Below are 63,340 nucleotides of genomic sequence, written 5' to 3'. Positions count from 1 at the left end.
CGCTTGAACCTGTGAGGTGGAGGTTGCAGTGAGCCAAGATCGCACCATTGCACTCCAGCCTGGGCGACAGAGTGAGACTCCATCTCAAAAAAAAAAAAAAACCCTCCTCCTGGCAGCCCCCCAAGCTTATGCCCGGCTCTGTTCTCACTCCAGCCGCATGGGCCTCTTCGCTGTTCCCTCTGCCTGGATTGCGCTCCTCCAAGATGCTTTCGTGGCTGGCTCCTTCTCGACTTGCAGGCCTCTGCTCTGAGAGACCCTCCTGAAGGGTCTAGCTGAAGTGGCCCTCCAGTGTCTCTTTCCATGACCCAGAAACATCCCACTCGCTGAAGGCAGCTGTTTCTAGGGTCTCATCCCTTGTAGATTGAGCTGAGATTATATTCACCTTTCTCAAAGAGGCCAGGGCCAGGCCAGAGTTCCCTGTGTGCCTGTGGAATGTGGAAAGGGCACAGACATACATGATTTCATATGTGTTTTTGTTCGTTCGTTTGTGTGGTTTTGTTTTTTGTTTTGTTTTGTTTTGAGATGGAGTCTCGCTCTGTCACCCAGGCTGGAGTGCAGTGGCGCAATCTCAGCTCACTGCAAGCTCCGCCTCCCGGGTTCACACCATTCTCCCGCCTCAGCCTCCCGAGTAGCTGGGACCACAGGCACCCGCCACCATGCCCGGCTAATTTTTTGTATTTTTAGTAGACATGGGGTTTCACTGTGTTAGCCAGGACGGTCTCGATCTCCCGACCTAGTGATCTGCCCACCTCCGTTGCATGTTTGTTTTTAAGACAGAGTCTTGCTCTGTCACCCAGACTGGAGTGCAGTGGTGCGAACTCAGCTCACTGAAACCTCCACCTCCACACCTGTAATGTCAGCACTTTGGGGACTGAGGTGGGGGGTGGATCACCTGAGGTCAGGAGTTTGAGACCAGCCTGGCCAACATGGCGAAACCCTGTCTCTACTAAAAATACAAAATAACATTAACTGGGCGTGGTGGCACAGGCCTGTAAACCCAGCTACTCGGGAGGCTGAGGAAGGAGAATCGCTTGACCTAGGGAGGTCAAGAAACTCTTGAGCATTTCTGTGGGGTCCACCACTTATCAGTGCTCAAGCTGTGTGACAATGGAAAACTGTCTTCACCTCTCTGAGCCTCACTGCCCTCCTCTGCTAAATGTGGATGTGGTGCTCCTCATAGCAGGCTCTTGGAAAGATCAAACAGATAACACATGGAAAGCACTTAGCTCAGTGCCTGCTTCATCCAAGCACTTAGCAACTGTTAGGAAAGCAAAACGCTACTTCGCAATGTTAGTTTTCATGCTTTGCTTCTCAGCTCTTCCTTATATGGGATCTTAGTCGATTTGGGGTACCCACATTGTGTGGAGGTGAATTAGGGCCATTGGAGCTGAGAGGCAAAGAGGAAAACAATCCCTGGTCTGTCTTTGACTTCCAAAAGAGGCTCTCATCGTACAGTTTTTAAAGGGCAAAGCAAAAGCCAGGTCTGATCATGGAGAGGGAAAGGACCCAAGAGAAGCCAGCAACGCCCCTCCTTACGATAAGGTTACAGGAGGACCCAGGCCCCTCATCCTCCCACCCAGGCTTGAGTGGTGGGTGGCGGGTGGGACAGGGTGGGCTGCCAAGGAGGGTAGTGAGAGGCTGGAACTGGGCAGGCGGGGGACCCAGGGCTCAAGTCTAGAGACCCAGCCACTTGCACTGAGGGGTAGATAGCTGAAGTGTGTGTTGGAAAACTGGTTGGTTGGCTGAGTGCAGTGGCTTGTGCCTATATTCTCAGCACTTTGGGAGGCAGAGGCAGGAGGACTGCTTGAGCTCAGGAGTTCGAAACCAGCCTGGGCAACATAGGGAAACTGGGACAGGCTCCCAGGGACACCTACAGTGTCCATGCCCTCAAACTTGGCCAAGGCCCCACTGACCTCCCAACATCCAGACCCCCATCCTACTGTCCAAGAGCCTGGGGCACTCACAGCCCCTACTCACCTGAAACAAAAAAAAAAAAAGAGAGAGAGGGATCCCTCGACCTCCAGGGGGCAGTGGCTGCTAAGGAGATGCAGAATGGGCTTTTCGTTTTGGTTGCCAGCATCTGGGTCCCCATCCAAGTTTGGGGAGTCCCCCCGCAGAAGGAAGTTGGTCGCCCTGCTAACGAGAGGCCCCCAAGCCAAGGGTGACCCATCGAACTACTGGCCCCGGTTCCCACCTGTTCCTGCGTCCCTGCCCTCTACAGTTCTTCCTTCCAGGTTGAAGGCACTTCCCCATTCCTGATGTGGGGCTCAGCCGTGTCATTTGCTTGGCCAAAGACTTATGGGCAGGTCAGGCACGGTGGCTCACACCTGTAATCCCAGCACTTTGGGAGGCCGAGGCAGGTGGATCACTTGAGGCCAGGAGTTCAAGACCAGCCTGGCCAGCAAAGCAAAACCCCATCTCTACTAAAAATACAAAAATTAGCCAGGCGTGGTGGCACACACCTGTAATCCCAGCTACTCGGGAGGCTGAGGCAAGAGAATCGCTTGATCCCGGGAGGTGGAGGTTGCAGTGAGCTGAGATTGCGCCACTGCACTCCAGCCTGGGTGACAGAGGGAGACTCAGTCTCAAATAAATAAATAAATGAATAAGCTGCTCTTGGTGGCATGCGCCTATAGTTCTAGGTAGTCGGGAGGCTAAGGTGGGAGTATCACTTGAGCCCAGGGGGTTGAGGCTGCAGTGAACCATGATTGCACCGCTGCACTCCAGCCTGGGTGACAGAGCAAGACTCCATCTCAAAAAAAAAAAAAAAAAAAAAAAAAAAGACTTATGGGCAGATATGATAGTGTGTGAGTCCTGAATTGAGACCCTACGAGGCCTCACGTGATTCCACTTATCCTCAGACACCTGCAGAAGGAAAACGTGCCCTGGCTAGCTGCTGTTCCAGCAGGAGGCAAGAACCTATGGAGCAGGGCCTCTGGACCACTCTGCATCCTTGCACCTGGAAGCAGAGCTGCCCGGCCAAGGCCAGCCTAAAGCAGACACCACCTCCGCTGACTCACAGACATGTGAAAAACAAACGTTTATTGTTGCATGCCATTGAGACTTGGGGGTGTTTGTTGCACAGCAGTGGCTGACTAATACACATGAATGTACTCACTTTCACCGTTCCTGGGACAGCTGGGGAATGGCGTGGGATACTGGCTGGGCCACCGGGATGTTTCCATGCAGGCACAAGTGCTACAGAGAAACAGCATCAGGGCAGGGCCATCTGTTTTCCAGGGGCAGCTGTGGCTGAGTGCCCAGGGCAGATGGCAGTGCCAACGGAGACGTCTGGATTCTGCAGTGGTGGCAGGATTGTCCTCTGGCACAATTTCAGCTGAAGGCCTAGCTGCCTCACCCCTTAGATACCATTGTTTTCTTTTTCTTTTTCTTTTTCTTGTTTTGAGACAGGGTCTCACTGTGTTACCCAGGCTGGAGTGCAGTGGCACAATCACAGCTCATTGCAGGCTTGATCTCTGGGGCTCAAGCGATCCTCACCTCACCCTCCTGTGTAGCTGGGACTACAGGTGTACGCCACTATGCCAGGCTAATTTCTCTATTTTTTTGTAGAGACAGGGTTTTGTTGTGTTGCTGGTCTCCAACTCCTGGGCTCAAGAGATCTGCCTGCCTCAGCCTCCCAAAGTGCTGGGAATACAGTCTCTAAACCAAAAAAAGAAAAAAGAAAGAAAGAAAAAAAGAGACAGGCATAGTCGTGCCCCCTCCCAGAAATCATGGGCCACCAGTCATAACATCCCAGCACCTCTGACCTCCAGTCTCCTCGTTATGAGAAATAATGTCTACACTGCAGAAAACACTAATGGCCAGATATGCTTGTCACCAAACAGTTCCAAAATTATAACGTAAATGTGGCAGATGCTGGAGTTTTCCCATCTCATGTCAGGGTTTTTACTTGTAAGCAACAGAAACTGACTCTAGACTATTTATTTATTTTATATTATTTATTTATTTATTTTGGAGTCTTGCTCTGTTGCCTGGGCTAGAGTGTAGTGGTTCAATCTTGGCTCACTGCAACCTCCACCTCACAGGTTCAAGCAATTCTCCTGCCTCAGCCTCCCGAGTAGCTAGGATTACAGGCGTGAATCACCACACCTGGCTAATTTTTGTATTTTTAGTAGAGACAGGGTTTCACCATGTTGACCAGGCTGGTCTCGAACTCCTGACCTCAAGTGATCTGCCCGCCTCAGCCTCCCAAAGCGCTGAGATTATAGGTGTGAGCCACTGCATTCAGCCTGGACAATTTAAATAGCCAACGTGTGTATTGCAAAACTGGTTGGTTGGCTAGGCACGGTGGCTCATGTCTATAATCCCAGCACTTTGGGAGGCCAAGGCAGGAGTGCTGCTTGAGCCCAAGAGTTCAAAACCAGCCTGGACAACATAGTGAGACTGTCTCTATTTAAAAAAAAAAAAAAAAAAAAAAAAGGCCAGGCGTGGTGGCTCACTCCTGTAATCCCAGCACTTTGAGAGACCAAGGCAGGCAGATCACTTGAGGTCAGGAGTTCAAGACCAGCCTAGCCAACATGGCGAAACCTCATCTGTACCAAAAATACAAAAATTAGCTGGGAGTGGTGGAGTGCACCTGTAATCCCAGCTACTCAGGAGGAGGCTGAGGCAGGAGAATCGCTTGAACCCGGGAGGCACAGGTTGCAGTGAACTGAGATGGCGCCATCGCACTCCAGGCTGGGCGACAGAGTGAGACTTCATCTCAAAAACGAAACAAAAAATTGTTTGGTAGCTCACAGAAGTGATGAGAAGGCTGGAAAACTAGGCTCAGAAAAACAGGCTGGAGTGCAGTGTTGCAATCACAGCTCCTTGCAGCCTAGAACTCCTGGGCTCAGGTGATCTTCCCACCTTGGCCTCCCCCAGTAGCTGAGACTACAGGTGTGTGCCACCCTGACCAGCTTTTTCTTTTCTTTTTTTTTTTGTAGCGATAAGTTCTCACTATGTCACTCAGGGCTGGTCTTGAACTCTTGGACTCAAGCGATCCTCCTGCCTCGGCTTCCTGAAGCTCTGGGATTACAGGCATGAGCCACGGCGCCCAACCTGAGTGTGCTCTCTTAACTTGCTCCTCCTGGCCACAAGATGGCTGCAGAAGCCCCTGGCATTGTGTCCTCATAAGAAGCAGTAAGGGAGGGAAGGGGGCAACAAGGCCTCTCTCTCCCTTGTCCAGAAACACCCGACCCCTTCAAGCTTGCTGGCCAGAGCTGGGAAACATGCCCAGATTGCAAACAACCCCAGCAAAAGGCATTGCCAAGAACGGCTCAGCTGAATCTTAACTCCGGAGGCTGGGCACATTGCTGCTGGGTTCTGATGGTGAGGAGGGAGGAATGGCTGCCCGGCTGGCCATCAGAATGAGAGCGACAGGAAGACGAGAACGAAGCAGGGGCCTTGCTGGGGGTGGAGCACCGCTTGGTGTCCTCCTTCCCCCAGGGTGTGCACACAGAAGGTGCCCGTGGCCGCTGGTGTGAAGAAGGCCGCCCTCACTCTCCCGCCCCGGCACCTCTCCTTTGTGCAGCAAACATTCGAGCTGTGCCCTGTCTGTGCCAGGCTCTGTGTTAGGCGCTGGGCTGCTGACATCCACGCCTGGGCGCCCCGAGGAAGAGCAGAGCCTGAGGCTGCACCGTGCAAAGTGAATCTCCAGGGCCCGTGAGAACGGACGAGCTGGAGCTGCTTCCTCGGAGAGGGAGCCAGGGGCGGGTTTCCAAGCTGGCCAGGTCCGGGGCGGATTCCCACCTCACACGGCTCCCCAGAGGCCCCCTTGGCCCTCACTTGTTGAGAGGCCCCAGAAGTCACACTTGGCCTCCCTCTTGCGGGCCTGCATCTGACCGTCCCGAGAGACAGCGTTTTCCCACAGCCCGAGGCCAGGTGCGAGGGAGGCTCCTGCGGCCGGCGTCCAGGCCTCAGCGAGGAGGCAGGGCATCTGGAAGTAGACAGGCTTTCCCCAGGCTCGGGGCGGTGCCGGGTTCCAGACCCCTCTGGGCCGCCAGGCAGAGTGGGCTACGCTGCTCCGGGGGTGCATGCACAGATATGTGTGTGTGTGCGCACATGTGTGTGCGTTTCACCGTGTGCGGGTGAGCATGTGAACACGCTGCAGTGTGTGAGTATGGGCGAGCATGCATGTGCAGGCGTGCACGAGCACGGCCATGTGAATGTGTGCGCTGCGGCATGCGTGTGCAGGTGTGTGCGTATGTGTGAGTGTGCGCAGGCGTATTCTGCCTTTCTCTGAAGGACATAAACGTTCACAAAGTGAAGATCCAAGCCAGTTTCTGCTAAATTAAAAACAGCTTTTTCGTGTTTAAAGTTTACAATACGAAAAATAATTTTCCTTTCTTGGGGGGATGCGGGGGGAGGCTGAGGGAGGGGCAGGGGGCCCCAAGAACATTCCACGAACCGGCCTAGATGGTTATGCACAATCGATCCAGTTAGATACAGCAGCACCCCCGCCCTGGGCCGGCGCCCCTGCCAGCTCGTTGGGGACAAGATGTTCTGAGGTGTGAGCTGATCTGGGGGACTTGCAGCTGGCAAAGCTTCTCACTGCCCCCTGAAGGGGCCATGCCTCCAGTGGGGAAGGGTTCTCTTTGAGGGAGCTCAGGTCGGGGGTGGGGCTGGAATGTTCTGGTAAGTCCCGAGGAACTCGGCTTTCATTTTGATGCCCCTGACAGTGTGGGCTTCTTTTAGGTTCCCAACCATGTTCTTATTTTAGCACTGCCCACCCCCTCAGCCTCTAGTGTTACCCCAGCCCCGATGGCTGCCACACAGGAGCACCAGGCACGCGGGCGCAGCGACTTATGCACATCCAAGCGTGTGGGATATCCCAGGGCCTCCCCTCTAGGAAGGCCGTCTGGGAACATCAGGCTTTCTCTGCTAACCTGCAACTGGTAAGTGGCCTGCTCTGGGCAGCCCGGTTCATAGTTTGGCCGGCCACGATGAGAATAGGGGGCTGAAGGCTCTTCCAACGTGCCAAGGTGGGCTGGGTATGGTGGCTCACGCCTGTAATCCCAGCACTTTAGGAGGCAGAGGCAGGCGGATCACCTGAGGTCAGGAGTTCAAGGCCAGCCAGGCCAACATAGTGAAACCCCGTCTCCACTAAAAATACAAAAATTAGCCGGGTGTGGTGGTGTGCGTCTGTAATCCTGGCTACTTGGGAGGCTGAGGCAGGTGAATCGCTTGAACCCAGGAGGTGGAGGTTGCAGTGAGCCGAGATTGTACCACCGCACTCCAGCCTGGGTGACAGAGCGAGGCTCCATCTCAAAAAGAAAAACAAAAACAAAAAAAACACAACAAAAAACGCCAGGGTGAAAGTCCTGGTCACACTTCCTGCTGCCTCTGCACCCCTGAGCCAAAGCCCAGCCCCCTGCCAACTCCTCTGCAAGGCTGGAAAAGGCTGAGGCGGGGGAGAGGAGCCCCCAGACACGCGGAGGACACACGAGGAATCTGTGACCAATCAAACCCAAGCCGCACAAGCTCAGTGCTGGGCCGGCTCCATCTCTTCACCATAACATTTTTATTAAATAAAGGCAAATATTAGGAGACGACGTCTGCTAAGATAGGAGGTTAATTCTCTACATGGTGAGTGGGTCACAGAGACAAGACATCAATCGTCTGTTAGCAGCGAGAGAGACACTTCAAGTTGCCCCGAGAGTACAAATCCCATCTATGAGACAGCAGTGCTGGCTTCTTAAAAAAAAAAAAAAAAAAAAAGTAAAACCAATCAAAAAGAAAAGGTTTAGAGGTTCACACATTGAAACAAATGTGGCCAGAGATGCCACAGAGCCCTTGAAGGGAAAGGCCTCACTGCCGGCTCGGTAGCAATGTTGACCCAAAAACAGGGCAGGTTGGGGAGTGGTGGGGCGTGGAGGGGTGGAAAGGAGGGAGGAGAATAAAGACACCCCACCAGACCTGCGGGAAGCAACACTGTGGGATTCTGAAGTTAGCGTCCCCCTCCAGTTGTGGGAAGGAGACCGCCCAGCCAACAGGGCAAATGTAGAGGGCCAGGATGTCTCAACCAGTTAAGGCCCCACAAGATGCCTAGTGCCAAATGGAAGGTCCAAGGCCCGTAAAGATCGTTTCTAGGAGTTGATATGGTTTTTCCTCCGGAAAGCAGATGAAGACAGAAACTGAGGCATGACCAGGGCCTCCCCTCAGCAGCTTGGAATGGGGGAAGGAGGGTACCCCAGTGGAGGCAGACACGTGCCCTCATCCTCCACCCTCTCCAAACCAGGGGCTTCCAAGCTGCCTCTCACTGCTCCTGGAGGTCCGTGTGTTATGGAGGTTTCTGGTGAGTTTATTTTAAAAACACGCGCGCAGGAGACTTGGAAGGAGGATGAGTCACATACCACTGACTTTGGGTTCATTGTTGATGAGCTCACATCTGAATGCCTGAAACTGTGGGGCTGGGAGGCGGCAGAGAAGTGAGATGGAGCTGCACAGGGACCCCCTGGAGACCTGAGATTCCACCCGCCAGCCCGCGGGGACTCAGGGGTGGGGGGCAGGCGAGGAAACCACCCCGGGGACAAATTTGCTACCACCACGTCTGACGCTTTGCGGGCAGGCTCCCTCGGGTGGACTTAGAGCCAGGATCTGCTTTGGGAAGGAGGGAGGGACCCCTGGGAGGGGGGCCTAACAACGCAGCAGGCCCCTCAAGGGCAGCCCGGGCGAAGGGGGGGCACTGGGGTTCTCAGGCAGACGTGCACTCGCCAAGCCCCACTTGGAGACAACATGCGGTCAGGCCAGGGTCCCAGGGGTCTTGGGGGCTACCTCCTGGTCCCGGCCCGGGGCAGCAGGACAGGGGCACAGGCTATGCCCGCGAAGGACTCCGGGAAGTGCAGGTCCCGCTCCCACTCGTCGGTGTCCGTGTTGTACACCTGTACGATGCCCGTGACGTTGTTGAGCCGCCAGTTGTAGCCCCCTACGATGTAGATCTTCCTCTCCAGCAGGCAGCAACCGGCCTCTGACTGGCCAGCCCGCATGGGGCTGACGCTGGTCCACTGGTCCGTCTCCGGCACGTAGTACTCCACAGCCAGCACGTCGAAGCAGCGGTCCACGTGGTCCATGCGGCCCCCAAGGGCATAGATGCGGCCGCCGGCGCCCACCATGGCGTGCAGCACGCGGGGCTCGCTCATGGGCGCCTTGAACTCCCACTGGTCAGCCACGGGGTCGTAGCAGTGCAGGGCCTTCTTGTCCTCCACCGAGATCCCGTAGCCACCCGAGATGTAGAGGCGGCCCCCTGAGGCGGCCCCAGCGTGGCCCCAGGTACGGCGCTTCAGCGAGCAGGCGTAGCCCCACTCGTTGCGCCGGGGGCAGTACCGCTCCACGGAGGCCAGGCTGCCGGCGCGGTTGCGGCCGCCCGTGGCGTACACCATGCCGCACAGCACGTTCAGCTGGAACTGGATGCGGCTCTCCTGCATGGCCTGCAGGCGCAGCCAGCGGTTCAGGTGGGGGTCATAGCGGTAGCAGGCGTCCACTGCGCCCTCGCCGCTGCGGTACTGCAGGTGCTGGCCCCCGGCCACGTACACGAAATTGTCCAGCACAGCCACGCACGTGTGGCTGCAGCCTACCTCCATCTCCGTGAGCTCGCGGAAGTGGCGTGCGCCTGGCTCAGGCAGCTGGTAGACCTTGCTGCTGACCGAGCGGTCGCTGTCGGTGTAGGGTGTGCCACCGAAGGTGACCAGCGAGGGCACATCCGAGCGCACGGCGGTGCGTGGAGACTGCATCTCGTGCTGCCGGAAGGGCAGCACCTGGTAGTTGAAGGCCTCCAGCAGGTACTGGCGGCACAGCACGTCCTCCACCATGATGTCCAGCGTCTGCACGCTGTCCACCAGCTCAGACGACTGCATGAGCGGGAAGCGGATGTGGCAGAGCACATGGCTAGCGCGCGGCCGACGGGCCGGGTCATGCTGCAGCCAGCGGACGGCCGCGCGAAACAGGTCGATCTCGGCGCAGCTTTGCAGCCGGTTGCTCTGCAGGAAGAAGACCAGGCGCTCCAGCGGCAGGCGCAGGAAGTCCTCCTCCTCGGCGATCTGCAGGAAGTGCCGGAAGGTGAAGGCATCCACTGACTCCCGCAGCGAGGCCAGACTGAAGGTGGTGGCCATCTGGCCAATGTTGAGGCAGGTCTCCACGCTCATGGCCGCCTTCAGGAACTCCTCGCACAGCTCCACCACGGGCAGCATCTGTAAGAACACAGCCGCGCCCAGCACGTCCTGCACACAGTCCAGGTCCAGGGTCACCTCGGCGCTGTAGGCGAAGTCAATGATGTGCCGCAGGCCACGGGCTGACACGCCCTTCAGCTCGATGACATCCTGGCTTGCCTCCCGCATGCCGCCGGTGAACATGGCCCTGGAGGGCAGAAACACAGTGTGTGGCTCACAGTGGCTGAGGGGCGTTATGGCCAGCCAGGAATGATCTGGCCTGAGGAACAGTGGCCCCAGGACACAGAATGCAGGGCACAGCCAGCAAGAGGAAAGTAGGCGGACTGCTCATTAAAAACATGCAAAGGGGCCAGGCGCCGTGACTCAAGCCTGTAATCCCAGCACTTTGGGAGGCCGAGGCGGGTGAATCATGAGGTGAGGAGATCGAGATCATCCTGGCTAACAAGGTGAAACCCCATCTCTACCAAAAATACAAAAAATTAGCCAGGCGTGGTGTCAGGCACCTGTAGTCCCAGCTACTCCCGAGGCTGAGACAGGAGAATGGTGTGAACCCAGGAGGCGGAGCTTGCAGTGAGCCGAGATCAGGGCACTGTACTCCAGCCTGGGAGACAGAGCAAGATTCAGTCTCAAAAAAAAAAAAAAAAAAAAAAAACCAAAAAAACATGCAAAGGCCGGGCACAGTGGCTCATGCCTGTAATCCTAGCACTTTGGGAGGCCGAGGTGGGTGGATCATCTGATGTCAGGAGTTCAAGACCAGCTTGGCCAACAGGGTGAAACCTTGTTTCTACTAAAAATACAAAAAATTAGCCAGGCATGGTGGTGGGCACCTATAAACCCAGCTACTTGGGAGGCTGAGGCAGGAGAATTGTGTGAACCCAGAAGGCGGAGGTTGCAGTGAGCTGAGATCATGCCTCTGCACTCCAGCCTGGGCGACAAGAGCAAAACTCTGTCTCAAACAAACAAAACATGAAAAAAAAAAAAAAAAAAAGGTTTTGAATCCCACCCAAGCCATGCATCTTCCTATAAACAGCAACTCCCTGCTTGGCCCCTCTGCAGGGAGCCCTGCCCCTGCCCCTTCATGACTAGTTCGTGACTCTCGTGTTGGAGCTGCAGGAGCGGTGGCCCAGGTCAGCCTCACCCACAATGTGCCTAGCAGGGAGGCAGTTGGAAGGGCCAGGTATGGCAGTGCAGGATGAGAACACACCCTGTGGCTCTGGGGACAGATGTGCAGCCCCACCTGACACCTGAGCTCAGGAGCTGCAAGGCCAGTGCTCTGGAGGTGCCGTGCACCACAGTTCAGCCCTCACCTGCTCACTGACCTAAGCAGGCAGCTCTGACATGCCCAGCCCGAGTCTCAACAATCATCATGTGAAGAGGGGAAGGTAATGAGGGTCCCCAGGAATGGATCCCCCACCAGGAGGCTGTGCTGGGGTGACTGCTGTCTCCAGAGACAGGCTCAGGTGGTCGGGGAAGTGCCTCCCACCCAACAGCTATGTCCCCAGCCTCCACTGAGACCCAGCTCCGCCTTTGTACTGCTCTGGGAGGCAGAACATGAGAGGGGGAGGTGACACAGGCCCCCGTGAGGGAGGGCAGTGGGGAGGCACAGGGCTCGAGGTCACAGTTCCCCTACAGCGTTTAGGGTGTTCCCCAGCAGAAGAGGGGAGAGCATCCCAGCTCCAGGGGAACGGGTGGTTCCTTCCAGGAGGTGCACTGGCATGGCATAGCAACTCTCACTCCAGTCGGTGCACCTCCCCTGATGGCTGTCTGAGGAGGACGGAACATCCCTTGTGCATTTTGACCCACAGAGGACTGTCCCCTAGTCTTGTGCCTCATGTGAGCCAGGTTCAGGGCTACAGGGGCAAAGACAGCTACCAGGGCGCTGTCTCTGGGCTGCCCACTGACATCTGCCCAACGAGCCGCTCTTCAGCATCTCTGAGCGGGCCAGGAGCAGGAACTACACTGCCAGCAATCCAGACCCTGCCCCACTTGTCCCCACGGGTCCCCGCTGGCCCTTGGGCATGATATGATGAAGGCAGAGGCGGTCGCGGGCGACAGGAGGGAGCTTTGCCTTTTAAGGTCTCGCTGGCTGTAGTGCCAGCACAGGGGAGCCTTTAAAGGGCATGGCTGGCTGGGCTGGCCCACCCGTCCCCAAATCCAGAATAAAAATAGAAGCGGCGCCCCAGTTGGCTCGGCTGCTGCGGCCCCCACAACAGCCTCATTGAGCCCATGGGGCAGGCGGCCCAGGCCTTGGGGAACGTGCGGCTGAGTGGCACACCTGGGCTGGGGCCTGGGAACCGCCCCAGGGCGGCCCAGCTCTCTCTGGCAGGGTCACTGCCTGGCAGGAAGGAGGCTCACCTGCTGGTCACCCAGGGAGGGAGATCACCCAGCCCTGCAACAGCCCCCAGCTGGTGAGGAAGATGCACCCCCCGCCCCACAGCCCCGTTCTGTGGTGCTCTCACTTCTGGCCCGGCCATGGCACAGGGACAGACAGACCCTCGTGCCTGCCATGGCCTCTTCTGTCACATGGGGGAAGTGTCCACAGCTCAGGGCGACAGGCAGGAGAACTCATTCGGGCCTCAGACACAGCCTGGGACACAGCGTTGGCAGACACAGGGTCCCTGCGGCCCTTGATGCCCCTCCAGTCCCTCAGCTGTCCTGCTCCAGGTGTCCTGAGGGGATGCCCTGAGGGTAGGGGCTTGTGCCCGTTTCACTCTCTCATCCCTGCTGGATCCCAAGGCCTAGAATAGTGCCTGGCATACAGCAGGCATCAAGTACAGACAGATCGGGCCAGGCGCGGTGACTCACACCTATAATTCCAGCACTTTGGGAGGCCGAGGCGGGCGGATCATGAGGTCAGGAGATCGAGACCATCCTGGCGAACATGGTGAAACCCCGTCTTTACTAAAAATACAAAAAAATTAGCCAGGCGTGGTGGCGGGCGCCTGTAGTCCCAGCTACTCGGGAGGCTGAGGCAAGAGAATGGCGTGAACCCAGGAGGTGGAGCTTGCAGTGAGCCAAGATTGCATCACTGCACTCCACCCTGGGCAACAGAGCGAGACTATGTCTCGAAAAAAAAAAAAAGAAAGTGGGTGCCATCTGCCCTGTCCCTGTCCCCACAGGCAGCTACCCCTTCCAGCTGTCCAGGGCCAGCGCTTACCTGAAGTAGTCGCTGCAGGCGGCCAGGACAACCTTGTGTGCAGGAAAGGCCTCTCTGTTGATGGTCAGCACAACATCGAGGAGCTGGCCCTGGGCGCGGAGGGTGGCCAGGCCCTGCAGGAGGCTGGTGCTGTGGCTGGGCGCCGAGAAGGTGCATTTGAGGGCCCCGTTCTTGTCCGCCGTGCTGTGGGGAGAGCAGAGGTGGGGACACAGCCCAAAGGTTCACACACACACTACGACCTTGAACACAACACTCAGTGCAAGAAGCCAGACACAAAAGGCCGCACTGCGTATGACTCCACCGACGCAAAATGCCCAGAACAGGCAAATCGGCAGAGACAGGAAGCAGATGGTGCCACCAAGGGCTGGGGGAGGGGAGGGGCGAGTGACTACTGATGGGGTGGGGTCTCCTTTTGGAGGGATGAGAATGTTCTGGAACTAGATAGAGGCGGTGTTTGCACACCACTGTGAATCTACTAAATGCCACTGAATTGTCCACTTTAAGACAGTTTTATGCCATGTGAATTTCACTCCAATAAAAAAACCAAAGGACACATGGGAGCCTTCTTGAGTCCCCTGCAAGCCCCGCCACAGCCCCTCGCAATCCAGAGTATACGAGCCCTCTGTGGTCCAGCCCCTACTGCCCCTGCTGCCCCCTTGTCCCCTCTTCTCCAGCCCCACCAACCCTTTGCAATTTCATTTGGGAAAACTGTTGAATCAATGAGCCATTAACGCACCACTTCTTCCTCAGAACACAACAGGGGGTGGACCCTGGTGCCACCTCCAGGGTCAGTTCCCTCCAAGACCCTCACCCCCACCGGGCTGAGGCACCCTGCTGTGTCCTCGTGGCCTCTGCCCTCTGGAATTTGCTCTCCCATTCCTGGGACCCACGCCTGCTCGTAAGCGAGGGCCAGGAATGCGGGCACTGATCTTTCCAAGAAAGCGGGAGGAGACGGAAGGCTCCTTGGCCCCACTGCCAGCCAGCCCCAAAACCACAGTGGGCATTAAAGAGCCAAGGTCAAACACAGGGTGCGCAGTGGGCAGTCAGTCAACATAGCAGCTGCCACCAGAGGGCTCTGACCTCCCCCTCAGGCCACCCTTCCAGAGACCCTTGGGAAAGGGTGGGTGACCAAGACAAATTGCTGGGGAGAGGGGCTGAAGGGCCAGGCACTGACCACAGGCCTGCAAGGCACTGCAGGCAGAGAAGTTGCCCAAGCCCTATCCCTGCCTGCAAGGCGCTCCATGTCCTAGAAGGTGGGGACACAGCACAGAGGACCCAGTGTGGGGCCTGTGCTCAGTGGAAAGCCTTTGAGTCCCTGGGGAGGCAGGACATATGCTACTCAGAGCCCAATGCCACGGTCATCTGGGCTGGCCAGGAATGCTGTGGTGCCAGGGGTGCGGTGTTTGCCACGGAGGGTGGGGGTGCAGCCTTCTGAAAGCTGACGAGGGCAGGGAAGGAAAGGGGTCCAAATGCATCCTGAGACTCTGGCTTGTCCCCGTGGCTTTTCCCCTGCCAAGTGGAGGGGACACTCACCTTTACTCCTCCCTTCTCCCCTCCCCACACATCCGCCCCAATCGCACTTGACCAGGCTGCTGCGGTGAGCCAAGCCTCGGCTCTTTTTTCCCTAGACCCATGACAGATCCACAGTTCCGAGGCTTGTGAGGAACATGTCACAGGCTCATGGGCTGCCCTCCCCTGTCCAGCCCCCCCAACAGGGGTCCAGCACCTGCCTGGACATCTCCAGGGGCAGGGTCTTGTTGCTTCCCATGAATGCCACGCCCTCTCACCGACACCCCGCGAGAGGTGTCCAGGCTGCCTGGGGCCAAAGCCGTATCCTGCATGTGCCTCTGAGTACCCTCAAGGTGACCACGTCTCTCCTTGTCCCCAGCTTGCCTCACTGGCTTTGCCAACTCCTCTTCCCTGCCCATGCGTGCAGGGATGCAGCGTGAATGAGATAAAGTAGGCCCCGTCCTCATGGGCATGTGGTCCAGGCAACGGGAACCAAAAGAGGTCAGATCACCCAGAATCAGCTTCATGTTGCAGCTGTGGCAAGGGTTGTGCCATTGGGCTCCAGGTGACTCCTGCGGTCTTTCTGTGGACACTTTTGTCTCCCAGAAGTATGCATGGGCCTTGCCAGCCTTTGCCATTTTGCTTTTGTTCTGGATTTTTCTTAAACGTTCAAGGAGATTTGGGGGGAGGGATGGGAGGACTTCTTGTGCCTCCTCTAAAGCCCTTGGAGGCAGGTGTGCATGTGCACATTTTCATCAGAGGAAACGCATCGCACTGGGGCAAGTTCATCATGGGGCCACTCAGTCCTTAGGAGCATATTTACCATGCTCCTCCATATATAAAGAGCATCAAGAAATCAATACAAATGACCCAGGCATGCTGGCGTGAGCCTGTGGTCCCAGCTACTTGGGAGGCTGAGGTGGGAGGATCACTTGAGCTCAGGAGGTGGAGGCTGCAGTGAGCCATGTTTGTGCCACTGCACTCCAGCCTGGGCGACAGAGTGAGATCGAAAGATGCACAAAGAATGTGGGCTGATGGTTCCCAGGAAAGCAAGCAGAGCTGGCCGGAAGGATGTAAGAGTCAGCCTCGCTTGCAGTCAGGGAAGCACACTCGTGGGAGGTTTATGAAGCAAGGTGACCCCCGGGAAGGCAGCTGGGTAGACCCAGCAATACTCTAAAGGTTCATGTCCTTTACCCAACAACTCCATTTCTGAAACTTACCCAAATACAGTCTCTAGGGGCCACGGACGAGAAATAAGCTAACCACCCTTAGAGGAGATATGCAGAATCACAGCACCTTCCAAGAGAGGGCTGCCCTATAGCTGGGTGAGGAGGCCGACGCATCCTGGGAAGATGTCGCATCCCGAGGATGACGTCAAGGCTGCAGGAGGAAGGAAGAGGCAGAGTGCACACAGTGGGATGCTATTTGGGCTCAAAGTGCCACACATATGCATCTGCCCATGAGTGCACAGAACATACCTGGAGAACTGAGAAGCTGGACAGAGAGAACCTCCCTCTGGGGAGGAGAGGGGCCGCTGCCCTGCCCCCTGCTGTTCTGATGACTGAGGAACAGGAAACCAGGGAGGTGGGCCGGTGTTCCAAGCATGGGATCTCTGGGTTCCCCAGCAAGCGGAGAGGGTGCCCAGAACCCAGAAGGCAAGATCAGTTCAGCTGGCTGGCAGGGCATCTCAGAGCAGACATCAGGGGCCAGCAGCCTGGGCCAAGCCAGCTCTGGGTAGTGGGAACTCAGCAGTCACTCAACCACCCAGGCCTCAGCTACAAAGCAGGGGCAAATGACCATCCAGCTCCCTAGCCCCGGGGCCACTGGAGGATGAGATGAGCAAACGCAGAGCCCTGGGACCCAGGCTGCCACCAGCACGTGACGACTACACACTCGGAGAATTTGGATGCTCCCATCTGGAAGTTAGGACACCCCAGGCCCAGAAAGCAGGGTGAGGCCCATTCACTGCTGGTTACAGGGCGCAGGGCCCACACTGGACCAAAGAGGGGAGGAAGCAGCTTGTCCTCCCCAGGCCTCCTCCTCGTGCCCTGGTGATGCCTGACGCGTTCCACATGGCTGTTTCCTTCCTCTCATCTTAGGGATGGGACAACTGTCCCTGAGGCCCCTGACGTCATCCTCACTGCCGCCCCTATGAAGCCAAACCCACCCCGCTGCAGGCCCTCCTGGGGAACTCAGGGAGGGAGGAGGCCAGTAGGGGCAGGAGTCCCCCAGCCTGGACAGAGAAGCGAGACGCAGCCTGGGCGGAGGTGGGCAGGCGGAGGAGGAGGGAGGGCTGGGGCCAGGGCTGATGACTAAGGTCCTCTCCAGCCGGCCACTGGGAGGAGGGGAAGGACCCATTACTCAGGCCGGTCCAGACAGGGGGCGGCCGGCACGACGGGGCCACAGGCCCCCAGGAAGGCGGTGGCCCTGAGCTGGTCCGAGTCTCCAGACGGCCACTCAAGTCACGGTCACCCGCACGTGAGTCATCGGAGCCAATGCGTCAGCAGCCCCGGCCAGGGCCGTCTCAAGAGGCCATTGCTGCCCGCCCTGGCTGCACCCTCTGCCTGAATCTGGCCTCTGAGTGGCCACACGCCCCCGCTACAGGCCTGGCCCAGGCTGGGGGCCATTCTGACACCCGCTTGCCGCTGTATCCCCTGAGCAATGTCATCGGGCACCCTAGCCAGGCCCAGGCCTGTGCTGGACCCGAGGACATGCCCAGGTCTGCCCTGGCGACACCACCCCTGCTTCTCTCAGATGTCCCGGTGCAGGGGTGTGCTGGGGCTGACGTCCATGGAGCCCGGGTAGGGTAAACTCCCCCAGGTGGACCGCCTGTTATGGGATTCCCGAGATCTCCAAGGGTTGCCCGGGGACCACGTGCTTGCTACTGACACACTCTGTGGAGGCTCCTTCCCTCCCCACACTGGTCCTCCGTGGGGCCCTCGAACCCTTGCCTGAGAGTCTGCTCTGGGGGAACCCAGCCCGAGGCAGGATGGCCACGCGGGGGAGGTCACAGGAAGCTCAGAGTTGCAGGGGCTGCGGCCAGGCGCCCTAGTGATGAAGCCTCGTGGGAGGATTAGGAGCAGGGGGAGGTGGGGGCTGCCTCGGGAGCCAACAGTGAGGGGCACGCACCTGTCAGAGCAGGCGCCCCTCCTCTGGCCCCGGGCTGGCCTCATCTCCATGGTCGGCTTCCCAATACACGAGGAGCGATCCAAAGCCCCAGAACGGTTCTTTTCATTGGAATGTCCAGAAAAGAAAAAAAAAGGCAAGAACAAGAAAGAATTTCATGGAAACATTTCTTTGGGGTTTTGTAAAATCCTTTCCCACCCCCACGCGGAGCCCAGTGCTTGGGCCAGAACGGAGCCTGCCGGCATTGCCCCTGACAGGCGGTTCTGACGCGCATAGTCCCTCACTTCCCCTCAATGAGGAGAGCACTTCCACTTTCAAAGCCAATTTTGGTTTTATTGTCCATGTGGCTCGAAGGAGCGCAGCAGCGCAGCACAGCTGGTTGGCTCCCACCCCGGCCGATGCGATGCCGCCCCAGGGTCCCGGTGCATGGGTGGGGAAGAGTCTGTACTTCAGGGGACAGCAGGGGACATCAGGGCCAGCTGAGAAGCCACTGCCCACTCTCTAGCCTCTCTCCCAGCCAGTCCCAGGTCGGCAACTGGACCAAGACCATCCTGAGAGCTTTGTCTGAGATCCAGCAAGAGAGGGAAACAGAGGCTCGGAGAGAGAGTGGCAGAGACTTAGAGAGAGGGGACAGAGATCCAGAGGGGAACTGGGACCCAGAGAAAGAAAAGCAGAACCCGGAGAGAAGGGGACAGAGACCCAGAGAGAGAAATAGATTCAGAGATAAAGGGACAGAGACTTAGAGGGTACGGAGACCCAGAGGGGAACAGGGACCCAGAGAAAGGTAGACAGACAGAGACCCAGAGAGAGGGGGACAGGGACCCAGAGACAGGGAGACAGACAGAGACCCACAGAGAGGGGGACAGAGACCCAGAGAGAGGGAGAGGGAGAGACAGAGGCCCAACAAGAGGAGGAGAAAGAGACCCAGAGAGAGAGGAAGACAGAGACCTAGAGACAGGGAGACAGGGAGAGAGAGACCCAGAGAGAGGGAGGGGGAGAGAGAGACCCAGAGAGAGGGAGGGGGAGAGAGAGACCCAGAGAGAGGGAGAGAAAGAGACCCAGGGAGAGAAGAAGACAGAGACCTAGAGACAGGGAGACAGAGACCCACAGAGAGGGAGAGGGAGAGACAGACCCAGAGAAAGGGGGAGGGAGAGAGAGGGAGAGGGAGAGACAGACCCAGAGAAAGGGGGAGGGAGAGAGAGGGAGAGGGAGAGAGAGACCCAGAGAGAGGGAGACAGAGACAGGGAGAGACAGACAGAGACCCAGAGACAGGGAGACAGAGACCCAGAGGGAGAGGGAGAAACAGAGACCCAGCAAGAGGGGGAGAAAAAGACCCAGAGAGAGGAAGACAGAGACCCAGAGACAGGGAGACAGAGACCCAGCAAGAGGGGGAGAGACCCAGAGAGAGAGGAAGACAGAGACCTAGAGAGAGGGAGACAGAGACCCAGAGACAGGGAGACAGAGACCCAGAGACAGGGAGACAGAGACCCAGAGACAGGGAGACAGAGACCCAGCAAGAGGGGGGGAGAGAGACCCAGAGAGAGAGGAAGACAGAGATCTAGAGAGAGGGAGACAGAGACCCAGAGACAGGGAGATAGAGACCCAGAGAGAGGGAGAGGGAGAGAGAGACCCAGAGAGAGAGAGAGAGAGAGAGATAGGGAGAGAGGAACAGAGAGCCAGTGAAAGGAGGGGAAGCAGAGATGGTGGCAGGGGTGGGGGTGACAGCATCCTGGCAGTGTGGGAGGTGGTATGGGGCTTGGGTGCCAGAGCTGTGGGGGGCCTGGAGTCCCACCACCAACCTCTCAGCCTCACAGCCACCACCCTGCTCTCCAACCACACTGACGCCTTCTCTCATGACCCTTCCCACCCACTCTGACCTCACCAAGCAGGCACAGGTCTTCACACGCAGCCTCGCAAATCCCCAGCAGCCGGGGAGGTCACAGGCTCAGTATCCTTCTCCAAGATGAGAACACCTCGGCCCAGCGTGCCCCCGCCCTCCCCCCACCCCTGGCCACCAGCAGCTACAGTCCTCGCTGGCTCTTGGGCACGTGCCTCGAGGGTAAAAGGTACAGAGAGGCAGGGTCCCACCCGTTCCACAAAGGCAGCTCCCCCAGCGCTGTTGCCATGGTGACCACAATGTTTCACCGCACTGGGGACTGCTCCCAGCCCACAGGATGGAGTCGCTGGGTTCCGGCACCTCATGCTGGCCCTCAAACACTCCGGCCCCCACACTCACGTCAGCAAGCTTTCCCATGGGACAGTTCAGAGGCCCCTGAGGCTGGGCCCGCCCTGCTTCTCCCCCAGACTGCCCAAGGCTACTTCCTGGGGTTATCCCTCCTGATAAGGGGCCGTCCCTTCCAAGGCACCTGCTGTTCTCTGCCTCCCTGGGTTCCTGTGGGAGCGGAGGAAAGATAATGGCTTCTGCATGGACAAGTGGGAGAGCCCAGGGGCGGGTGCAGGGCCCCACCGCAGTGTCCCAGCAGGCCAGGACACTCAGCCACTGACAGACCCAGAGACTGGAACAGAGGAACAGAGATGGGGAGACGGAGACTCAGAAACAGAGGGACAGAGACACAGAGATGGAGACAGAGACACAGTGACAGAGACAAAGAGAGACCCAGAGACAGAGACAGGGAGACAGAGACCCAGATATGGAGACACAGAGACTCAGAAACACAGAGACTCTGAGACAGGGAGACAGAGATCCAGAGACTCACAGACGGAGACACAGACGCAGGGACAGGGAGACAGAGACCCAGAGACGGAGACACAGAGACTCAGAGACAGGGAGACACAGACCCAGAGACAGGGAGACAAAGACTCCAACCACACTGATACCTTCTCTCATGACAGAGACAGGGAGACACAGACCCAGAGACAGCGAGACAGAGACCCAGGGACAGGGAGACAGAGACCCAGAGACAGAGGGACAGAGACCCAGGGACAGGGAGACAGAGACCCAGAGACAGAGGGACAGGGATGCAGAAACAGAGGGACAGAGACCCAGAGACAGAGACCCAGAGACAGGGAGACAGAGACCCAGGGAGAGAGGGACAGAGACTCAGAGACAGGGAGACAGAGACTGCAGCTCAGGAGCCGCCAGGGTGCAGCTGTCTGTGTCTCCCTCCTGCTTGACATGCTAGTTTTCTCCGATATCCTCACGAATCATTTCGAACAGGAACCCCGCACTCCCCCTCTGTGCTGGGAGGGCAGGCGTGCTGGGCAGGCCAGGCAGGGTCAGAGCCATCCTAACCTCGCAGCCTCCCCACCCACCCACCCTCAAGCCTCCTCCAAAAGCCCCGCGCCACTGAGGCAGACAGGGCTCGCCGTGAGCTGCGCCTGTTGGCCCAACTCACAGCGTCCTGCATGGATGCCCTCTGACTCCTGCGAAGGAGCCCTGGCCTTCCCCTTCCTCCCAGCCTCCTGATCCGGAGCCATTCCCTGCCTGTCTGTCCTTGGCTTCAGCCTGTCTGTGCCTGCTGGGTGGGGACAGAATGACAGGAGACAGGGCATCTGGGAGTGCCTAGCAGGAGGCCACTGTACCACCTGGCACCCCCAGACAGCCCCCAAGTGACAGCCAGGGACGCCAAGGCTCAGAGAGGGCAGGCAGGCAGGTTTCGGAATCCAGGATCAACTGGAAAGGACCACCACCAATGACCCCAAGGACCCAGTGAGGTGGCAGGAGACACTCCCTCCTCTCAGGCTCTGCAGGTTGACAGGTGAAGCCCACAGAGCTGGGAGCAGAAGGCTAAGGCCCGCCCACCCCCATCCTACAGTTCCCCCGCAAACCCCACTATGAAGCCAGGGCAAGCTGCGTGGCCTCCCGTTCCCTGAGCCTTGCTTAAACCATCCCGAAGACAGGGGGTCAGAGGTGCAGTGCTTTGCAAGCTGTCATCTCAGGAGCATGGGGGCATTCTAGATGAGGAAGTGGGCTGAAGGAATGGGTGGGTGGATGATGGATGGATGTGGCCACCTCTCACCCGCTCCTCAGGGGTCACCATAAGCCCAGTGCCCTCAAGGCCAGGCTGTGATCTCCTGCCCTAATCCCAGCCTCTGACCAATGCCACCGGGAGTCCAGGATGTGTGGGGCCCTGACTGCGGCTGATGGACAGGAAGATGCTATGCATAGCGCCCCTCATCCAGGCCTTGCCCAACTCCAGCCACTTCTCAAGGCCAACAAGAAGTCCCACCATCCAGACAAAGGCCCAGAAGACAAGGGGGTGTTCAGACCCCACCTCCCTGACCAGCTGCAAGCTCTCTGCCTCCACAGCACGAAGACAAGAGGGTGTTCAGACCCCACCTCCCTGACCAGTGGCAAGCTCTCTGCCCCCACAGCACCCCTCCCATCCTGGCTCATGTCCAGATGACAATGCTGGGGTGTCCCCATCAGAACAGCCTTCACTGACCAAGGGAACACCCAGTCTGTGCAATCTTGGCTCCTGGCCCACCTTCTGGCAGGCAGTCTCTGAAGGGGCACTGCTACCATCCCATCTTACAGATGGGGAAATCGAGGCACAGACAAGTTCAGCCACTGACCCAAAGTTATACAGTAAACAGAGAGGGGGGACACCAGGCTTGGCCAAAGGAGGCCTTCCTCAGCCAACACATGGGTGCTGGTTGGTCTCTCCCCAGCCCCAGGTGGGTGGGCCTCTGATCGTGACCATCACAGATGGGGAGACTGAGGCTCAGAGGGCTGAGACACCTCGCCAAGGCTCTGCCTGAGCTGGGAGGATGGACATGGAGCTGAACAGCAGGAAGAGCAAGACGGGCTTCTCAAGGCCGGCCCCAGGCAAGAATGTGGATTTACCCCACTAGTCCTTCAGCTACCCTGCAAGAGAGGGAACCCCACTCTGTAGATGAGGGGGCAGTGCCTGCCAGGTCCCGCTGGGAGAGCCTCGGTCTACAGCTCATCAGCCACCCCACCTCCCTGATCCCCAATTGGGCCGTTTTTGTCTTCCCTGCTCCTCACTCCATCTGCCACATCATCTGTTTCCAGCCTGTCTCCCCACAACTGAAAGGGGAACCCCATGGAAGCTGGGCAGGCAGGGTTCTGTCTCCTGCAATGTCCTGGTGCTCACCGCCATGCCTAGCATATGGCTGGAGCTCAGTCATGCTTGTCAGCTGGGTAGGTGGACAAGCAGTCAAGTGAATGGACAGGTAGATGGATGGGTAAATGAGTGGGTGGATGGGCGAATGGTGGATGGACAGATGAATGGGTGGGTAGATGGGTGAATCGGTGGGTGGATGGGTAAATGGGTGGGTGAATGGATGGGTGAGTAGGTGGATGGAGGGGTGAATGGATGAGTGGATGGATGGGTGGCTAGATGGATGGGTGGAGAGATGGGTGGGTGGATGGATGGGTAGATGAAAGGGCGTGTGGATTGATAGGTGAGTTAATGGATGGCTGGATGGACAGATGAATGGATGGGTGGATAGCTGGGTGGGTAGATGGATGGATGGGTGAATAAATGGATGAAAGAATGGGTGGATGGGTGGATAGACGGGTGCATAGGTTGGTGGATGGGTGGATGGATGGGTCGGTGGATGGTAGATGAGTGGATTGGTGGATGGTGGGTTGGTGGGTGGATAGTGATAGGTGGGTAGATGGAAGGGTGTCTGGATGGGCAGGTGGATGGGTGGATGGATGGGTGGGCAGATGGTGGATGAGTGGATTGGTGGATGGGTGGGTGGGTTGGTAGATGGATAGTGGTAGGTGGGTGGATGCGTAGATGGAAGGGTGGCTGGATGGGCAGGTAGATGAGTTAATGGATGAGTGGATGGAAGGGCAGGTGGGTGGGTGACAGACAGACAGGCAGATGGATGGGTGGGGGGGTAGGTGGGTGGGTGGGTGGATGAATGGGTGGGTGAATAGATGGAAGAGTGGGTAGGTTGGTGGGTGGGTGACAGACAGGCAGATGGATGGGTGGGTGGGTGGGTAGGTGGGTGGGTGGATGAATGGGTGGGTAGATAGATGGAAGAGTGGGTAGGTGGGTAGGTGGGTGGGTGGGTGGATGGGTGGGTGGGTGGGTGGATGGGTGGGTGGAAGGGCAGATGGATGGAAGAGTGGCCTGATGAAAGGGCAAGAGGATGGGTGGATGGATGGGTAGGTGGATGGATGGGTAGGTGGATGGGTAGGTGGGTGGGTGGGTGGGTGGGTGGGTGGATGGATGGATGGAAGAGTGGACTGATGGAAGCGCAGGTGGATGGGTGGATGGATGGGTGGGTGGGTGGACAGGTGGGTGGATGGAAGGGCAGATGGATGGGTGAGTGGATGGAAGGGTGGACTGACAGAAGGGCGGGTGGATGGGTGGATGGATGGGTGGGTGGGTAGATGGAAGGATGGGTGAGTGGGTAGATGGAAGGGTGGGTGGGTGGGTGAGTGGGTAGATGGAAGGGTGGGTGGGTGGGTAGGTGGGTAGATGGAAGGGTGGGTGGGTAGATGGATGGAAGGGTGGATTGATGGATGGGTGGGTGGGTAGATGGATGGGTGGATGGGTAGATGGAAGGGTGGGTGGGTGGGTAGATGGAAGGGTGGGTGGGTGGGTAGATGGAAGGGTGGGTGGATGGGTGGGTGGAAGGGTGGACTGATGGAAGGGCGGGTGGGTGGATGGATGGATGGATGGATGGATGGATGGATGGATGGATGGTTGGATGGGTAGGTGGGTAGATGGAAGGGTGGGTGGGTGGGTGGATGGAAGGGTGGACTGATGAAAAGATGGGTGGATGGGGGCAGGGGGGTGGATGGGTGGTTGGGTGGACAGACAGGTGGAGGTATGGACGGTCAGGTGGGTGGGTGAACTGGTGGACACAGGAGTGAACAGGTGGGTAAGGAGTGAGTGGGTGGCAGACAGATGAATGGTGGATGAAGGGTGAGTGGATGGATGGACAGATAAATCCGCGTCTTTGCGCTGGGCCTTCCCTGAAGAGCCCCTGTCTTGTTCTTCCTGCTCCACATCCATCCTTCAGGATCAGGCAGAGCCTTGGTGAGCAGTCTCAGCCCTCTAAGCCTCAGTCTCCCCATCTGCATCATAGTCATGATCATAGGGCCCACCCACTTGGGACCATGAAAAGGCCAAAAAGCACCTGTGTGCTGGCCAAGGAAGGTCTCTGCTGGCCACACCTAGTGTCCCTCTGCCTCTTGTTTACTGTGTGGCCTTGGATGAGCCCCTGAACCTCTCTGTGCCTCAACTTCCCCATCTGTAAAATGGGATGATAGCCGTGCCCCTTTTCTAGGCTGCCTGCCAACAACAGAGCCAGGAACCAGAACTGCACCACCCCAGCTGATGGTCTTGCACAAAGTGGGCGCTCCCTCAGTTCGTGGGGGCTGTTCTGATGGGGACACCCCAACACTGTGGTCCAGGTACAAGCCAGGATGGGAGGGGTGCCGTGGAGGCAGAGAGCTTGCTGCTGGCAAGGGAGGTGGGGTTTGAAGGTGAGTGGATGGGTGAGGTGGCAGGTGGATGGCTCCCAGGTGGCAGCACTGGGCTGGAGCCCAGCTCTTTTTTTTTTCTTTTTTTTTTTTCTGAGACGGAGTCTGGCTCTGTCACCCAAGCTGGAGTGCAGTGGTGCAATCTCAGCTCTCTGCAACCTCCGTCTCCCAGGTTCAAGTGATTCTCCTGCCTCAGCCTCCCGAATAGCTGGGACTATAGGCACCTGCCACCACGCCAGCTAATTTTTGGTTTTTGTTTTTTTTTTTTTTTGAGATGGAGCCTCCCTCTGTCGCCCAGGCTGGAGTGCAGTGGCGCCATCTCTGCTCACTGCAAGCTCCGCCTCTGGGTTCATTCTCCTGCCTCAGCCTCCCGAGTAGCTGGGACTACAGGCGCCCGCCACCACGCCTGGCTAATTTTTTTTTTTTTTGGTATTTTTAGTAGAGACGGGGTTTCACCGTGTTAGCCAGGATGGTCTTGATCTCCTGACCTCGTGATCCGTCCACCTCATCCTCCCAAAGTGCTGGGATTACAGGCATGAGCCACCGCACCCAGCCAATTTTTGTATTTTTAATAGAGACGAGGTTTCACCACATTGACCAGGCTGGTCTCAAACTCTCGGCCTCAGGTGATCTGCCCGCCTTGGCCTCGCAATGTGCTGGGATTACAGGTGTGAGCCACCACACCCGGCCTGCTGGAGCCCAACTCTTATCTTAGCTCACTGCTCGTTCCTCTCCATGTGACCTCCTGGCCCGAGTCCTAGTGCATGTGATCCTTTGGGATCCACATGAAGCCTGCAGCGGGACTCTCTTGCACATCCAGTTTCTGGGCCTTTGCTCATGCTGTGCTCTGTGCTCAGTGGCCGACCCTCTTGCCTTCAGACCCTCCTCTCTCCACTGCATTTCTGCGCTCAGCCCCTCTGCTGCCTCCACCCTAGAGCCTTCTCTGCCATGGCCTTCCTCACCCTCATGGCCCAGCTGTGTGCCCATTCAGGGCTGATGAGTGGGCAGATTTCAGCCTGAGGCTTCCCTTTCCCATTCCTTCCCACTGAGGGGAGACTGCTTCTGTGACAGCCCATCCCCCAACTTGGTCCCACTGCGTTGGGCCAGGAGCAGGGACCACTTGAATGAGCAAATCCCTTCACTCTACAGTTCAGGCAAGTAGGTACATGACTGCACAGCCCCAGAGCACTGCTTGGAAACCCAGCGAAATTCCAGCACTGCTGAAATCTAGCATCTCGGGGTGGCAACGTGCTGCAAGGCAGCCCACTCCACTGCCTCCACTGGCAGGACAGGTGTTGAAGCCCCAGAAGGGACAGGGCTGCCACATGGCACTGCTCATCCCTAGCAGAGCCGGGCCAGATGCAGGCACTCCACAGCTTAGCCCAGAGCCTTCCAAAGACAACACAAATTTCAGTGTCAGAGGAGGTCTGTCATGAATATCTTCATTTTTGGGGTGTTTACCATCCCTCGCCTCTTCTCATAAGGCCCCCGTTTTCCTCAGGAACCTCCTGTTCTCTATTCTTAGCCCCAGTGTTGGAGATCAGGCAGACCCCATTGCTGGGCTGAAAATACGGATGTGACGCAGACTGGACAGAGGCTCTGGGGCCCCTGGTCGTCGGGATTCATCCTGGGATGGGGACTTGGGACTTGGCCTTTCTGATCCAATCAGAGCCTTCCCTGGGATTTTTACTGGAGCCACCAGGATGAAGGGTCACCTTCCCAGTGGTGTTGGCGGGCTAGAGGAGTGGCAAGGTGAGGTCCCCTTTCTACCAGGTGGGCAGCACCCAGACAAGAGGAATGACAGGGCTGAAAGAAGGGAACCACAGATTCCAGCCTTCAGACCTCACACCCCAACGTACCTAAAACCGGGTGTCTCCTTGCACTTTTTAAAATGTGAACTTCGAGTCTTTAACTGACAGCAGTGTCTTGGGTTTCTGGCTCTCCCCACCAAGAGGGGCCTCGGATGTCAGGAGCCTCAGATCCGTCCACAGCATTCCAGACGAGCCTCTGGAAAAACCGCTGTGGCCTTAACACTTTTCCAGCTGCCGCCTCTCCCTACAGTGCACACGAGCTTCCTACCCGGGCTGGGGGGCGAGGAAGCCCCGCTGAGGGCCATTCTGAGGGCGAGTGGGCGGTGGCCATCCCCAGCCGCAGCCCCGCCTGTCTGTGACAAGACAGACGGCTCCACTCCGTCCGCCACGACTCCCAGAAAAGGTCAGCAAACTGCCCGCGCCCCTGACCAATGCGAAAGTTCAGCAGCTCTAAATGCTAACAGACTGGAGGCGTGACTGAGGCTGGAACGGCAGAGGGGCCCGGTGCCATCAGCCTTGGCGAGGAAAACATCACCCGTCATCTGTGCAAGTGACTCACGTGGAGTGTAAACATTTGTGTGCTCCTGACCCCCCGCTTCACACGACAGAGAGCCACGAGGACCCGAGGAGGGGGAGCCAGAGGAGAGACCTAGAGAAGCCCTCCTGGGACAGGACGGACTTCACCAAGAAGAACGCACGCTTCCGACTCGACCCTCAGTCCTGGAAGTTTTTCAGAGAGGATGACCCAGGTTGATGGCAACAGAGAGGGTGCCTTGGGGGTCCTCTGTGGGGCTCCCCTACGTGTCTGTCACCTCACAGTCACCTTGACACTCCTTCCACCCCGCTCCGGGAAAATGTCCCGCTCTCAGCTCCAGTAACAGACGATCTGGGTGATCACATGCCTCTCTGCTCTGCCTCCTTCGGCAGACTGCCTCAAATTCTAACATCCCGTGGAGAGCAGAACTCTCCGGATATCCAGCCCAGACCGCTCCCGCCCGCCCGAGTCCGTCTTTGACCCCTGTGGAATTTCACAGTTGTGGCGTCAGTAAACATCTTCGGCCTCGATCCTCGGGTGACCCCCCTCCAGGCCTTTACAAGCCTGAAGGTCCACCCCTCAAGGTCTCCTCCAGGCCCAGCCTGTTCAATTCCGGAAGCCCTTGCCCTCGCAGGAAAGGTCTGTGATTCCCCCAAGGTGCCGGTTACTTCCTCCCGGATCACAATATTTTCAGTGTGCACCGTGGTGGTGCATACAGAGCGATTAGGCGCTCTGCTGCGCGGTGAGGGGTCTGAAATCACGCTGGACATGCACCAAAATCCGCTCTGCAGAGGAGGAATGCTAGGGAATTGCTGGCGCTGCCGTTGGAGACGAGTCCTGTGAATTCTGCGCGGCCCTCTCCGGAGAGACATGTGGAAGGGGCGGGGTGGGGGGCAGGAAGGGACTGGAGGCTGGGGTTAACAAGTGTTAAGAGAGCAGGTCCGCACAGCTGCAGAGCGGCTACCAGAGGAGGAGGGCGGGGCTGCCGGCAGCAGGAACCCAGTGGGCTTGGCCCCCACTTCCACTTCAGACAGCTGGACAGGGAGAGAGCGGCTGTCTTTTGCCGCCTTTGCTTTAACATGCAGGGCTGAGGTTTTGCTCACTCACTAAAGACAGCACATGGAAAATGGTACCGTGCCCTGGGCTCTGTAACAGGGCCGGTTTACTGACAACACGCCTGTGAATTTCTGCTGCTCTGCCCACACCCTGCTGGTTCAATGAAGCGAAGAGGAAGAGGCGGATGACCCTCGGCCAGCCTGGGCATGCAGAGCTATGCCAGGAGGCTTCCCCTCCGGTATGCGTCGAAGACTGTGCGGGGTGGGGTACTCACTGGAGCTGTACTCAAGAGCGTCCACCCTGTGCCAGCAGCTGTGCCAGCACCAGGACCACCACTATAAAGAGAACCGATAAAGCCCTGCCCTTGGGGAACGCACATTCTACAGGGACATGGGTCCTCAAGCACAGAGAATGTACCGTGACGGCAGGGCGAGCAGTGGCGCCACGGCAGACACAGTGGCCAGGCCCTGAGGAGACAACACTTGAGCCGTGCAAATCGCTGGGACAGGACATTCCAGTGAGCGTGCTTCAGAGCCCAGCAGAGCCATCAGGGCTGCGGAAGCTCAGGGGCCTGGCAGGTCACATCAAGCAGCAGATTTTGTTCTGAGAGTGAGGGAGCCACTGGCAGGTGTCCGGCGGTGCAGTGAGGTGGTCTGATGCCTGCCTGAGGAGGGTCCCGCTGGCTGGAGTTGGGGATGACGCCCAGGAGGGGAAGAGCCAGGAGTGGCTCTGAGCTGGGATGGGGAGGAGACGGCAGGAGGGGCTGGCTCCAGGCTGAGGCTCGAAGGTGGAACCCACGAGAGATGCTACCTGGGGACCTCCCGGGCAGCTGCAGCCAGACTGAGGCCTTCTCTCAGGAGGAGGGACATTCCCAGGACTGGGACCCGCTGGTGGGAAGACCTGAAGCCCTCAAGGACTGTGGGAGCTCCACGTGGCACGAACCCTGATCAAGGAGAGGCATGAAGGGCTTTTCTGGAACACAGGCAGGGCTGCGAATCCCCCAGGCCAGGTGGCATCTCCAAGTCCCTTGCTTGTTGCAGGCAATACAGCCTCGCAGGACCAAGGACAACCTGGACCTTCAGCCTGCCCAGTGAGGAGGAACCAGCCACCACTATCGGTCAGCACAAGCTCAACCTCCAAGCATCCCCAAGCCTGCGCGCGCCTCTCCATCCCTCCAGGGCCCACCTTGGCTGAGGCTCCCTTGTCTCTTGCCAGAAGGATCCTTTCTTTTCTAAGACAGAGTCTTGCTCTGTCGCCCAGGCTGGAGTGCAGTGGTGGAATCTTGGCTCCTGGGTTCAATCAGCTCTCGTGCCTCAGCCTCCAGAGCAGCTGGGACTACAAGCACCCGCCACCGCGCTCAGCTAGTTTTGTCTATTTTTAGTGGAGACTGGGTCTCACTATGTTGCCCAGGCTGGTCTCTAACTCCTGACCTCAAGTGATCTACACGCCTCGGCCTCCCAATGTGCTGGGAATACAGGCGTGAGCCACCACACTCGGCCTACAGAAGGATCCTTTCAAAACAGAAGGCTGACCGATAAGCCCCTCACCCAAACCCTGCCCTGGCCCCCTGGCCCAGCCAGCCCAGAAATGACTGCACGATGTTCTCTAACTCTTGCTGGCATGTATGCGCCCCACGGGCACGACCCATCTGTCCCATGGACCCTGCATGTCCAGCACCTGGCACAGGAGGACACAGGAGACTGTGGCACCCACACAAAGGCAGAGAAAGGTGTGTAACAAATCCTGTCCACAGAGCAAAGAGCTGGGGATGCCGGGACACATGCTGCCCAGTCACCCCATGCCTTCAGTAGATCCCACCCGCTTCTTCCAGGATCCAAGGCCCCAAGTCACTGAATTATTTCTGTCTTTGTCCTTCCCCCTCATCCTCCTCTCTCTCTCCTCAGTCTCCTGTTCTCCATCTTTCTCCTCCTCTCTCCTCCTCTCTTCCTCTTCCTCCTCTTTTCCTCCTCCCTCTTCCTCCTCCTTTTTCTCCTCCTCCTCTTCCTCCTCCTCCCTCTCATCTCTTCCTTCTCTTCCTCCACTCTTCCTCCTCCTGCTCTCTTCCTCCTCCAAGGCCTCTCAACACCAAATCTAAAACATCCCCTAAAACCAAAGAGTAGGTCTCTCTCTCTCTCACACACACACACACACACACACGCACACACGCAAATATCAGAAAAAGGAAAAAACGAAAGAGCTGGAGTGAGGAGAAAGCCTCACTTTTACAGTGTCTGAGGAGAGATGGGTGAGATAAAAAGTAATCGCTGTGGGGGAGGTGGGATGACATTCGCATGGGCTCCCTGGAGATGGTGCGATTGTGGGGGAGGGTAATAAAACCTTTCTTCCCCAGTAACTATGGACCACGACAAGGAGGCCGTCCCGGAGGGCACAGCTACCAGGTGGAAACAGTCCAGCTGTGGCGATCGCACTGTGCGATTCAGGGTGAAGTGAGCGCTCTCAGAGCAATTCCACTCCCAGAGCTCTCGGGACCTGCCAACAAGGAGGGGAGGAGACGGTGGCCTCCGTCCCAGAGAAGGGGCTCAGCTGTGAGGGGCAGATCGAGTGGCCTGGATGTGGCCTGGCCTGCAGGTCAGTGCCCCTCTTGAGCTGGCCCAGTTCCACCTGCCCCCATCCCTGCTGAGATGCTCCCGCCCCCTCCCCCGCTGAGCTCCTGCTCCCAGGCCTGCTCCTGGCCGGACCTGCCCTCTCCAGCTCACGCTGGATGTGCTTTACTCTCCTGCTGCCCCTGCTGCTGTCCCTCTCACGGCCACCAAATCATGGCACTACTGTCTTCCCAAAAGCTCAAGCTGACCCTCTCCTTTCCTTGCCTGACACACGCACGCCACATCAAGCCTTGCTGGCACCGATGATCCCCTCAAGGCCCATGCGGGCGTAGCAGGCAGGATGGCAATGTCCCCATCATGGGCGATGTCAGCACCGCCACAGTAACACTGATGAGGCACATGCGGCCTCTCCCCACTCATTTCCTCCCAGACACCCCCCACCTGGTGGGCCTAGAGCCCCATTTCCCAGATGAGGAATCTGTCACAGCCACACCCCACAAAGAGGGACCCACAGTCACCCATGGGTGTGATGAGACACCTCATGCCGCGATATCTGACCACATTTTCCAGGAGAAGGACTTGAGTCCACGTCTTGGAAGGGTCAAAATCCTCCTTCTAAAAGGGGCACGAGGTCAGGCACGCTGGCTCATGCCTGTAATCCCAGCACTTTGGGAGGCCGAGGCAGGTGGATCACCTGAGGTCAGGAGTTAGAGACCAGCCTGGCCAACATGACGAAACTCCATCTCTCCTAAAAATACAAACTAGCCAGGCGTGGTGGCGGGCGCCTGTAGTACCAGCTGCTTGGGAGGCTGAGGCAGGAGAATCACTTGAACCCAGGAGGCGGAGATTGCAGTGAGCCAAGAATATGCCACTGCACTCCAGCCTGAGCAATAGAGTGACATCACAAAAAATAAAATAAAAAAGAAAAGGGCAAGAGGCCAAAGGAAAGAGAACTTCCCCAAAGTAGCAAGGACCTCCTTGGAAAGCCACCTCTTCCCCCAGGTATTCCTAGCAGGAGCTGGGGGCTGGACCCTTCCAAGGCCTCTGGGCTTGGTAGAGATTATCTAGATTGTGGAGAAATCTTCGACAGGCAAAGGCCACTGAGCCAGACTGACTGTGACGAACCCACCGGGCACAGCGTCTCGGCCACAACTTTCCATGCAAACACTTTCAGCAGGCAGCAAAGCCCCTGGGCACAACGTCCCAGCCAGCCATCACTTCTTTTTTTTGAGATGGACTCTCACTCTGTTGCCCAGGCTGGAGTGCAGTGGCACGATCTCGGCTCGTTGCAACCTCCTTCTCCCGGGTTCAAGCGATTCTCCTGCCTCAGCCTCCCGAGTAGCTGGGATTAAAGATGCCCACCACCACACCTGACTAATTTTTGTATTTTTAGTAGAGACGGGGTTTCACCATGTTGGCCAGGCTGGTCTCAAACTCCTGACCTTGTAATCCACCTGCCTCAGGCTCCCAAAGTGCTGGGATTACAGGCGTGAGCCACCACGCCCAGCCTAGCCACCACTTATGCAAACGCCTGAAGCCTGCACATCCCTCACCCAGATCCCCCCATCTCACCCCCAGGAACAGCATGACTCAGCGAGCCCGGGCCCTACCCAGACATCTCCAGGAAGCGTAGGCCAAAAAGCATGGATGCCAAAGGTCCATGTCGGAGAGGCTGCGAGGCCAGAAGGTTCCTCCAAAACTCTGGTAGCCAGGTACCTCACAGTGACGGAATTTTAGCTGGGGAGGTGCAACTCCCCAGAGGGTTTGCCTCCCCTTGCAACACCCCAAGTGGCCCAGGCCTCCTTTCCCTCCAAGGAGTCTAGACCCCACGGCCCAAGCTGGGAGGAGGCCAGCTGGCGAACAAGTGTCCTTTGTGCCTGCAGCAAGGACCCCACCTCCTCTCCGTGCACCTCAGCCAGGGCAGCCCCACTCTGTCCATCCCTGAGGTTCGGCTCAGTCGTTAACGACCATCTCTACTAGGCAACGGGTTTTTTGTTGATCCCTCGAGATAGGAAGGAAGGAGAATAAGCTTTTCTCTTTCTTTTTTCCCCCTTGGTTGCAGAAGACAGAAGTTGGAACAAACAAGTTATATAACGTTGGGGGCGGTGGGGGGTGGGGGAGCGCAGTCCCTCCTGGGGACAGTTTCTTGAGTTGTGGTACCGCTGGAAGGGCCAAGGGGAAGACAGGAACTGCCCCCGCCCCTGGCCAAAAGACAAAACCTTCGTGGGACAAAAAGGCAGATGCGGGCGTTGCCTGGCAGGCTAGAAAGGCAGTCACAGAGACTAAGACCAGCCCCCAGTGCCCCCCAGCAGCCCCACAAGCCTCCCTGGAAAGGCCAAAGATCGACCTGATCCCATAGAAGGGAATTCCCACCTGCCAGACTGCAAGCCTCAGAGAGCAAGAAGTTTTTGCACACCCCCATCACTCCCTTCCTCCCTCTCTCTCGGCCACGTCTCTGGGACACTTCCTCCTGTGTCATTCATGTTCCAGGCACACAAGAGGACACAAGAGAGACAGGCGCTCCAACCTCAAGGCACTTGCAGAGGAACACAACAAATAACGTTAGGTGGTGACCAGCATGATCAAGAATATACAACAAGCATGCACCCCAGCAATTCCGCTCCTAGATGTGTACCCCAAAGGACTGAACATGAGTGTTTAGACAAAAATGTGTACACTCACGTTCATGGCAGCATGATTCATAATAGCCAAAAGGTGGAACCAATCTAAGTGTCCATCAACAGATGAATGGATAAATATGTGGTGCATCCACACAGTGGAATATTACTCAGCCATAAAAAGGAATGAAGTGCTGATTTAGGCTATAACATGCATGACCCCCAAAGCATCATGCTGAGTGAAAGAAGCCAGATTCAAAAGGTCACATAGTGTATGATTCTATTTATAAAACTTGAAAACAGATAGAGACAGACTGCAGATTGGTGATTGCCAGGGGCTGGGCAATGGAGAATAGGGGGTCAGCGCTAATGAAGATGGGGTCACCTTTTGCGGGGGACAAAGATGTTTTGGAACTGGACAGCAGTGATGGTTGCACAATTCTGTGAATATACTAAATGCCACTGAATTGTTCACTTAAAGTGGGTGAATTTTGTTATATATATTTTACCTCAAAAACAAAAAACAAAAATACAGGTTGGGCATAGTGGTTCATGCCTGTAATCCCAGCACTTTGGGAGGCTATGGCAGGAAGATCACTTGAGCCCAGGAGTTCAAGACCAGCCTGGGCAACATAATGAGACCCCGTCTCGGCTGGGCACAGTGGCTCACGCCTGTAATCCCAGCACGTTGGGAGGCCAAGGTGGACGGATAACCTGAGGTTGGGAGTTGAGACCAGCCTGACCAACATGGAGAAACCACGTCTCTACTAAAAACACAAAATTAGCCAGGCATGGTGGCACATGCCTGTAATCCCAGCTACTCGGGAGGCTGAGGCAGGAGAATTGCTTGAACCTGGGAGGTGGAGGTTTCGGTGAGCCAAGATCGTGCCGTCGCACGATAGCCTGGACCACAAGAGCAAAACTCTGTCTCAAACAACAACAAAAAAAATGAGATCCTGTCTCTATAAAATAATATATATATTTTTTTCAGACAGAGTCTGGTTCTCTCGCCCAGGTAGGAGTGCAGTAGAGCAATCTCAGTTCACTGCAACCTCTGCCTCCCAGGTTCAAGCGATTATCTTGCCTCAGCCTCCCGAGTAGCTGGGATTACAGGCACGTGCCACCAATCCTGGCTACTTTTTGTATTTTTAGTAGACAAGGGGTTTCACCAAGTTGGCCAGGCTGGCCTCAAACTCCTGACTTCAAGTGATCCACCCACCTCGGCCTCCCGAAGTCCGGGGATCACAGGTGTGAGCCACCGCGCACAGCCCAAAACAATTTTTAAAAATTAGTCAGGTGGGCCGGGCGCGGTGGCTCAAGCCTGTAATCCCAGCACTTTGGGAGGCCGAGACGGGCGGATCACGAGGTCAGGAGATCGAGACCATCCTGGCTAACACGGTGAAACCCCGTCTCTACTAAAAAATACAAAAAACTAGCCGGGCGAGGTGGTGGGCGTCTGTAGTCCCAGCTACTCGGGAGGCTGAGGCAGGAGAATGGCGTAAACCCGGGAGGCGGAGCTTGCAGTGAGCTGAGATCCGGCCACTGCACTCCAGCCTGGGCGACAGAGTAAGACTCCGTCTCAAAAAAAAAAAAAAAAAAATTAGGTGGCCGGGCGCGGTGGCTCAAGCCTGTAATCCCAGCACTTTGGGAGGCCGAGACGGGCGGATCACAAGGTCAGGAGATCAAGACCATCCTGGCTAATCTGGTGAAACCCCGTCTCTACTAAAAAAATACAAAAAACTAGCCGGGCGAGGTGGCAGGCGCCTGTAGTCCCAGCTACTCCGGAGGCTGAGGCAGGAGAATGGCGTGAACCCGGGAGGCGGAGCTTGCAGTGAGCTGAGATCCAGCCACTGCACTCCAGCCTGGCGACAGAGTGAGACTCCGTCTCAAAAAAAAAAAAAAAAAAAAATTAGTCAGGTGTGATAGTAGATGCCTGTAGTCCCAGTTACTCGGGAGGCTGAAGCAGGCGGATTGCTTAAGCCCAGGAGGTCAGAAGGCTGCAGAGAGCTATGACACTACATGCCAGCATGGGCGACAGAGTGAGACTCTGCTTCAAACCAAACCAACCAACCAAACAAAAAACCACAACAAGCTGGGCGCAGTGGCTCACGCCTGTAATCCCAGCACTTTCGGAGGCCCAGGCAGGTGGATTACCTGAGGTCAAGAGTTCCAGACCAGCCTGGCCAACATGGAGAAACCCCATCTCTACTAAAAATACAAAATTAGCCGGGCTTGGTGGCAGGTGCCTAGAATCCCAGTCACTTGGGAGGCTGAGGTAGGATAATCAGTTGCTTGAGCCCGGGAGGTGGAGATTGCAGTGATCATGCCACTGCACTCCAGCCTGGGCAACAAAAGTGAAATTCTATCTCAAACACACACACACACACACACACACACATATACACACACACAACTAGGTGACTAGAAAAAGTGTCCTGGGGACTACTTGAGCTTGCACGGTCAGGCAGGTGGCTCTGAGGAGCCAGAACCTTGGAGAGTGGAAGGATGAAGAGGAAGGAGGCGTGGGCAAGTTGAGAAAAGGAGGTGGGTCATGCACCAGGCCTGGCTGTCCTATTTGCAATAAATGAAGGAACAGACGAACAACGCTACAAAGACTCAATGTCTCAAAATGACTTTTGGGAGAATGTCTTGTACCAATCTCCCTCAAAATATGATCCATTTTCTGCATGCTCCATCTTGCCACATTAGGGGTTCTCCCCACACTGGCACCTGAGGCATGAGACACTCCTATCAGTTGCTCCAAACAGTGATTTTTCACTAGGATGGAGGAAAGGGGACAATGACAAAGATGTCTTTTAAGAAAGAGGGCCGGACGCAGTGGCTCACGCCATAATCCCAGCACTTTGGGAGTCCGAGGCGGGCAGATCACGAGGTCAAGAGATCGAGACCAGCCTGACCAACATGGAGAAACCCTATCTCTACTAAAAACACAAAAATTAGCCAGGTGTGGTGGCATGCACCTGTAATCCCAGCTACTCGGGAGGCTGAGACATGAGAATCACTTGAACCCGAGAGGTGGAGGTTACAATCAGCCGGGATCACACCACTGCACTCCAGCCTGGGTGACAAAGTGAGACTCGGTCAAAAAAAAAAAAAAAAAAAAAAAGGCAACACAACTTAAAAATAAGCCAAAGATTTGAAAAGACACTTTACCAAAGATACGAATAGCTAAGAAGCTCATGAAAAACTGTCCAACATCATTAGTTATTAGAGAAATGCAACTTAAAACCAAAATAAGACAGGGAACAGTGGTGTGCATGCTTGTAATCCCACTTATTCCAGAGGCTGAGGCCAGAAGACTGCGTGAACCCAGGAGTTCCAGGGTGCAGTGAGCTGGGATCGCACCACCGCACTCCAGCCTGGGCGACAGAGTGAGACCTCATCTCACAAATAAATAAATAAATAAATAAATAAATAAAACCAAATGAAGACACCAGCATATACCTTAAGAATGGCTAAAACTAAGGACGGGCCATACCAGCTGTTAGTGAGGATGAGGAGGAGCTGGAACTCTTGAACATTGCTGGTGGGGATGCAAAATGGTATAGCCACTTTGGGAACGAGTTTGGCTGTTTCTTAAAAATTAAAACATGGCCGGGCTCGGTGGCTCACACCTGTAATCCCAGCACTTTGGGAGGCCAAAGCGGGTGGATAACTTGAGGTCAGGAGAGTTCAAGACTAGTCTGGCCAACATGGTGAAAGCCCGTCTCTACTAAAAATACAAAAATTAGCTGGGTGTGGTGGCACATACCTACAATCCCAGCTACTCAGGACGCTGAAGCAGGAGAATAGCTTGAACCCAGAAGGCAGAGGTTGCAGTGATCCAAGATCACGCCACTGCGTTCCAGCCTGGCCAAAGAGAGAGACTCCATCTCAAAACAAACAAACAAACAAACAAACAAATATATATATATATATAGAAACATAGCCAGGTGTGGTGGCTCACACCTGTAATCCCAGCACTTTGGGAGGCCAAGGTGGGAAGATTGCTTGAGCCCAGGAATTCAAGACCAGCCTGGGCAACATGGCAAGACTTTATCTCAACAAAAGCACAGAAAAAATATCTGGGTGTGGTGGCATACATCTGTGGTACCTACCAGCTACTTAGAAGGCTGAGGTGGGAGGATCACCTGAGCCCAAGGAGGTCGAGGCTGCAGTGAGCTGTGATTGCACCACTTCACTCCAGCCTGGGCAACAGAATGAGACTCTGTCTCAAAAAAAAAAAAAAAAAATTTAAACACATCTACCATATGAGCTAGTCATTCCACTCTTAAGTATTTACCCAAGAGGATGAAAGTATATGTCCACACAGAGACACATACCCAGATGTTCATAGCAACTTTATTTGCAGTTGTCAAAATGGAAATAACCCAACAGTCCATCAACCAGTTAATGGATAAACAAACTGTGTCCATCCATACAATCTCGTCTGGATGGACACAGTTTGTTTATTTTCACTCCACAGTGAAAAAGAACAAACTTCTGATACAACAACACAGATGAACTTCAAAAACATTATGTTAAGGAAAGAAACCAGACGCAAAGGCCACATGTCCGATTCCATTCTTAGGAAATTTCTAGAAAAGACAAAGCTACAGAGAGTGAAAGCAGATCAGGATGTCCCCGGGGCTAGATGTTGGGGGAGCAGGGTTAATTGCAAACGAGGTTGGGGGAACTCTTTTTTTTTTTTTTTTTTTTTTTTTTTTTTTTTTTTTTTTTTTTGAGACGGAGTCTCGCTCTGTCGCCGGGCTGGAGTGCAGTGGCTGGACCTCAGCTCACTGCAAGCTCCGCCTCCCGGGTTCCCGCCATTCTCCTGCCTCAGCCTCCCGAGTAGCTGGGACCACAGGCGCCCGCCACCTCGCCCGGCTAGTTTTTTGTATTTTTAGTAGAGACGGGGTTTCACCATATTAGCCAGGATGGTCTCGATCTCCTGACCTCGTGATCCGCCCGTCTCGGCCTCCCAAAGTGCTGGGATTACAGGCTTGAGCCACCGCGCCCGGCCTGGGGGAACTCTTTAGGTTGATGGAAGCATTCCAAAAAACTGTATTGTAGTGAAGGATGCACAACTCAGTAAATGTACTGAAACTTAATGATCTGGGTTGAGCACAGTGGGGGGCTGAAGCAGGCAGATCACTTGAGGTCAGGAGTTCAAGATCAGCCTGGCCAACATGGCAAAACCCCATTTCTACTAAAAATACAAAAATTAGCTGGGCATGGTAGCGTGCACCTGTGGTCTCAGCTACTCAGGAGGCTGAGGCAGGAGAATTGCTTGAACCCAGGAAGCAGAGGTTGCAATGAGCCAAGATCACACCACTGCACTCCAGCCTGGGCAACAGAATAACACTCTGTCTCAAAAAAAAAAAAAAAAAAAACTTAATGAACTGACAAATTAAAATGAATGAATTAGCTGGGCACAGTAGTTCACGCCAGCACTTTGGGAGGCTGAGGCGGGTGGATCACTGAGGTCAGGAGTTCAGACCAGCCTGGCCAACACTGAAACCCTGTCTCTACTTAAAAAATACAAAAATGGTCAGGCGCAGTGGCTCACACCTATAATCCCAGCACTTTGGGAGGCCGAGGCGGGCGGATCACGAGGTCAGGAGATCGAGACCATCCTGGCTAACATGGTGAAACCCCGTCTCTACTAAAAATACAAAAAATTAGCTGGGCGAGGTGGTGGGCGCCTATAGTCCCAGCTACTCGGGAGGCTGAGGCAGGAGAATGGTGTAAACCCGGGAGGCGGAGCTTGCAGTGAGCTGAGATCCGGCCACTGCACTCCAGCCTGGGCGACAGAGCGAGACTCCGTCTCAAAAAGAAAGAAATATATATATATATATATTTTTTTTTAAGTTAGCTGGGCTTGGTGGCGGGCGCCTCTAGTCCCAGCTACTAGGGAGGCTGGGGCAGGAGAATGGCGTGAACCCGGGAGGCAGAGCTTACAGTGAGCCAAGACCACGCAACTGCACTCCAGCCTGGGCGACAGAGCGAGACTCTGACTCAAAAAACAAACAAACAAAAAAAAAATTAGCTGGGTGTGGTGGCACGCACCTGTAGTCCCAGCTACTCAGGAGGCTGAGGCAGGAGAATCCCTTGAACCTGGAAGGCAGAGGTTGCAGTGAGCCGAGATCGTGTCACTGCACTCCAGCCTGGGCGATAGAGCAAGATTCTGTCTCAATAAATAAATAAAAACAAAATGAATGAATTGTATTTCATGCAATTAATTATATCTCGATAAAGCTGTTTATAAAAAAGAGCCATGCCCAGCATGGTGGCTCACATCTGTAACCTCAACACTTAGTGAGGGGTAAGGCAAGAAGATTGCTTGAGCCCAGGAGTTTGAGACCAGCCTGGGCAACAGAGCAAGACCTGGTCTTTACAAAAAATGTAACAATTAGCCAAGTGTGGTGGTGCACACCTGTAGTCCCAGCTACTCCAGAGGCTGAGGTGGGAGGATCACCTGAGTCCAGGAGTTTCAGGCTGCAGTGAGTCTTGATGGTGTCACTGCACTCCAGCCTATATGCCTGGGTGACAGAGCGAGACCAGGTTTCAAAAAAAAAGAAAAAAAAAGCCCTAGCCCCAGGTTATCCCACTCCAGTGCCCAAGGCAGGGACCTGGGGTTCACTGTCCCTCTTCCCTGTCCCTTACTTGCCAACTCATACCCAATTTTCAAGCCCTGGCCACTCCCTGAATATCTCTGAAAATCCTCTGATATCTCCTGACTCCCTACTGCAGGACAATCTTGCCCGACACATACCCCAGAAGGCTGGTCACCCCTCTGGACACAAACCTCCTGGGTTCCCCACGGCCCCTCTGGCAGACCAGACTCAATGCCCACAGACCTAAGTCTCAACGTGCCACTCAGCATCCTCAGGAACAGGCAGGGCCTTTGCCTCCTCTGTGCCCTGGCCCAGCCATCCCTCCTCCCTTCCTCACCCATCCCATGCATGTTCCATTCAGTACCAAATCACACAGCCAGGTCATCAGGCCATTCCCTCCAGCACCAGCCCAGAGGTCCAAAACTCCACAGCACATAAGTATCAATAACTTCATAATTTATCATGTTGACTGAAATTATTGGCTCCTGGAAGCTCACCAACAAGAAAAAGCCTGAATTTCCTCCTTGGCCTGACCCGGGTGGCAGGCTAGAGGAGGAGCTGGGGTGGGAGGGTCTGGCTTTGCCCAATAGGAAAAGAGCAGGAGATCACACTCCCTAAGGCAGGTGCTCTTTCCCTTAGACAATCCAATACAATGCATGCACGCACATATCATTAGTTACTGATGATAACTAATTGTCATGCAAACCTTGAGGTTCAAGCAATCCATGTTAGGACTGGGCCATGGGGAAAGAGGGCCTCCCTCTGACAAAAGGGGTGAATTCTGTCCTCTTGTTTGAGGGCAAGACCTTTCTATAAGTCCTTTAGCCTGTTGGGGATGTGGATTTGGACCCCCATGGGGATGGAAGGGTGAGAACCAAAGAAGAACCCTCTTTACGTTCTTTATAAACCCCTGGAGTTCTCTCATCCACCTCAGGTTCCCTAGACCCACCCCAGCCCCTCAGGAACCTTGGCACCCCCAGGCCCTTTCAGCTTCCCCATCTCAGGCTCCCAGATTCACCTGAGTCCCCCCACCGAGAGCCTCCCACAGTCTCCACTCCTCCCAGGGCCCCTCAGCACGCTCTCAGGACCACCTTTAGCCACCTCGGGGCCCTTCGGCACCTCCCAGGAAGCCTTGGGCCTTAGCCCCTTCCTCAGAGCCCCCAAGACACCTCACCACCCTCAGACTGGCCATGGCCCCGGCTCAGGCCCTCTCTGCTGCCCAGGCTCTTTGGCATCCCCAGTTGCCCCACGGCCCATCACAGTCAGGAGCCCCTCGGTTTCCCTTCAGACCCCCAGGATTCTCAGGTACCTAGGGTCGCCTGCAGACGCCTCGAGCCAGCCCCGCTCCAGCTACCTCCTCAGTAGCCCTCGGCTCCTCCAGTACCCCACGGCCCCGTGAAGTCCAAATTCTCAGCGAAAGACCCTCGAGCCGTGCCAGGCCTCCCCTCAACCCCTAAGGACGCCCAAGACTGTCCACAGGTGCCCTGGGCTCCAAGACAGGTGCAGGTCTATCCTGCGGGCCGGGTCTCACCTGTTCGGGCGCTCGGGGCCGGGGCCCGCGCCGAAAGCGCCTCCGCCACCAGCACCGCCGCCGCTACCGCCGGACTCCGCCATCTTTCCCCCGCCGTCGCGCGTTCGAGTGACGGGAGCCGCGCGCGCAGGCCCGGGAAACCGAGACGCGGGGGGCGGGGCGGGGCCAGGTCTGTGGAGGGGCGGGGCCGGGACCAGAAACCAAGGATTGGGGCGGGCCCGGAACCAGAGGGGCGTGGTCTACGGAGCGCCGGGGCGGGCCTCGGATAAAGGGAGGGGCCTGCTATGCAGGGGGCGGGTCAAGGGCGGGGCCTAGGCTAGGGGTGCGGGATTGGGGCGGGGCCCTGGCGTGAGGGGCGGAACCAAGTCTGAAATGGAGGCCGTCCTGAGCTGAGAGGGCGTGTTGTCTGTGGATAGGTGGGGCCGGGGCGGAGCCAGGACAAGTAGGTGCGGGATGGGGCTGGTCCCTGGGCTGAGGAGCGGGGCGGGGTCTGAAGAAGGGGCAGGCCCAGGGCAAGAGGAGGAGGGACAAGGGTCCGGTTTGCGGAGGAGGCGGGGCGCAGGATGAAGGGCGGGGCCAGGTCTGAGAAGGGACAAGGTGGAGGTTAGGAATGCAGTGGGGGCGTGGTCGGGGAGGTAGATAGGAGAAGATGGGTCTGAGGATGGGACGGGTCTGGGCAGGAGAGGGGAGGAATGTGAGGATAGGTGTGGTCAAGCGAAGAGAGGGCCTGGTCTGCGGAAGGGCGGGGCCTGGGGGCGGAGCCTAATCTGATGGTGGTGGGGCCGGGCTAAGTGAGCGGCGGATCTGAGGAGGGGCGGGGCACATGCAGGTGTTAAGGAGTGTCTGTGAGTGACCTGGGGCGCTGTCAGGCGTGCCCGGGGCGTTGGCTGGGCGTGGTTATACTTTGAGGCGCGAGAGCCACAGGGAAGAGAGCTATGGGTAGGGTGGGCGGGAGCGTGAGATGGAGCATGGAGAAATGGGTCTCTGAGCTCTGAGAACCACACCCTCCCTCTCCCCACCCTGCACACCCGACTCCAGTCTTACCTCCTTCCCAGGCCTCTTTCAGGGGCGAAACTCACCCATGCCCAGGCCTCAGACTTCCAGCCCCTCATGGGCCCCACCCTCCCCTGACATACTCTCTTCAGAGCCTCCACCCTCAGACCCCAATCATCTGCCCTTAGGTTCCCAAGCCTCCTCATGCTTCATACTTTCTGGCTTCTCATACTCTAAAACCCTCCACATCCAATTATCTCCCATCCTCTACTCAAATCTCAACTCTCCCCAAAATTCCTGCCCACAGATCCTTCAAACCTTACACCCCTAAAGTCCATTCCACCGGACCCTTACACCCTCAGATCCCCAAGCACCAGCCCTCCCAACACACTGACCCTCAGCCAGGGCTCAAAGCCCTGCATCTATAGGTGTCTAAAGCATCTAGAGCTTTTGGGGGCACCCCTCACCCCCTCAACTCTGGTAGGGTCCAAGCTCCCAGGATCCCCTCTGTAGCTAGAAAACTCTGACTTGTGCAGTCTCAGGCAGAGAGCCGGGATCCAGAAGGAGCTCAAAGCCCTCTCTCCAGTCAGTGCAGGAAGGTGGTGGCTATGGGGCTGGAGACTCCATAGAAAGAAGGAAGGGGCCTGCTTGGGTGGACTCTTGCAGTTGGACCACACTCAACCAGCATCTCCAACAGAGGGCGTGATACAATAGTAGGTGCCCAATTGTTACACAAAATGCTCTCAGATGACCCTGTGCAAGTTGACAGATACCAAGTGCTGAAGGGAACTGCTGGCATCTCCAATACACAGTAAGCACTCCGCAAATGTTGAATGCACGCGTGCATGAGCAGCTCACGTTCCGGCAAGCTCTGCACACACACACACACCCTCGCCTGCCCCAAGTCGGCACCACCGCGGAAGTCTTTGTTCCAGACGAACCACATGCAGGCATCAAACCTCACTCAGCAGCGACCTACAGCTGACACACCCGCCACAAATAACATCTGAAGTCAATGGTGTCCATATGCATACACACTTCATAAACATCCAGATTTGACCCATATGTCAGACACACAGACACACAGCTGAAGATAAGAAAAAAGAGGTTCTCTGGGCTTCTGGCTGTGTGCACACACATAGTGTGCTGTAGACTCACTGCACTTTAGACACACTATGTACCCGGGAGGCGGAGCTTGCAGTGAGCTGAGATCCGGCCACTGCACTCCAGCCTGGGCGACAGAGCGAGACTCCGTCTCAAAAAAATAAAAAATAAAAAATAAAAAAAATAAAAATAAAAAATAAAATAGACACACTGTGTGATCTGTCCTCCAAGATCACATAGCACAGGGCAGCCAGTGCAATGTCCCTGAGCCAGGAGCGTGCCTAGAGGGTGGCCTGACAAAGAAAAATTAGGAAGAGGGAGAGGAGTGGGGAGGAGAATGGGTGGGAGGCAACACGAGGTGCTTCAGGTCACAGAGGGCTTTGGGGATCATTTTTGGGGTCCTCTGCATGAAATGAGAAGGGAGAGGGGGCTTGTAAGCAGTGGCAATGTAATTGACAGTGGGTTTTTGTTTTGTTTTTGAGAGGGAGTCTCGCTCTGTGGCCCACCCTGGAGTGCAGTGGTGCGATCTCGGCTCACTGCAACCTCCACCTCCCAGGTTCAAGCCATTCTCCTGCCTCATCCTCCCAAGTAGCTGGGACTACAGGCATGCGCCACCACGCCTGGCCAAATTTTTTTTTTTTTTTTTTTGAGTCAGAGTCTCACTTTGTCGCCCAGGCTGGAGTGCTGTGGCACAATCTCGGCTCACTGCAACCTCTGCCTCCTAGGTTCAAGTGATTCTCCTGCCTCAGCCTCCCAAGTAGCTGGGACTACAGGCATGCGCCACTATGCCCAGCTAATTTTTGTATTTTTAATAGAGACAGGGTTTCACCATGTTGGCCAGGCTGATCTTGAGCTCCTGACCTCAAGTGATCTGCCCACCTCGGCCTCCCAAAGTGCCAGGATTATAGAGTGAACCACTGCACCCAGCTGACACTGGTGTTAATGGTGTCAATTTAACAGTGTTACAGTGTCTGACTGTTTAACAGTGTCTGACAATTGGGGGACAATATCTTGAATTTGGGACATGAGTTAGGAGGCATATAATCCAGGGAAAAATGGTAGGGCTCATCTCAGGGTGGTGGACATGGAGGGGTGGGAGGTAGTCCTAGCTGAGATGCACTTTGCAGGTGGGACCAAAAAGAGATGGAACAGATGGGATGTCGAGCGAGGCAGAGTGAGGCCAGTGACCTCTGCCACAGCTGTTGGCCTGAGCCCTAGTGGCCACTATCACTGGGATGCAACAGAGACAAGTGGGGGACCTGGAGGGCCTACGCCGGTGACTGCACACGCCTCATCCAATAATGCTGACCTGTGGTCTGGTAGAGCTGGCAGGCAGGAACACAGCAGGCAGCGTCCACAGGCCTGGCCACCATCTGGCCCACAGCTGACATGGCTCTCCTGGAGGCAGGGGCCACGCCACCTGCTCTCCCACTCCAGACCAGCTGCAAGGCTCACATTCCCAGGTCAGAGCTTGGAGGCCTCCCGTATAATCCCCAGGTGTTATGGAGAAGGTAAGTGAAGTCTTGGGGGAAGGCTTCGAGTTCCTGTGGTTTTAGGCTGGGGACAGTGTCTACCCTGTCGGGCGGTCACCACAGAGTGGTCCTGGGGCAAGCTCAAGGTCCCCCGGCACCAACTCCCTGTCCTCAGGCCTGTTTGATTTTTCTCCTAACAAACTCTGTTTTTTTGAGACGGAGTCTTGCTCTGGCACCAGGCTGGAGAGCAGTGGCACAATCTTGGCTCACCACAACCTCCGCCTCCCAGGTTCAAGCAATTCTCCTGCCTCAGCCTCCCAAGTAGCTGGGATTACAGGCGTGCACTACCACGCCTGGCTAATTTTTGTATTTTTAGTAGAGACGGGGTTTCACTATGTTGGCCAGGCTGGTCTTGGATTCCTGACCTCAGGTGATACGCCCACCTCAGCCTCCCAAGGTGTTGGGATTACAGGTGCGAGCCACCGCGCCTGGCGCTAAATTATTTTTAATGGAGGCAGCACCTCCTTTCAGGATCATGAGTGGGGCTTGCTGAAAACACTATGATCTCTTCCTGTTACCCCAGCCAGCAGCCTCCTGCACCTCCTTGAAGTCATGTCTGCACTGGCCCCAACTTCTTTTTTTATGTTTGATTGATTTATTTAAATTTTTATTGGTTTTGTTTTGTTTTGTTTTTTTGAGACAGAGTCTCACTCTGTCACCCAGGCTGGAGTTCTGTGGTGCAATCTCATATCACTGCAACCTTGACCTCCTGGGTTCAAGTGATTCTCCTGCCTCGCCCTCCCAAGTTGCTGGAATTACAGTTGCCCACCACCAGGCCTGGCTGATTTTTGTGTTTTTAGTAGAGACAGAGTTTCATTATGTTGGCCAGGCTTGTCTCAAACTCCCAACCTCAGGTGATCTGCCCACCTCGGCCTCCCAGAGTGCTGGGATTAGAGGTATGAGCCACCTTGCCTGGCTACCTTCTTTTTTATGTTTTATTTATCTGTTTTCTTAAAAGACAGGGTCTTGGCAGGGTGCGGTGGCTTACGCCTGTGATCCCAGCACTTTGGGAGGCCGAGGCGGGCGGATCACCTGAGGTCGGGAGTTTGAGACCAGCCTGACCAACATGGAGAAACCCTGTCTCTAATAAAAATACAAAATTGGCCAGGCGTGGTGGCTCATGCCTGTAATCCCAGCACTTTGGGAGGCCGAGGCAGGCGGATCACGAGGTCAAGAGATGGAGACCATCCTGGCTAACATGGTGAAACCCCGTCTCTACTAAAAAATACAAAAAATTAGCCGAGTGTGGTGGTGTCCCAGATACTTGGGAGGCTGAGGCAGGAGAATGGCGTGAACCCGGGAGGCGGAGCTTGCAGTGAGCCGAGATCACACCACTTCACTCCAGCCTGGGTGACAGAGCAAGACTCCATCTCAAAAAAGTAAAAATAAAATAAAATAAATAAAAATACAAAATTAGCCGGGGGTGGTGGCGCATGCCTGTAATCCCAGCTATTCAGGAGGCTGAGGCAGGAGAATCTCTCGAACCCAGGAGGCGGAGGTTTCAGGTTTCAGTGAACCAAGATCACGCCATTGCACTCCAGCTTGGGCAACAAGAGCAAAACTGTCGCAAAAAAAAAAAAAAAAGACAGGGTCTTCGTCTTGCTCTGTCACCTAGGCTGAGTGCAGTGGCACGATCATAGCTCACTGTAACCTCCACTTCCTGGGCTCAAGTCATGCTCCCTCTTCAGATTCCTGAGTAGCTGAAACTATAAGGCACATGCCACCATGCCTTTCTAATTTTATTATTTTTATTTATTTATTTATTTATTTTGAGACAGGGTCTCACTCTGTCACCCAGGCTGGAGTGCAGTGGTGCAATCTCAGTTCACTACAGCCTTGACTTCCTGGGCTCAAGTGATCCTCCCACCTCACTCTCCCAAGTAGCTGAGACCACAGGCAGGGGCCACCACGCCCAGCTAATTTTTGCTTTTTTTTTTTTTTTTTTTTGTAGAGTTGGGGTTTCACCATGTTGCCCAGGCTGTTCTTGAGCTTCTGAGCTCGAGCAATCTGTCCACCTCAGCCTCCTAAACTGGTGGAATTACAAGCATGAGCCACCACGCTGGGCCTTTTTATTTATTTATTTATTTATTTATTTTAGAGATAAGGTCTCGCTCTGTCGCCCAGGCTGGAGTTCAGTGGCACAATCATAACTCACTGCAGCCTCGACCTCCTGGGTCAAATGAGCCTCGTACCTCAGCCTCCGGAGTAGCTGGGACCACAGGTGTGTGCCAGTACACCTGGCTAATTTTGTAAAAAAAAATTTTGGGCCGGGCTCAGTGGTTCAAGCCTGTAATCCCAGCACTTTGGGAGGCCGAGTCAGGCGGATCACGAGGTCAGGAGATGGAGACCATCCTGGCTAACCTGGTGAAACCCTGTCTCTACTAAAAAATACAAAAAAAACTAGCCGGGCGAGGTGGTGGGCGCCTGTAGTCCCAGCTACTCGGGAGACTGAGGCAGGAGAATGGCGTAAACCCAGGAGGCGGAGCTTGCAGTGAGCTGAGATCCGGCCACTGCACTCCAGCCTGGGCGATAGAGCGAGACTCCGTCTAAAAAAAAAAAAAAAAAAATTTTGGTAGAGACGGTCTCACTATATTGTTCAGGCTGGTCTCGAACTCCAGGCCTCAAGTGATTCTCCCACCTCAACCTCCCAAAGTACTGTGATCACAGGTGTGAGCCACCACACCTAGTGTATATCTTGATTATAGGGGTATCTTAAGAGGATTACATTTGCCAAAACTCATTGAACTGGGCATTTAAAATGGGTGTGCCACTGGATGTAAATTATGTCTTATTAAAGCTGATTTACTAAAAAAAAAAAAACTCAGGGCAGTTGCGGTGGCTCAAGACTGTAATCCCAGCACTTTGGGAGGCCGAGGCAGGAAGATCACTTGAGTCTAGGAGTTTGAGACCTGCCGTGGCAACATAGAGAGATCCCATCCCAATAGAAAAACAAAAAAAGGTGAAATCCACCCAATGTGACAGAACTAGGACTACCTCTTGGGGGGTGACCAACTGGGATCCCCCAACTCTGGGGACTAGGGTGCTGAGAGGCTGCTGGGGATTCAACTGTCAGCCCATCCGACAAGATCTTGACCTTAGCCGGGCGCCTATAATCCTAGCACTTTGGGAGGCCGAGGCAGGCGGATCACTTAAGTTAAGGAGTTCGACATCAGCCTGGCCAACATGGTGAAACCCCATCTCTACTAAAAATACAAAAATCAACTAGGCGTGGTGACGCATGCCTGTAATCCCAGCTATTCAGGAGGCTGAGGCAGGAGAATCACTTAAACCCAGGCGGTGGAGGTTGCAGTGAGCCAAGATCTCGCCACTTCACTCCAGCATGGGCAATAGATACTCCATCTAAAAAAAAAAAAAAAAAACCTTGACCTCATGTTCCAAGATATTCTGAAAGGTACATTCTGATGGGAAAGACAAATCTGAGATATATAATTGATAAATGACCAAGGCCATTTCAGATGGCAATAACTGCCTTGAAGGCAATGAGCCGAGAGTGATCAAGCGTGTGTTGGGTGGGGGAGCACTGCTTCAGCCAGGAGATCAGGGAGAGCCTCCCTGAAGAGGTGATGATGTCCCAGCTTCAGTAAAAGCAGAGGACAGAATGTTCTAGAATATTCCAGGACATTCCAGAACACTGTGCAAAGTTCCATAATATTCTGAGAGGACATAATGTGAAGGACCTAAGCCCAGTGCCAGAAAAAGCTCAAGGGATAGAGATGAGGCCGCATTGGCTCGGAAGAAGTGGGCAAGGCAGAGCAAGGATGCAGAGTGTCGACAAAGATGTATTGAGAGCAGCCTCCTTGGTGTGTGGGACACAGCTGTGACCGAGACGCCTAGCGCGTCGCATCTGGCAGAGGGAACATTTATTAAACCAATCATCACACAAGCAAACAAGCCATCACTTAATTGTCACCATGATAAAAGCTGGGGCTGAGCCAGGAGGTCAGGCTGAAGAGTTGGCCAGAAGGAGCAAAGAGGGCACAGCCTCCAGGCAGAGGGAACAGCCTGGATGGGGGCCCTGAGGAAGGAGAGTGTGCCAGGAGTTGTGTGGAGCCCAGCAGGGACCTGAAGTCTCCTCTTCGTGCCCCAGGAAAAGACAGCCACCATGCATCCCCATCCTACCCTCCAAGTGTTTACAGAATGTCCCCTGTGTGCCAGCTGGATGCTGGGGACACCCTCTCCCCATCTCTTCCCGGTGGATTTCCACCCCTGGGCTAAGAAACTCAGGGCTGTCACTAGGGAACCAAGTTGCCATGGCAACCCTGTGCTACCGTTGCCATGACGCCAGCCACCCACCCACCCACCACCAGGTCTGTGTGCAGCTCAGGATGAAAATGGAGGGAGGGGCAGGGCTCTAGAACAGAAGAGGAAATTGAAGCTCGGAGACAGAGCTGCGGTGAGTCTGGTCTTCAGCCACATGGTCAAAAGGGCCTTTCTCTCCTGGGAGTCAGGATAGGGTCAGGGGTTGGTTACTGGGCAGAGCAGCCCCAAGGCCTCTGCATGGCACGCAGGGTTCTCTCCCAGACACCTTTGTTGGGTCATTCCTCTGCGATCTGCGTTTATGTGTGCTGGGATCACAGCTGACCCAGCCCTGCCCTCCCAGTGAGCCCAGTCTTGAGTGATGTAGGAGGCAGAAAATGAACCTGTAAAGAAGTAAATAGGCTGAGCACAGTGGCTCATGCCTGTAATCCCAACACTTTGGGAGGCTGAGGTAGGTAGATCACAAAGTCAGGAGTTCAAGACCAGTCTGGCCAACATGGTGAAACCTTGTCTCTACTAAAAATACAAAAAATTAGCCTGATGTGCTGGCAGACGCCTGTAATTCCAGCTACTTGGGAGGCTGAGGCAGAAGAATCACTTGAATCTGACAGGCGGAGGTTGCGGTGAGCCGAGATTGCGCCACTGCACTCCAACCTGGGCAACAAGAGCAAAACTTGGTCTCAAAAAAAAAAAGAGAGAGAGAAAGGGTTGAAGACATTGTAGGCAAACACACACACCCCAGGACGCCTCTGACACACCTACATGCACAGACAGATCTAACACACACACACGCACACACCCACACAATGCTTTTCCTTCCACCTGGGACACCCTCCCTTCTCCCCAGATCATATTCACCCCTCAAAACCCAACTTGACTGCCATCTCCTCCAGGCAGCCATCACTCACCACCTGGTTGGAAGGGACTGCCCTCCCACTTCCACACACCTATGGAGCTCACTGTTTGTGCCCATACCACCTGGCATGACTCATTCTACATTTGTGAGGCATCCACTCTGGACCTAATCCTAGGCTGGTCACGGGATTCAAGAAGTGATCAAGGCCAGGCCCAGTGGCTCACACCTATAATCCCAGCACTTTGAGAGGCCAAGGAGGGCAGATCGCCTGAGGTCGGGAGTTTGAGACCAGCCTGGCCAACATGGCAAAACCCCATCTCTACTAAAAATACAAAAATTAGCCAGGCATGGTGGCACACTCCTGTAGCCTCAGCTACTCGGGAGGCTGAGGCAGGCAGGAGAATCACTTGAACCCAGGAGACGGGGCTTGCAGTGAGCTAAGATCACGTCACTGCACTCCAGCCTGAGCGACAGAGCAAGACTCTGTCTCAAAAAAAAAAAAAAGTGATCAACTACACAAGGCTGTGAAAAGAGCCAACAAAAACACTGCCAGCCCAACTCGGTGGCTCATACCTGGAATTCCAGTACTTTGTGAGGCCACAGCGGGTAGATCGCTTGAACCCAGGAGTTCAAGACCAAGGCCAACCTGAGCAACATAGGGAGATCCTGTCTATACAAAATACTTAAAAAATTAGCCCTTGTGGTGGCACTCACATGTCATCCTAGCTGCTTGGGAGGCTGAGGTGGGAGGATCACTTGAGCCTGAGAGGTCGAGGCTGCAGTGAGCCATGATTGCACCACGGCACTCCAGCCTGGACAACAGGTGAAAGAACAAAAATCAAACAAACAAAACAAAGGAAGGAGGAAGACTGCAGGTGCCGGGCAGATGCCTACCAAGTCCGTAACAGCATTGCAAAGCAAAGGGGAGCTATGGAAAAGACTCCGAGGCCGGACCATTGATTCAAAATGAGGACAAGCGCATTTTGGTCTCCAAGACCAAAAGGCAGGAGGGATGGCACAGAAGAGGTGGCTGCCAGGCTGGCAAAGATCAAAAGCTCTTCATAGGTGAGCAGGATAATTAGGTTCTCCCCCCTCAACCTCCTGAATAGCTGGGATTATAGGCCTAAGCCACCACGCCCAGCTAATTTTTGTATTTTTAGTAGAGACAGGATTTTGTCATGTTGGCCAGGCTGGTCTCGAACTCCTGACCTCAAGCCATCCACCTGCCTCAGCCTCCCAAAGTGCTGGGACTATAGGTGTAAGCCACCTTGCCTGGCCTCTATTATTTTTATTTTTATTTATGGGTTTTTTTTTTTTTTTGAGACAGAGTCTCGCTGTGTCACCCAGGCTGGGGTGCAGTGGCGCGATCTCGGCTCACTGCAAGCTCCGCCTCCTGGGTTCACACCATTCTCCTGCCTCAGCCTCCGAGTAGCTGGGACTACAGGCGCCTGACACCACGCCCGGCTAGTTTTTTGTATTTTTAGTAGAGATGGGGTTTCACCATGTTAGCCAGGGATAGTCTCGATCTCCTGACCTCGTGATCCACCCGCCTCGGCCTCCCAAAGTGCTGGGATTACAGGCTTGAGCCACCGCGCCCGGCCTGTATTTATTTTAAGATGGAGTCTTGCTCTGTTGCCCAGGCTGGAGTGCAGTGGCATGATCTCGGCTCACTGCAAGCTCTGCCTCCCCAGTTCAAGCAATTCTCCTGCCTCAGCCTCCTGAGTAGCTGAGACGACAGGCACGCACCACCACGCCCGGCTAATTTTTGTATTTTTAGTAGAGACGGGGTTTCACCATGTTGGCCAGCCTAGTCTCTAACTCCTGACCTCAGGTGATCTGCCCACCTCGGCCTCCTAAAGTGCTGGAATTACAGGCATGTGCCACTGCGCCCAGCCAACAATTAATTCTTAATCAACGATGAATGTCATCAGAGCAAGGAAGATGGACAGGAAGTGAAACATGGGGATCCTAGGGGATGCTGACGTGGCTGAGAACTTGGTGAAGCAGGACCAGGAGTGTGCTCCTGGCAGAGGGGACTGCATGTGCAAAGGCCCTGGGGCTGGAAGGAAAAAGATAGGCTCAAGAAATCCAGATAGAACCTCACGCAGCCGCTGGAGCAGAAGGAGTGAGGGGCAGAGTCTCACAGAAGCGCTTGGAGGTGTTAGTGAGACCCAATTGTGGGAATCTTTGCTGTCTGGTGATATTTGGGCTCCTCAAGACAAAGGTAAACCCCAGAAAGGTGTGAACTCTGGGATCAGATTTTTGCTTTATCCAAGATGGAACCAGAGGGTGGCTGGAGAGGCCGGAAGCCCCAAGAGAAGGAGGTGGGCACCATTGCTGAGTGAGAAGCTGGGGCAGCTTGGACCTTGGTGGTTGCCATGGAGACAAAGAGATGCTTGTGGGCTAGAGGTATGCTTTGCAGGCCTAGGGGACAAGCCGTGCTGATGGAATGAAGTGAGGTGAGGACAGTTAAGAATCAAGATGCAGCCCAGATGTCTAGAGCCACTGAGATGAGAAACGGGGCCAGGCAAGGAGACAGAGTGAGTCCAAATGAAGTCCCTTTCAAACTGGGCTGACCAGTGACAGTAGCCATTTAAATCCACAGTGGGGCTGGCTGCAGTGGCTCATGCCTGTAATCCCAGCACTTTGGAAGACTGAGACAGGTGGATCACTTGAGGTCAGGAGTTCAAGACCAGACTGGAAAACATGGTGAAAACCCGTCTCTACTAAAAATACAAAAAATTAGCCGGGCGCGGTTGTGGGCGCCTGTAGTCCCAGCTACTCGGGAGGCTGAGGCAGGAGAATAGCGTGAACCCGGGAGGCGGAGCTTGCAGTGAGCCGAGATCGCTCCACTGCACTCCAGCCTGGGCAACAGAGCCAGACTCCGTCTCAAAAAAAAAAAAAAAAAAAAAAAGAAAGACTGTGTCTCAAAAAAAAAAATTTAAAAATTAGCCTGGCATGATGTCATGTCAGAGACAGGATCTTACTCTATCACCCAGGCTGGCGTGCAGTGATGCAAACACAGCTCACTGCAGCCTCAACCTCCCCAGGCTCAAGCAATCCTTCTGCCTTAATCTTCCAAGTGTCTGGGAGTAGCTGGGACTACAGGCAGCTGCCATAATACCTGGCTAATTTTGTATATATGTATATTTTTTGTAGAGACAGGGCTTCGCTTTGTTGCCTGCATCTGGCCTAAAAAATTGTTTTAGAGAAAGGGTCTTGCTATGTTGCCCGAGCTAATGTGAAACTCTTAGTCTCAAGCAATCCTCTCACCTCAGCCACATTAGTAGCTGGGACTAGAGGCACATGCCCCCAAAACTGGTCAATTTTTTTTTTTTAAATGAAGACGGGTACCTCAGCTGGGTGCAGTGGCTCACGCTGTAATCGCAGCACTTTGGGAGGCCGAGGCAGGCGTATCACCTGAGGTCAGGAGTTCAAGACCAGCCTGGCCAACATGGCGGAACCCCATCTCTAATAAAAAAATGCTGACCGGGCGCGGTGGCTCACGCCTGTAATCCCAGCACTTTGGGAGGCCGAGGAGGGCAGATCACGAGGTCAGGAGATCGAGACCATCCTGGCTAACAGGTGAAACTCCGTCTCTACTAAAAATACAAAAAATTAGCCGGGTATGATGGTGAGTGCCTGTAGTCCCAGCTACTCGGGAGGCTGAGGCAGGAGAATGGTGTGAACCTGGGAGGCGGAGCTTGCACTGAGACGAGATCGCGCCACTGCACTCCAGCCTGGGCAACAGAGCGAGACTCTGTCTCAAAATAAATAAATAAATAAAAAATGTTAAAAATGCAAAAATTAGCTGGGCATGGTGGCATGTGCCTATAATTCCAGCTACTCGGGAGGCTGAGGCAGGAGAATCGCTTGAACCTGGGAAGTGAAGGTTGATGTGAGCTGAGATCACGCCACTGCCCTCCAACCTGGGAGACAGAGTGAAACTCGGTCTCAAAAAAAAAAAAAAAAAGACAGGTCCCTCACCATGTTGCCCAGGCTGGTCTTGAACTCCTGAGCTCAGGCAATTTGCCCGCCTCAGCCTCCCAAAGTGCTGGGATTACAGGCGGGAGCCGCCACGCCCAGCCTATTATTGTTATTATTTGAGAAAGCGTCTCACTTTCGACCAGGCTAGAGTAAAGTAGCATGATCTCGGCTCACTCCAACCTCCGCCTCCCAGGTCGAAGCAATTCTCATACCTTAGCCTCCCAAGTAACCGGGATTATAGACATGGGCCACCTCGCCCGGCTAATTTTTTGTATTTTTAGTAGAAATGGGGTTTCACCATGTTGGCCAGGCTGGTCTTGAGCTCCTGGCATCAACTAATCCTTCTGCCGCACCCTCCCAAAGTGCTGGGATTACAAGCATGAGCCACCGCACCCAGCCTTTTATTTTTATTTATCTTTTTTTTTTTTTGGTCACTCTTCTCACCCAGGCTGGAGTGCATTGGTGCAATCATGAGTCACTGCAGCCTTGTCCTCCTGGGCTCAAGTGACACCTCCGCCTCCGCTTGAGCTCAGCAGCTGAGATTACTGGTGCCCACCTCTAGGCCTGGCTAAATTTTTAAACTTCTTGTCGAGATAAGTCTTGCTATATTTCCCAGGCTGGTCTCAAACTCCTACACTCAAGTGATCCTCCCGCCTCAGACTTCCGAAGTCCTGGGATTACAGGCATGAGCCACCGTGCCAGGCCAAGGGGCTTTTTTTTTTTTTTTTTTTTTTGAGACAGGGTTTCACCCTTGTTGCCCAACCTGGAGTACAATGGTCCAGTCTCGGCTCACTGCAACCTCTCCCTCCAGGGTTCAAGCGATTCTCCTGCCTCAGCCTCCCAAGTAGCTGGGATTACACAGGCTTGCGCCACCTCGCCCTGCTAATTTTTGTATTTTTGTAGAGATGGGGGTTTCACCACGTTGGCCAGGCTGGTCTTGAACCCCTGACTTCAGTTGATCCACCCTCCTCTGCCTCCTAAAGTACTGGAATTACAGGCGTGAGTCACCACGCCCATCCCCTCCAGAGATCTTGAATATCTCCAGGGGAGGCCATTTGGTCAAGCTGTGGTCTTGGGTCAGGGGATGCTGGGAAGGACACCAGGAAAGACCTTGACTCCGCCCTCCTCTCATCTCCTGCCAGTGGTCCCTCTGACTGACTCCAGTGGAAAGAAGAGGGCCCAAGTGGATCAACCTTCCAGGATCAGGGTAGGGTGAAGGGTGGAGAGTCTTACACGCAGCCCCAGTAGGCATCATCTAATTTGCTGCTCCAACCTGCCAACCCACTGTCACTCCAACAGCCTGGAATCGCTGGGAATCTCCACCCCATTGCCTGTGGGCTGGGGCCGTCATGCTCCTCATCCCCAGCTCTGCCCAGGGGATGAGGCCCTATATCAGTCAGGAATCTCTGGTTTTGAGCAACAGGAACCAACTCAAGTTAACTGAATCTCAAAGCGGAATTACGAGAAGAATCTGGAGGAGTCTGCAGAACAGACAGGAATGAGGGACAGAGTGAGACCCTGTCTTATTTTTTGTTTTGTTTTGTTTTGTTTTGTTTTTGAGATGGAGTCTCGCTCTGTCACCCAGGCTGGAGTGCAGTGGTGCCATCTTGGCTCACTGCAAGCTCCGCCTCCTGGGTTCACGCCATTCTCCTGCCTCAGCCTCCGGAGTACCTGGGACTACAGGCGCCCGCCACTGTGCCCAGCTAATTTTTTTGTATTTTTAGTAGAGACGGGGTTTCACCGTGTTAGCCAAGATGGTCTGGATCTCCTGACCTCATGATCCGCCTGCCTTGGCCTCCCAAAGTGCTGGGATCATAGGTGTGAGTCACTGCACCCGGCCGACCCTGTCTCATTTTTTGAAAAATAAATAAATCAAGCTGGCTGGGTGCAGAGGCTCATGCCTGTAATCCCAGCACTTTGGGAGGCTGAGGCGGGCAGATCATCTAAGGTCAGGAGCTCAAGACCAGCCTGGCCAACATGGTGAAACTGCGTCTCTACTGAAAATACCAAAATTAGCTGGGCGTGGTGGCGTGCGCCTGTAATCCCACCTACTTGGAGACTGAGGCAGGAGAATCACTGGAACCCGGGAGGCGGAGGTTGCAGTGAGCTGAGATCATGCCACCAGAAGGCGGAGGTTGCAATGAGCTGAGATCGTGCCACCACACTCCAACCTGGGTGACAGAGCTAGATTCTGTCTCCAAAAAAAGTAGACTGGAAGCCAGGTGGCTACAAAATCAAGTCCTCTTCAACATGCAACTTGTCCCTTCATGGGAGGGACATCAGGCACAGGAAGGGACGCTGAACTGCCCCTGTCAGATGGGTGGCACAAGCCACTTTTTTTTTTTTTTTTTTGAGACAGAGTCATGCTCTGTCACCCAGGCTGGAGTTCAGTGGCGCAATCATAGTTCACTGCAGCCTCCACCTCCCCGCCTCAAGCAATCCTCCCGCCTCAGCCTCCCGAGTTGCTGGGACCACAGGCTCAAGTCACCACACCCAGTTAATTATATACATATATGCTTTTTTTTTTTTTTTTTTTTTTGGTAGAGATGGGGACTTGCTATGTTGCCCAGGACAGTCTGGAACTTCTGGGCTCCAATGATTCTCCTGCCTCGGTCTCCTAAAGTGCTGGGATTACAGGCATGAGCCGCTGCGCCTGGCCACAAGCCAGTTTTCCAGGTACATCTGTAGCTGAGAGGGTGACTCTCAGCACAGGGAAGTTAGAGCAGAGGGAGTGCCCTTCCGAGAGACAGCTACTTTCAGTCCCTGGTGCTACCTGGGTTTCCAGGACTTTCCCATGTCAGAAAGGTCCTGCTCGGCAGGGGTCACAGCTATGCATGGGCCACACCCCAAGGGCAGACAGACAACTGAACAGAAGCAGGCTCAGCCTGAGACTCTTTTATATACATGGTTTATTCCTCCCCAGCCCCAGACAAGCCCCAGGCACACACTGTCAGGGCATGGAGATGCCCACACCCCATCTCTCGGAAGCTGGGTCTCTGGAGATCGGGATGGGGAGAAGGGAGAAACCTTAGCAAGATGCAGCTCCCCCTTGGCCTCAGCCCCCCCAGAGAGGGGACAGAGAAGGAAAAAGGATGGCGACACAGGACTGGGGTTCAAATACTGAGAAAGCCACACAATAGAAGACAAAAAGTAGCAAGCCCCGGAGAAAGCGGGGACAAGGAAGAACCAGCGCCCAATCCCTCCCTCCTCCCAGCTGGGACACTGCGTCCCCAGGACTCTGTGGGGCAAGGGGTGGGACTGGGAAGAGAGGAAAGATTTGGGGGTGGAGGGGCTCAAGGCTGCACCCACCCTACCCTTGGACTCCTGGGCTCAGGGCAAGTGAGGCCCAAGGGGCCCCTGCAGTTGGCAATGATGGGGCCAGCGGAGGCCTACAGCTTGGTCAGGTCCAGCTTCAGCTTGTAGGGTGGCGGGCTGTCCTCATAAGCGTGCGACGGCGGAGGGTACAGGGGCCAATCAGGCTCAATCATGAAGCCCTTGTGCTGCTCCAGGGTCAGAGGCTGCAGGAGGAGAGGGGAGGAGGGAAGTGGAGAGAAGCAGAGCAGCCAAGCCCCCGACCCTGACGAGTCTCCTTCCCACCTCTGATTTTTTTTATTTTTATTTTTTGAGAGCCTCTCTCTGTCGCCCAGGCTGGAGTGCAGTGGCGCCATCTCGGCTCACTGCAACCTCCGCCTCCCCGGTTCAAGGGATTCTCCTTTCTCAGCCTCCTGAGTAACTGGGACTACAGGTGCACGTCACCACGCCCAGCTAATTTTTGTATTAGTAGTAGAGACAGGGTTTCACCATGTTGGCCAGGCTGGTCTCGAACTCCTGACCTGAAGTGATCTGCCCACTCAGCCTCCCAAAGTGCCGAGATTACAGGTGTGAGCCACCTGGACTGTGTGTGTGTGTGTGTGTGTGTGTGTGTGTGTGTGTGTGTGTGTGTGCGCGAGGGGTCTTGCTCTGTTGTCCAGGCTGGAGTGCAGTGGTGCCATCACAGCTCACTGCAGCTTCAAACTCTCAGGCTCAAGTGATCCTCCCATCTCAGCTTCCCAAGTAGCTGGGATCACAAACATGCACCTTCACGTCTAGCTAATTTTTTCTTTTCTTTTCTTTCTTTCTTTCTTTTTTTTTTTTTTTTTTTGAGATGGAGTCTCGCTCTGTCGCCCAGGGTGGAGTGCAGTGGCGCGATCTCGGCTCACTGCAAGCTCCGCCTCCCAGGTTCACACCATTCTCCTGCCTCAGCCTCCCAAGTAACTGGGACTACAGGCGCCCGTGACCACGCTCGGCTAATTTTTTTGTACTTTTAGTAGAGACGGGGTTTCACCGTGTTAGCCAGGATGGTCTCAATCTCCTGACCTCAGGTGATTCGCCTGCCTCAGCCTCCCAAAGTGCTGGGATTACAGGCTTGAGCCACTGTGCCTGGCCATGTCTAGCTAATTTTTAAATTATTTGTAGTGACTAGGTTTCACTATGTTGCCCAGGCTCTGGGCACCACAGAGGTGTCACCAACATACCTGGGCACCACAGAGGTGAGGCCCACACCACAGAAGTGTGGCCACCTCTGACTTCCTGTCTCCCCAACTAAGAGTGGATGTTCTGCTGGGTGCGGTGGCTCATGCCTGTAATCCCAGCACTTTGGGAGGCCGAGGTGGGAGGATCACAAGGTCAAGAGATCGAGACCATCCTGGCCAACATGGTGAAACCCCATCTCTACTAAAAATACAAAAATTAGCCAGGCATGGTGGCTTGCGCCTCTAGTCCTCGGGAGGCTGAGACAGGAGAATTGCTTGAACCCAGGAGGCAGAGGTTGCAGTAAGCCGAGATTGTGCCACCGCACTCTAGCCTGGTGACAGAGAGAGACTCCATCTCAAAAAAAAAAAAAAAAAGAGAAGAAGAGTGGATGTTCTTCCGCCAATTCAAAGGGCAGTGAAGAAACTGGCTCCAGGTCATGCAGCAAGTCTGAGGTCCTGGCTGGGTGAGTTGGCTCATGCCTGTCATCCTGGCACTTTGGAAGGGCAAGGCGAGTGGATCGCTTGAGCCCAGGAGTTCGAGACCAGCCTGGGCAACACAGTCCCGATCTCTACAAAAAATACAAAAATTAGTGGGGTATGGTGGCAAGTGCCTATGGTCCCAGCTACTCAGGAGGCTGAGGCAGGAGAATCTCTTGAGCCAGGGAGGCCGAGGCTGCAGTGAGCTGTGATTGCACCACTGCACTCTATCCTGGGTGAAAGAGTGAGATCCTGTCTTAAATATATATATATGTGTGTGTGTGTATATATATATGTATATGTATATGTGTGTGTGTGTATATATATGTATATGTATATGTGTGTGTGTATATATATGTATATGTATATATATATATGTAGGCTGGGCATGGTGGCTCACATCTGTAATCCCAGCACTTTGGGAGGCTGAGGTGGATGGATCACCTGAGGTCAGGAGCCCAAGACCAGCCTGGCCAACATGGCGAAACCCCATCTCTACTAAAAATACAAAAATTAGCTGGGCATGGTGGCCCACACCTGTAATCCCAGCTACTGGGGAGGCTGAAGCAGCAGAATTGCTTGAACCCGGGAGGTGGGGGTTGCAGTGAGCCGAGATGGTGCCATTGCACTCCAGTCTGGGCGACAGAGCTAGACTCTGTCTCAAAATGTACATATATATATGAAAAAAAGAAAAAAACAGTCTGAGGTCCTGGTGTCTGTGGGAGCAGGTGGCTAAAGCCAGGGCCAGCAAGCAGCTCTCTCTGCCTCCATCCCCTCCCTCAGCCCAGTGCCATTCACAGATCCCACCCACCTGGAACTTGAGGTGCTGGCCAGGCGCGGTCACCAGGGTGGAGCAGCTCAGCCACAGCATAACCAGCACGGAGAGGAAGAGGCAGCAGGCCAGGATCCAGCGAGGCAGACCCGAGCGCCTGCCCCGCCCGGCAGGCACCACTCAGCTGCCCGGGCTGGGGCCAGGGAGACCCGCACCTCCAGTCCCACCCCCCTCCCACCCCCAGGGTCCTGCCACCCACCGGGACATGCAACTGAGGAAGTCATTGTCCTGTGGCTCTTCAGACTCCACCTTGGCCTTGCTGCTGGTCTTGACTCGGATCTTGGCCTTCCTCACCTTGTCCAGGGGGCCTACAGGGTCTGAGAGATCAGCTACCACTCAGCGACCACCAGGTCTTTGCCAAGCAGCCACAATAACCATGACCAGGAGGGAGGAGGTCAGGACCTGGGTCATGGAGTCCTGGAATAGAGATCAGAGCCCTGGGAGATGGACCACAGAATGCTGAGAGAGGGACCATGGAACCCTGGGAGATGGACTGCAGAACCCTGGGAGATGAACTGCAGAATCCTAGGGGATGAACCATGGAACCCTGAGAGATGAACCCATGAAACCCTGGGATATGGACCCTAAGAGATGACCCTAGGAGATGAATCCATGGAACCCTGGGAGGTAGACCATGGATCCCTGGGAGATGGACCATGGAACCCTGGGAGGTGGACCATGGAACCCTGGGAGGTGGACCATGGATCCCTGGTAGATGGACCACGGAACCCAGGGAAATGGGCCATGGAACCTGGGGAGATGGGCCACGGAACTTTGGGAGGTGGACCATGGAATCCTGGGAGGTGGACCACGGAACCCTGGGAGATGGACCATGGAACCCTGGGAGATGGGCCGTGGAGCCCTGGGGGATGAGCCATAGAACCCAGGACTTGAGAGATGGAGATCCCAATCCTAGAGGGTCTGTTTGCCAGGCAGACTCCTTGTGGCAGTGGGGTCACCCATGGAAGGAACACTGGTCTGGGTTGCACCTTACCCACGTGCACCTCCAGGGCTTCAGGGTGGGAGCCTCGCCAGGTCACCTCCACGCGCTGCAGACGGCCCCCCTGGAAGCCGAGGCTTTCCACTACGGGCTGGGTCTGGGCCAGGAACAAGACAGCACAGAGAGGCCTGTGAGAACAGCATTCCTGGGCCCAGGCAGGCCCTCTGTGACTGCCATGTCCCACGCCCAGCTGATACCCAGTTCTCCTGGGGAGACAGTAGGGAGGACGCCATCCCATGCGCTGTGGGCTTGATGTCAGGAATGTTGTTTTCTGCTTTCATGGACTCCTCCATTTGCCTTAACCCCATCCTTTAGCTCTATAAGTAGGAACATGATCCAGACCAAGCCAGTGGATTGCCTGAGAGATGGTCATATGATCCATCCAGGGCAATCAGAGTAAATCCCAGCTCAGTTAAAACCCCAGATGGAAGGGGCCGGGCACGGTGGCTCAAGCCTGTAATCCCAGCACTTTGGGAGGCCGAGACGGGCGGATCACGAGGTCAGGAGATCGAGACCATCGTGGCTAACCCGGTGAAACCCTGTCTCTACTAAAAAATACAAAAAACTAGCCGGGCGAGGTAGCGGGCGCCTGTAGTCCCAGTTACTTGGGAGGCTGAGGCAGGAGAATGGCGTGAACCCGGGAGGCGGAGCTTGCAGTGAGCTGAGATCCGGCCACTGCACTCCAGTCTGGGCGACACAGGGAGACTCTGTCTCAACAAAAAAAAAAAGCAAAAAAAAAAAAAAAAAAAAAAAAAAACCCAGATGGGGCTGGGCACAGTGGCTCACGCCTGTAATCCCAGTGCTTTGGGAGGCTGAGGCGGATGAATCACCTGAGGTCAGGAGTTCGAGACCAGCCTGACCAACACGGCAGAAACCCATCTCTATTAAAAATACAAAAATTAGGCAGGTATAGTGGTGGCCACCGGTAATCCCAGCTACTCGGGAGGCTGAGGCAGGAGGCTGAGGCAGGAGAATCACTTGAACTTGGGAGGCAGAGGTTGCAGTGAGCTGAAATCATGCCATTGCACTCCAGCCTGGGCAACAAGAATGAGACTCCATTTCAAAAAAAAAAAAAAAAAAAACCCAAAGTGTTTATGACCTAGAGCCTCTGGCATCCACCTTACTGCCAAGAGGAAGTAAATGCCTGGGAATGAAGCCACCACAGAAGAAAGCAGAGTCAAGGCATGGAGTGAGACACTGAGCCCCTGGATCCAGCTGTGCCTGAAGCTTGCCCACTGTGGACTTTGCATCTCATGAGCCAAGAGTAAATGCATCCCAGCTTCTTATCCTGCCCACCCATCTGCCACTGTGGCATGGCCCCTGTCAGGGGTCTCACCTGAAACACCACCACCTTCCCATTGTCAGTCTGCAAGTAGTATGTCCAGGTGGAGGAGACAAATCCCTGGGCTGAGTTGACGAGGTCATTGCAGAGGGTGGAAAACAAGTCCAAGAGGGAGAGGGCCCCACTTGGAGCCTCCAGGACCGTTCTCTGATGAAAAAAGGTCCAAGACACAAAGATGGCACCAAAATAGGGTATTAAATAATGAATGGGAGGGGGCAGGGTGTGGTGGCTCACGCCTATAATTCCCAGCACTTTGGAAGGCCAAGGCAGGCAGATCACCTGAGGCCAGAAGTTCGAGACCAGCCTGGA

The 63,340-nt window shown here is 55.2% G+C and overlaps 2 protein-coding genes across 4 annotated transcripts in view; both read right to left on the bottom strand.

Annotated features, from left to right (window-relative positions):
• Positions 1-6,281: 6,281 nt before the first annotated feature.
• KLHL26 (kelch like family member 26) lies at positions 6,282-42,229 on the bottom strand. 3 transcript variants are annotated; one of them, XM_065535254.2, is made up of 4 exons: positions 42,120-42,229; positions 40,041-40,158; positions 13,324-13,506; positions 6,282-10,353 (listed from the first exon to the last, which is right to left on the bottom strand). In XM_065535254.2, exon 4 carries the CDS (start codon positions 10,347-10,349, stop codon positions 8,772-8,774), a length of 1,578 nt encoding a protein of 525 aa, XP_065391326.1. In that variant the 5' UTR covers positions 10,350-10,353; positions 13,324-13,506; positions 40,041-40,158; positions 42,120-42,229; the 3' UTR covers positions 6,282-8,771. The 3 variants fall into 3 exon arrangements, with proteins under 3 accessions (XP_065391326.1, XP_015296321.1, XP_005588533.1); XM_015440835.4 differs by lacking the exon at positions 40,041-40,158 and adding an exon at positions 17,962-18,059; XM_005588476.5 differs by lacking the exon at positions 40,041-40,158.
• A 15,534-nt stretch (positions 42,230-57,763) lies between these two features.
• TMEM59L (transmembrane protein 59 like) overlaps positions 57,764-63,340 on the bottom strand; it is an 8,547-nt gene continuing 2,970 nt past the window's right edge. The window contains exons 4-8 of the mRNA XM_005588475.5: positions 63,026-63,178; positions 61,684-61,786; positions 60,889-61,006; positions 60,669-60,786; positions 57,764-58,387 (exon numbers count right to left, since the gene is read on the bottom strand). Of these exons, the coding sequence (XP_005588532.2) occupies positions 58,259-58,387; positions 60,669-60,786; positions 60,889-61,006; positions 61,684-61,786; positions 63,026-63,178 (621 nt within the window). The 3' untranslated portion in view covers positions 57,764-58,258. The remainder of the gene's footprint in view (positions 58,388-60,668; positions 60,787-60,888; positions 61,007-61,683; positions 61,787-63,025; positions 63,179-63,340) is intronic.

The sequence above is a fragment of the Macaca fascicularis genome, chromosome 19 (genome assembly GCF_037993035.2).
Source record: "Macaca fascicularis isolate 582-1 chromosome 19, T2T-MFA8v1.1".
Lineage (NCBI taxonomy): Eukaryota > Metazoa > Chordata > Mammalia > Primates > Cercopithecidae > Macaca > Macaca fascicularis.
The sequence above is the reverse complement of the archived record's forward strand: the minus strand, read 5'-3'. Positions and strand labels throughout refer to the sequence as shown.

What these genes read in the sequence shown, in the direction of transcription:
- KLHL26 (XM_005588476.5), bottom strand. Translation starts at nt 42,202, where the DNA reads ATGGCGGAGTCCGGCGGTAGCGGCGGCGGTGCTGGTGGCGGAGGCGCT. An exon ending in GGCCCCGAGCGCCCGAACAG is followed by an intron (nt 13,507 to 42,119) that starts GTGAGACCCGGC and finishes CTCTCCCCACAG; the next exon opens with CACGGCGGACAAGAACGGGG. An exon ending in GCCTGCAGCGACTACTTCAG is followed by an intron (nt 10,354 to 13,323) that starts GTAAGCGCTGGC and finishes TCTGCCCTCCAG; the next exon opens with GGCCATGTTCACCGGCGGCA.